General features: G+C 41.7%; 4 protein-coding genes and 1 long non-coding RNA gene across 8 annotated transcripts; 3 read left to right on the top strand and 2 right to left on the bottom strand.

Annotated features, from left to right (window-relative positions):
- The first annotated feature begins 9,882 nt into the window (after positions 1–9,882).
- Positions 9,883–22,362, top strand: LOC114249468 (thioredoxin domain-containing protein 3 homolog). Of its 2 annotated transcripts, none has more exons than XM_028183063.2 (10): positions 9,883–10,492; positions 11,008–11,111; positions 11,529–11,600; positions 12,887–13,036; positions 13,982–14,180; positions 16,390–16,560; positions 17,078–17,241; positions 18,685–18,893; positions 21,127–21,352; positions 21,808–22,362. In XM_028183063.2, exons 1-10 carry the CDS (start codon positions 10,348–10,350, stop codon positions 22,039–22,041), a joined length of 1,674 nt encoding a protein of 557 aa, XP_028038864.2. In that variant the 5' UTR covers positions 9,883–10,347; the 3' UTR covers positions 22,042–22,362. The 2 variants fall into 2 exon arrangements, with proteins under 2 accessions (XP_028038864.2, XP_028038861.2); XM_028183060.2 differs by having other exon boundaries at positions 21,796–22,362.
- On the bottom strand, positions 22,356–31,337 carry dbo (Kelch-like protein diablo). 2 transcript variants are annotated; one of them, XM_028183057.2, is made up of 10 exons: positions 31,133–31,337; positions 30,964–31,034; positions 28,608–28,763; positions 27,803–27,971; positions 27,093–27,272; positions 26,103–26,454; positions 25,186–25,411; positions 24,111–24,651; positions 23,657–23,769; positions 22,356–23,040 (listed from the first exon to the last, which is right to left on the bottom strand). In XM_028183057.2, the coding sequence occupies exons 3-10, from the start codon at positions 28,760–28,762 to the stop codon at positions 23,016–23,018; spliced, it is 1,761 nt and encodes a 586-aa protein (XP_028038858.1). In that variant the 5' UTR covers position 28,763; positions 30,964–31,034; positions 31,133–31,337; the 3' UTR covers positions 22,356–23,015. The 2 variants fall into 2 exon arrangements, with proteins under 2 accessions (XP_028038858.1, XP_028038859.1); XM_028183058.2 differs by having other exon boundaries at positions 28,608–28,782; positions 31,133–31,326.
- Positions 31,338–31,615: 278 nt separating this feature from the next.
- Cog4 (conserved oligomeric Golgi complex subunit 4) lies at positions 31,616–46,292 on the top strand. The gene is made up of 15 exons (XM_028183094.2): positions 31,616–31,842; positions 32,382–32,579; positions 33,039–33,141; positions 33,224–33,356; positions 35,978–36,098; positions 36,570–36,746; positions 37,781–37,933; positions 38,648–38,775; positions 39,066–39,179; positions 39,279–39,531; positions 40,343–40,450; positions 40,787–40,931; positions 44,556–44,722; positions 45,258–45,451; positions 46,140–46,292. The coding sequence occupies exons 1-15, from the start codon at positions 31,756–31,758 to the stop codon at positions 46,180–46,182; spliced, it is 2,124 nt and encodes a 707-aa protein (XP_028038895.2). The 5' UTR covers positions 31,616–31,755; the 3' UTR covers positions 46,183–46,292.
- A 286-nt stretch (positions 46,293–46,578) lies between these two features.
- Positions 46,579–62,377, bottom strand: LOC114249472 (CKLF-like MARVEL transmembrane domain-containing protein 4). 2 transcript variants are annotated; one of them, XM_028183068.2, is made up of 4 exons: positions 62,242–62,377; positions 59,712–59,853; positions 49,563–49,829; positions 46,579–49,118 (listed from the first exon to the last, which is right to left on the bottom strand). In XM_028183068.2, the coding sequence occupies exons 2-4, from the start codon at positions 59,844–59,846 to the stop codon at positions 48,969–48,971; spliced, it is 552 nt and encodes a 183-aa protein (XP_028038869.1). In that variant the 5' UTR covers positions 59,847–59,853; positions 62,242–62,377; the 3' UTR covers positions 46,579–48,968. The 2 variants fall into 2 exon arrangements, with proteins under 2 accessions (XP_028038869.1, XP_028038871.1); XM_028183070.2 differs by having other exon boundaries at positions 62,146–62,362.
- Positions 54,632–56,207, top strand: LOC149503050 (uncharacterized). Its single transcript, XR_016325820.1, has 2 exons — positions 54,632–54,822; positions 55,904–56,207. It is a non-coding gene; the product is annotated as an uncharacterized LOC149503050 (long non-coding RNA).
- Positions 62,378–62,593: the final 216 nt, after the last annotated feature.

Below are 62,593 nucleotides of genomic sequence, written 5' to 3'. Positions count from 1 at the left end.
GATGGTCTCTCTACTTGGGTCGGTGCGATAATCCCTGCGGGTGACACGCTGCACCGTGCCCAACTGATGAAGGGCCGTGTAATTACATTGCTCTCGATATTATGATAGATGGAAGTAACTCAAAGGTGTGGGATGAAATGCTGATTCAGTTAACATTTTCAGTCCGGGCGAGCGTGTATTTATAATTACGAGACTTTGCGATTCGTCAAGCAAGTTCAACGAAACGAATAATTCATAAGGTCTCCATTTCAAATAGCACTACTCTTGTCCCACACTTTAAAATGGAACGAAGGGTTGCTCTGGGATAGAAATAGGCATGTTGGCGGGAAGTTACCACCCATACGAAGCTCTGGACACAAGTTGAATTGGTTCAGTAATTGTGGAGCTTTGATTTCATAAGCAAAGAAAGAACAGACAAGAGATCCTAGGTTCCCTATTATAGACCCATATTATAGACCTGTCTTCCTAAGTAGTATCCATGACTTCCCTTGTCCTCGACTTCGTCGTGCCTCGGTGTTTCAAACCCTGTATTTTCACACTTTGTCATTATGACATCATCCACGACCGTGTGTGTGTATTTATTCATGATTCCTCCCACGTTCCCTGAGTTTCAGATGATCGCCTTATGTTTTATAATGGCTTGAATAGTCCTAGTAGTAGTAGTAGTAGCAGTATAATCCGGCCTCTTAGTCTGGTCACAAACCACGGCACTGCGTATAAAAGCCTTATGATTGTCAAACTCTGCTACAAAAGGCCACTCATGAGCAATATATTGTGGTAACTAACCCTTGCCGTAGCGGCCAAGTAAGATCGCCATGTAGTATCTCAGTATGTAATATATTTTCCATTGTACTTCAGTTTAAGGTTCACACTTTCTACTGCTTTGTATTGGATTATTAGCCAGGATGAATTTGCTAGGATGTTCCTTGGTTCAGGTGACACAAACTCGATACTGCCAATGCGTGACTTGGTGTAACGACATTCAAAAATTAGTTAAAATTCATAATCCGGTACCGTCGCGGACGAGCGTTCATCGCGTGCTGTTCCATCGAGCCTAATTGCGAGCACGGAGTCCTACCCGCAGTGTGCCTCCGGCCGCCGCCCGAACCTCGCCTACATTACTGACTTGAGTAATGTACATGAAGCAATTAGGAAACTGCGTTTTTGTGAGTTTTTTTTATCATTCATTGACCACGATCTCAGAGCGTTCGTTCGCGCAATACACTACAACTACTCTTGTGCAAACAACCGTGAATGAAGTGTACCACAATAAGTTCGCACGTTACCGAATGACCGTGGGTTGTTGCGAAACCTCCAGTTTTTTTTTCTTTATACCTCGAATAGAACTTAAAATTAATATTTTTATAATAAGGAACTTCATTCCTATCCGGTGTCCCACGACACCACGCATCTTTTTTTTCTTAATAGATGTGGGGCCAAACACTAATCGTGAGCGTTAAACAGATCACTCATATTGAAATCATCGGTGAGGGCCCAGGTTGGAATTTGTGACCTCTTGAATATAAATGCATGTTTGATTGTGTTTTTTATAGTTATCCAAGACAACATATAAGTTCCATTCGCTTCACTTCAGAATTTGAGATTTAATTACAATACCAGACAGGTAATTATTTAGCGGTCCTTGTGAGCGGTGTTCAGATGTGTTATGTCTCCGCGTGTGTCACAATAGCGATTGACTATCTACTTCCCGGCCAGAACAGCCGTCATTTACTAAATAACGAACAGAAGAGGGACGTTCGGATTGTCGATAATCCCATTCTCTCGGATCGTTTGGAACCTCTCGGTCTGCGGAGGGACTTCGGTTCCCTCTGTATTTTGTACCGTATGTTCCATGGGGAGTGCTCTGAGGAATTATTCGAAATGATACCGGCATCTCGTTTTTACCACCGCACCGCCCGCCACCGAAGTAGAGTTCATCCATACTACCTGGAGCCACCGCGGTCATCAACACAGTCACAGTGCGGTTCACAGGTCACAGTGCGCTTCCAGAGATCTTTTTTGCCACGCACCATCCGGCTATGGAATGAGCTCCCCTCCACGGTGTTTCCCGAGCGCTATGACATGTCCTTCTTCAAACGAGGCTTATGGAGAGTATAAAGCGGTAGGCAGCGGCTTGGCTCTGCCCCTGGCATTGCTGAAGTCCATGAGCGACGGTAACCACTCACCATCAGGTGGGCCGTAAGCTCGTCTGCCTACAAGGGCAATAAAAAAAAAAAAACAATCTGAAACTAAATATCTTCACATATGAATTAGTGTAATATAATAGACCAGACCCAAAACATTTCAAAATAAATAAATAAGAATTTAAATAGGAGCATCTTTACAGATACATTCGGAATGAGACTCTCCCGTGTGTTATATTACTCATCGGTGTCATGATAGCTAATAAAATAGAAGCTGAGCTTCCGTAAGCACGATTTAGTGAAACCTGAGAGCATTTTTGAAACTAACACCGAATTATTTGCTGCTTTAAAAATTGCCTTTTAATATTTGTAGTAATGAAGTCGTTCGCCTTTCATTAATTGTGTAATTCGTTGAACACCATGATAGGTGGCATGCCCGATAGGCAGTGATGGGGTATGTTATCAGCACACAGGTAAGTACCACTTTTCGGCCTATTTTCAAGGCAAGATAATGTGGATTTCTTCGTTCAATAATTATAATTAATGAACTGCACCACGGGATCCGAGTTCGATTCCCATCGGTATCTTTGATTTTTATTATTTTTTTATTGCTTAGATCAGTGGATAAGCCGACTTACCTAGTGTTAAGTGGTCACCGGAGCCAACAGACATCAACAATGTAAAAACCGCCAGCCATTTTGAAACATGAGTTCTATTTTAAGTCTCAGTTTTATAGAACAACAGTTCCCACCGTTCAGAACAAAATGCATTACGGCTTCACGGCAGAAACAATTGGGGCGATGGTATCTACCCGTGCGTGCTCACAAGACCACCTACCACCAGGAATTACGCAATTTTTCATTACACGTTGTTATTCCTTCATTATGGAAATTATTTGTGAACGTACGTATTAAGTACGGATTTTGTTAGTAAAATTAGTAACTATTTGCGGGATTCGAACACCGGCACAGTTGCATCGCTCGATACGAATGCACCGGGCGTCTTGTCTTTTAGGCCACGACGACTTCGAAAAACATTCGGTATTTGCGGTTATTGATGGCTACGATCGACTTGGCCTGATTATAGAGATTGATCCTGGTATCAGTATCGCATAGGTGGATCTTCTTTGTGGGATGTTCGCATCCTGTATTATTCCCGCCTTTTGCAATATGATTATGTAAGCTACCGAGATTTTTAAAGTGAAACTTCTTTAAAGGCGTTGAGAGAAAAATTTAACTCGTGACAGATACGTTACAGCTAGAAAGAAATGATAAAACTTAGGAAGAGGGAGAGTGAGAAAATAGACAGAGCGTCTCGCGAACCATTCGACCATGGAGTGAGGGAAATGACAAGCGAGTTAGGTCGTTTCTCTTATACACAGCATTCCCTATTTCAAAATAAATTGGATTTGAGGATGAAAAATGAAGAAAATCATATTACTACACAGCGCAAAAGAAGTTTCACTTCTTTCACGTGTACCAAGTTGCACGTGCGCCATTTTTTATGTCTGTATACTTACATAAGCCAGAGATCCTGTGTACTACACCTATGAGTATGGTTATGGACTTTTTCTCCATTACCACAATTATGAAGCGAATTGTTATTCAGAATGTCAGCAATACCTATCTAGTTACCTAATAAACATATGAACATAATTTAATTGTAAAATATACGGCATGCCAAAACCTCGAGAAAATACAATAAAGCTAACAGTAAGCACAATGAATACGACTATGGAGCTTAAAGCCTAAAGACGGAAAAATGGTGGAATAATTTAGAGAAAGCTTTGAACAAGGCCCCGCGGGCGTGTCCCGGGTGCGCGACGTGATACGGCCCCTGGGAACGGTGTTGTCATGCACATTGTACAACATTTCAAATTCCCGATAAATGGGGAAAATTATTTTCATTTGATTACATTTCAAGAATTATATCATTCAAAAAATAATAATACTATCTTCAAAAAAGTTTAAGCTGTAGGCTATTCCTCATTGTTAGGGTTCATGAGCGACGGTGACCACTTACCATCAGGTGAGTCGTGCACTCATCTGCCTACAAAGAGTTTAAAAATTTCTAGAGGTAGAAGTTCAATAATATTACCTGTCTTTTCATTATAATTAAAATAATATGAGGTATCCTATAACCATTCCTATATTATTTTCTGAATACTTCAAGAGTCGTGTGATCGTATGCTATCCACGAGCTGACCAAAGAAGCTCTGGAACCTATTTTTGACGACGATACCAACACATTAATGTGGAATAAGTACAGGCGTCGACGACAAACTTTATTACACATCCTTACTACGTAATTACGGGTGATACGGCGCCTTGTAATGTCGCAAAGGAGGATCACCATCCCGCCCATAATAGTATATGCTGCAAAGTAAACATACGTTGTAGCTTGAAGGGCTGGTATCAATTATTGATTATATATTATTACCTTTGAAAAAATATAACAATACCTTTTATGTATCGCTATTGTATAATTTGTGAAATTAGATGCTATTTATTATCAAAGACATAGTGAATTGTTAATCAGAGACGTGACAGTAAAAAAGAAAATAATTTAAGCAATACTAGTACGCTCTCGTCTCGTTTTCTTTATATCAATCCCCTGCGCACCCCCTCATACACACAGTTATCCACAACAGCTTACTATTACACACCCCTAGACCCACACTAATGTCATTAAACGCTAATTCGTACATATATCTACTAACCTCCCAATACTCTTGTACCACCCATTACTTTTGTAAAACACCACATTTTTATTTGCGCAATAAGAGCAGAAACGTAATTTTGTAACAGACAGAGGTGTCGGTGGAGGTCTGGTATCTTGAGACACCGACTTTCAATCTTATTTAAGCACTAGTATCCAACGGGCTGATGTATTTTTGTTTACGTAATCTTGAATTTCTAATTCTCATGGCTTGTGACGAGAACATCACGGATTTACATTATTATTATTATAATAGAATCGCTGTGGTGGCTGTCTCCGCGATGTTAACTACGACAGTTTGAGTAATGTTATTTTTGAACCATCACGCCAAGAGCAATAAATGACTTTTATGACTTTTGACGTGACTACGTCTTATAATTCGATGGAGCCGGCTGCACGCACGAAAAATCATGACTCATGCGGCGCTACCTCGCTCTGAGGCGTTCCATTTAAGGCTTGAAGTGCAAGCGAGAGCGCGCAACGAGCGAGAAAGAGGCACAATCGGCCTCCGCATTCGGCAGCGTTCGATATCTGTCTCTCTCCTACTTGAGTGAGCGATGCATCCGCGTGGACAGCTGCTATACAATAATACATTTACATGTTTTCGTCAAGTCTGAAGTTCAGTGAAAAGTGAATGTAGTGTCAATTGTCCTTACAAAATATTTATCAAACAAATAAAATTAAAATTTTCTTTTTAAAAATGAAACCATACGTATTTTCTTATGACGTTGTCACGTTCTACTATCGTCAGTAAACCGACTTTACAGACAACCGATTTTTTTATAGAATGCCTGAAAGAAGAATCGGGTCTTTTTTCCGAAAAATTAGAAAGATAAAAACGCCGGTCACCCGCGCCGCGCCGCCCGGAACGAGGCCTGGGAGTACCTCATCACAGGACTAATGTGGCTCTTAATTATGTACCGAGCCGGACGCGGCCGGGGCTCTATTAATATGGAAATATTCTATTTTCATACCCACAACGAAGCGCGTACACTCTATTTACAAAGCCTTTACAATTGCCACAAAATAGATTCTCGGGGAACACAATTTCGGATTACAGCAGCAAGCGACAGTTTTATATTGATGTTTATTTTCTAACATAACAAAACCATTTTAATAATTAAAAACATTTCGGCTCAAGAGCTTTTTTTTTTTTTTTTTTTTAATGTAATATTTTTAGCGTTAAATATTGATATGAACGGTTGATGTCGATCCTTTTAAGTGAGTGACGGAGCTGACAATATTATAACATTAATTCGATCACCTTTAATCTCGAAGTTTAACTGTCAATAACAATTGCATTGATATACTTATTCTATTCCGATCATTTCCCTCCTGAATCTGGTACGCGTGATAACTTCGCGGGAAGTATAGGCTGGACGATCACAACAGTAGCTACGAATAGTAGATGGAGAAAGTTTCCTGATACACTTTTATATTGTCTACGTGGGTGAACGAGCTCACGGATCACCTGATGTTAAGTGGCTACCGGAGCCTATAGACATCTACAACGTAAACGCCGCAACCTACCTTGAGTTATGAGTTCTAAGGTTTCAGTTTTTACAACAACAGTTTTTACAACGGCTTACAACGGCCGATTCACAAGACGTCCTACCACTAATACATACCACCATACATTGAAGAATTGTTTGTAAACAACTTGTAGCAACAAAGTATTCCAGGTATAGCTGTACTGTATGTTATACCTGTAAACTATTACTTCGAAAAACGACAATTAGATTGTCATTATTTCATGCCAAAGGAATGTCCATAATAAACCGGTATTTATGCAATACTTCGACTCGGCCTTCCTTTAACCGAGTCATGCAATCCTAACATTTGTAAAAAGTTTTGAGTAATGATTGCGATTAACAACGAATTTGTAAAATTAGAAAGTTTCTGTGACGACGACTACCAAGAACTTTTATGAGCGGGAACTGAATTTTCTTGACATCTTATGTATACTGGTAAGCCGAGTTGTGAACCCGGTCGGGTAGGTATCGCGGACTTTTTTTATTTTTATTTTTTTGGGCCGGAGGCCGAACCTTCTACGAGGTTCCCGCGCCTAGGGGGCGCGCGGGGTATGTTAGACTGCAACTGTTGAGAGCAGAGTATCACGGACCTAACTACTTCTAACGCGAAGCAATAATGCTTTCTGGATTGAACGATGGAACAGTTGTTACAATATGCTATGAAACTTAGACTTTATTTCTCAATGTCGGGACGGGATTTACGTTGTAATGTGTGCTGTGGAATGCCAACTAGTTCACCCATCAATGCAAAAATACTTATTCATTATACATCTCCTAAGTTTTTTTTTATGATTGAAGGATTACTGGTGGCCCGGAGGCCTTTTCAGCTTCACCAGAACAGGTGGGCGAACAAAGGCTCAGCCAGGAGGGGTGGGATTTGCTAGCAGCTGCCCGAGCGCCTCCGAAGGAGACCTTTCAACTCAAGAGCAACTGCTTCGCGAATGAATCTATTACCAGCTCGGAATCGCGACCCGCTGAGAAGATCCGGCGAGAAACTCAGCGGGCTGATGCATGGGTTAGGATGCGCGTCGACCTCTTTGTTGAGTTCGACGAGCACGGTTACCGGGGTCCCTAAGCCTGCTCCTAGTGTTAGAGCTGAAGGCGTCTAATGCAAAGATTATTGGATCTGATGGATCCGGAAGGACGTGAATCTCCTAACTCTCCTGGACCAGTGTAGGTCAAGTAGATTTCAAAGAACTAAACGCCTTATACTTCGAGACGATAACATCAACCTGTTCAGTGAGCAGCACCTGCCTCGGCTAGATTTTTTTATTGTCTACAAAGTTTTCTATTCAAGGAAATAATTTAATAGCTTGCAACGACATGCGACAGTCGCATACCCGGCGCGTCACCTCGGCGCGCGATCTCCGAAGCATCAAACCAAAAAAAAGTTTCAATTCATATAGTTTATGCAGGGACTCTGGACTGGTAAACGTTCATAAAAATACGATCGCCAATGCTATTCATTGACATTGTTGTGAAAATATATTACAAGCAAACTTTAAATATACCTGTCAAATCTTAAATTGGAGCCTAATCGAACCAAGCGCTTTCTCGTGCAATCTAAAATTTACTTCATTTACAATTATATTATTATCGGACCACTGTAGCAATAACACATAAACTGTAGTAAAAACTGAACTAAAAATGAAATGAGAAAAAGAACAACCTCACAAAAAGAAAATAGATTTAGCTTCCATCTAGCGGCTAGCATAGTGAAGGAATTCCAATGTTCACTATTCCTTGTACTTATAGCCATGCACAACAGATGGCGCTGTAACAAAAAATAAAATGAAATAAAATAATAATTATAAAATTAAACCACCAATATCATCAGGGCCGGATTTAGAGGTCTGGAGGACTCGGGGCAACAGAGGAGTGGAGCCCCCCCTGACCCAAAAGTATTTTCCAAATAAAACGGACAATTTTTTCAGTCGAGTTTTCCATTAATTAATTGATTGTGAAACCACGTAGACTCTATTATTATTTAACAAACATATATACCTAGTGAGGTCATAAATTCTGTCACATGTTTAATGTAAAATAATAGAAACAAGTTTATTCATTATGTAACCATTCATATACCAAAATGAACTTAACAAAACATAGATTCATATAACACTGAAGTTTCTTCAAAATGACCTCCGTGATTTTGAATACAGGCCTTCAATCTGCGCCGCCAGTCGTCTATCGCAGCACGAACGAGGTCCATGTCAATATCGGCGGCTGCCTTAATCAAGGATGTCTTGAGTGACTCCAAATTGGGATGAGGCTTTGAGCACGCCTTTTCCTCCAAGTGTTGCCATATCTTGTAATCTAACGGATTCAAATCTGGACTGGAGGAGGGCCAGTCTTCGTGCCGGATGAAGTCGATTTCACGCGCCGCCAGCCAGTCTTGTGTGCTCTTCGCTCTATGAGCTGGCGCCGAATCTTGTTGGAATACCCAGTGCCTGTTATTGAACATGGTATGAGAAACAGGTTCCACAAGGTTCGTCAGGACTGTATTTTGATACACAACTGCATTCGTTTTTACACCTTTCTCACAAAAATGTACCTCTGTTAAGCCCCAATAAGAAATTCCCAACCATACCATGAGCGAGGATGGAAAATGACCTCGTTGGACACGCGGAATATGGTTGCTCGCTTCTTCACTACTGTGTGCGTACACCTTATCATTTTTTTTGTTGTAGCTCTCTTCTACGGTAAACATTTTTTCATCCGAAAAAAGAATTTCCCGATATTTTTTTCCCGCGTACCGCTTCAACAAAGCGCGGCATCTCTTCAGTCTCAGGTCCATTAGACGAGCATTCAAACGATGTCCTGTTTTTCTTCGATATGCCCGAAGCCCTAAGTCTTCATTTAACACCCTTTTCACCGTGGTTCTGCTTAACCCCATCTGAAGGGCCAACAGTTTCTGCTTACGTTTGGGATTTCTTTGAATTCGCGCCTTCACAGCTTTTATCACTGCTGGAGTCCTAACAGACCGAGGGCGACCACTTCTTGACCTGTCATCTACACTAGAGTCTTCATTGTATCATTTGATGGTACGATAAACGAATCTTTTGGTTATATTCAAATTTTTCAGTATGTTAATAATTTGAATTGGCGCGTAACCGCAATGATGCAACGCAATAACTGCAACACGGTCTTCTTTAAGCGTCCACTCCATATTTAAAAATGAGTAACATTCTAAAAGAATACATTTTTATTTTCATGAACAATTCGAAATTCGAATTCAATAAACTTTTTTGTGGCCAGCATTCTAAAAGAAAAGTTTTTACTGTGTGACAATACTTATGACCTGACTAGTTATATTATTAGAAGAAATATATTATTAGAAAAGATGTCTCCTAGTGTTTACTTGTCGGAATTTTAATTTTTTTTTCCAAAGTCTCTATTGTGGAGGCCCTCCGTTAGTGGAGGCCCCGGGGCTCTCGCACCGGTTTCGCTCTCCTGAATCTGGCCCTCAATATCATATTAATTTCCCCACAAAATATCTGCCTTTGAATTGTTAGATCTTCAAATACGCTTGTTCGCTTCGGACTCTACCTCCGGCTTGAGCCCTTCAGTTCTCGCACCCATTCTAGTGCAGACCCTCAAGCTACCAGTAACCCCTCCGTCCCAAACCAAATTAAGTTTGTTGGAGATAAAGTATATGATCATTTTGTGCTAATTAAAACATCCAAAACTAGGAGCCTGTTGTAATTTGAATAATCTTTTAATTGATTTAACGGCACCAACCAACTTTAGGCTTTAAATGAAAGCAAATTAGAATAGCCGTAAATACGAGCCTTCTGCACGATCTTTAAATCTATTTAGCGTCATTAACACGTCACTATGAGAAGCTCGCGCGCGGTAGTTATTAATGATGTATCGCTTCCACACAACGCTTCCCGCTGCTCCACAATCCGCCCTTCCCGACATGCACTGTCACCGCTCCGACACTCCGCCCCATGGCACTGACGAGTGCGGTCGCTAACGCCGCCGCTGCCGCCGCCGCCGCCGGGGCAGGCAAGAAGGCGGCCCAGGTTCAACTCCAGGCCGAACTCAACACCGACGATGAGTGGAATAAGTTCATCAATAGAGACGGACTTTTAGGTAAGTTGATATTTTGAATATACAAATTTAGTTTTAGTATAGTATATACTGTAATTAGGCAGGTCCAGATGCGCAGTCAATCTGCCGGCCCACCGGGCTCACATAACCACGGGAATCTAAACTGCTCTGCATCAAGACTGCCCCAACATTCAAACATAAATGCATGATGTCACGCAACAGAAATCGAAGGGACAGTGGTATTCACATGTCCTTAAGGAAATGTTATAAACTTTATAGGTTTGATTATTGAACTTTGATTACTGAGGTTGAAAACTCATTGCGAATGATAACTATGTTATTATTTGCAATACTTTGTAACCAAAACATTATAACATTGCGGAAAAAATAGGCCTAACCAATCCACCGAGCCGCGAAGCTACAGCATAAATATAATATGTTTAAATCGTTTCATTAAAATTGATAACGTAATTAAACTAGCAAAGTGTTTTAACCATTTCTAACTCACAATAATTGTAATAGAAACTGAACTAATGTTACCGTATTTATGTTACCAGTGATAGACGTGTACACCGAATGGTGTGGACCCTGCATCGGGATGGTTGGGAACCTCAAGAAAATCAAAGTGGAGTTAGGTGGAGACAACCTGCACCTCGCCATCGTAAGCACGTTATACTCGTATCCCATCAGCCCTACGCGCCACCCGCGTTCATACCATCAAAACTGAAATCCTTGTGTTCATCCTAAGTGAGTTCCTCGAGAAGTCCCACAAATGTCAGTATCGCTACTCACCTGATAGGTGATGTCGAAAGTTCAGTTGCAATAGAGTGCCACTGCACCCCTACTTGTTAGGAAGAAAGACGCAAACAGACGGAAGGAGGAGAACTCTGCATGCGTATCGGTAGGCAGCGGCTTGGCTCTGCCCCTGGCATTGCTGAAGTCCATGGGCGACGGTAGCCACTCACCATTAGGTGGGCCGTATTTTCGCCTACAAGGGCAAAAAAAATATATAAAAAAAATGTGTCAGGCCCGCCCTGCCATATACTACTTTAACTTTATTTTTGATGTCTCTTTTTAGGCTAAGTCAGATACGATTGAATGTTTGAAGCGGTTCAGGAAGAGAAGTGAGCCTACTTGGATGTTCATTGCTGTGAGTCAACTTCATTCGATTCTAGTTTTTAATCACACATTTATTTGGATGATGTTCTGTAAAGACTTCACGAAAACGTTATATATGTGTGGTATCCATAACAGAGTAAAAATTATATGTTTGTTGATAGAATGAAGTTAGCGTTCGTTGCTCGTAATCACTTTTCAACTTTCAGTAGTTTAGGTACTGTCTACACAGAGCCATGAGAAAATGTTCATATGTACCTATGTGGTGAAAGGGAGCAGTAGTACGATGTGAATCGTATCGACCAAACTACAACACGTATACACATACATTCGTTGGCTTAGGGCTATTACATATGAACATATTTTTAAAGATATTTTGTTTTTTATTTTGTTTTGTCCTTTTTTTAATTCGCGCACTTCGAAGCCTATTGCCTAGAGGATTTCTGGCACAAAGCAGTAACGCAGGCCCTACCAACTGCTAGCTCTCTGTGGCAACTTATATAAAATTTATGTTGTGGGTTCCAATAACCTTTTAACATCTGGTAGGCCTTGCTCATACCACTGTTATATATTACGCGTGTGATCATGTTAATCATCTTAAATCGCATAAGGTGTACCTACTTGTCATATTTTTGTAAATAAATAGTTATTTTCGAAGGATCTCAACATCTGGCGTGCTATTGGCTAAAAATTTGTTATTTATTTAAGTATCTTTTATCGTTACTATAAAACTATTTATTTTCAAAGGATCTCAACATGCCGCGTGCTAATGGCTAAAAAATGTTTTTTTTATTTAAATATCTTTTACTATAAAACGTTACTATAAAACTGACGGAGCTTATATTTCCGTTTTCTGACGAAGCACCCCTAAGATACTCCTAAGGTTGTTGGCTGTCTATATGAGTTTTCTTTCTGATTAGAATTCTATACACTGCTCAAGGTCAATGCGACCGTAACTTCGATGTCTGTAAACTCATTTGTAATTCCAATACCAAACTTTTGTTTACTTCTGTGCATTGTCGAATAATTTTAATAGTTTGAGAAAAAAAAAAAATACTTATTAAGAAAGCAGATGAGCGTTACGCATCACGGTAGTAAGGTTGTCCTACCCTTCAGATCCAAACACATGATTGCTTTTCAGCTGAAATGCGCAGGTTAGTGAAACAACCTATATGGATTTGCAACGTGACCTTCCACTAGTAGTGTTAGTAATTAGGCAGCAAGCAGTATACAAAGAGTAATTCCACGTACCCCGGAGTCGTACACCGGTATCAGATGTATAGCCAGAACCACCATAAATAATGAATATTTAACTAACAGGCCGGTCAACTCTTGAACGTGGTATTCGGGGCGGACGCTCCCCGACTAGCCCGCACCATAGAACAGGAGTTGCAGAACGAGGAGTTGGCTAGAAAAGGAGAAAGAGAACGACCTAAAAGAGCCCCTCATGAGCTTACGCCTCCTGAGCAGGTTAGACTTAATTTTAATAACTAGATAATTACAGAAATACTACGAGTAAGAGTACTTAAATTTTAGGCCTATTCTTGTGATATAGTACTTAGGTGTTGTTTTAATTGCCGTTATTCCAATGCACGAGAGGCTGAGCTTTCATTTAAGGGCGGGCTCAAATATTCAGTAGTGGTGTATTTGAAGGCTTTCCTAACCGTCAGTAGCCACCATCGGCCGTACACTCGTTTGTACATAAATACAACATCTGGAACTAGTGTTGATTTGGCACGGAACTAAACTTTTTCAACAGTAAATGTCTTGATACGGTTTTAGGCCTAAATTGGTGAATAGCATCTCACTAACGCGTGAATGATTTCGCGCAAAACATTTCGCGGCGAATTCGCCCTTTCTGGACCAGGTCTAAAGTGTGGCATACCGTGCGGTAGAGCGGTTCCTCTACCAGCATCGTCTTTTGGTCCGGCTGGTTCTGGTCCAGTGACATATTCTGTAACATCAGTGGTTCTACCTAGATGGCCTGACTGGCGGCCGTGGCTTGACGGCCAATGTAGATTTACTGGGTAATCATTCTTGCAGACCCACATACAACCCCGCCCCCACAACACGAGGATGTCTTTAGGAAATTCGAGCCACATAACAAAAATAGGTTAAATATCTCTCCGTGCGATTGATTTGAAATATGAAGTAATATATTGTCACATAATTAAAAAGTGAATATAAAGAAATGACATGAAGCGGTCTGTAAAAGAAAGTGAAAAGAAAAGACAAACCTACTTCCGCGTAATACTTAGTTATAAAACACATCATCATCAGCCTATAGCAGTCCTATATCAGCAGCATAGACATAGGCCTCTCCAATTGCACGCCACTGAGCCGAGGATCGTGTTTAGTGGCGTGCAACTGGCGGCAGAATCAAAGATAATCACGTCACATTTAATAAATTCGCAGGAAGTAGCCGAGGCTCAAGAAAAGCTGCAACAAGAGCGGCGTGCTCGGGAAGAGGCTGCAGTGGAAGCCGCAAGGATAATGAGACGCGAGACCAGGGCGTGTCGCTTGGAGACGCACTTCGCCGATGTGTGTCCGGCGCTCGTGATGCCACATGCTCAGAAACATTTGAGGAAGATTACCGATGCGTTGGAGCCTCATGGTTAATAAACGATAAATGTTCGCTGTATAATGAACACACAATATTAGAAATATGCTTGACAAGTTACCAATTACATATTTCGGAACATTACATTACATAATATAGTTGAAAACAAAAATCCTACGATATTTGATGTTAGGATTTTTTTTTAACTAAAACTTTTGAGTCAATTCAGTTATAATAGAAATAATCGTTATTGTATGGCGCGAGGAGCATTCAAAGGCATCGTAGCTCTTTCGTAAGTAAAAACTGCAGATGCTTAAATGATACACATTTGGCTTTGTTCTTCGTCAGATAATTTAGTAATAAATTTTCCTCTACTTATATAGACGAATACAAAGTCCATCTGGTGAGCCGATAGACAACATAACATGAATGCCGCTACCCACCATGATACATGAGGCCGAAGTCTTAATGATCATATTTTTTTATTAATTAATTAGATGGTTGTACAGGCTTGCACGCTTAAAAGGAGACTCCAATCATTGTATTATTTTAACTCGCTTTTGAAGATAAATTATTTTGTATTTTTGGTTGGACGAGCGGTGTTAAATGGTAACCGGAGCCCATTGACATCCACAACGTAAATCTACGGCCGGGGTCCGAACCTCCTACGAGGTCCCCGCGTCTAGGGGGCACGCGGGGTATGTGAGACTCAACGATCTGCAGGTGTACCTACCAGCGCGAACCACACAAGACGTCTTACGTATCTTACGTATTCAACTTGAAATTATTATCTCACCTTTTCGAATTCGGGGGTGGTACGATCAATTGCCCTATACGGGGCGCCTGTGTGGGGCCAGTCCCTGGCCGCGGGAGTGGCGAAGCTGCTGCAACTACCGCAACGCACCATCGCGGTCAGGGTCATCCGCGGTTATCGCACCATCTCCTTTGAGGCGGCGTGTGTACTGGCTGGGACGCCGCCTTGGGTTCTGGAAGCGGAGGCGTTCGCCGCTGACTATCAGTGGCCTGATCTTCGTGCACGAGGCGTGGCGCGTCCCAGCCCCAGTGTGGTCAGAGCGCGGAGTGCCCAATCTCGGCGGTCCGTGCTGAAGTCATGGTCCAGACGGCTGGCCGATCCTTCGGCTGGTCGTAGGACCGTCGAGGCGATTCGCCCGGTCCTTGTGGATTGGGTGAATCGTGACAGAGGACGCCTCACTTTCTGGCTCACGCAGGTGCTCACTAGGCATGGTTGTTTCGGTGAGTTCCTACACCGGATCACAGCCGAGCCGACGGCAGAGTGCCACCATTGTGGTTGCAACTTGGACACGGCAGAGCATACGCTCATCGCCTGCCCCGCATGGGAGGGGTGGCGCCGTGCCCTCGTCGCAAAAATAGGAAACGACTTGTCGTTGAGGAGTGTTGTGGTTGATGCTCGGCGACGACGAGTCGTGGAAGGCGATGCTCGACTTCTGCGAGTGCACCATCTCGCAGAAGGAGGCGGCGGGGCGCCTGAGGGACGCACAATCCCGCCGCCGTCGAGCGGGGGCCAGGGAGGCAGATTTTGTCCAAGCCCTGGCTCTCTAAGTGTTTCGGGTCCTCCTCACATGTCGGTCTGCGGATCGGCGAGGGGGCCTAAGAAGACGACGTGCAAGCTGCTCTGCACGCGTTTTACGCAAGAGCATCCGGGTGATGGAAGGCCGGCTATCCTCGACCCACGCTGATTCGGGTCCAGCGGGGTATTCCGTAGGATAGCCCACTCTAACCGGCGCCATCTAGGCGGGCTTCGGATAGCCTGCCGACCGAGAGGACTGATGGTCGTGGCGCCGACGACCGTCGGTCCGCCGTCCCGAGGGGGAGGGTGATGGGAGAGATGTGCTCCGCACTAAACGCTTCACTTTCCCCCCTTTGCCTTTTCATGAGTTCTGTCTCATGCGAGGTTTGGATGCTGGTTGTTGAGCGACAGGAGGTTTGAGTCAGTTCGACTCTGACATGCCTCGCCCTCCATCCCCAGTGGAGGGCGGAAATCCGGCGATTTCCTCCTGATAAAAAAATAAGAAAAAAAGAACTTTTCGAATTCAGCTAGTGGTAGTTGTAATTACTAAGTACTCCTATGATCATTATTTTAAACGAAATTTCTATGTTTTATACAAAATATATTTTTCAGCTTATAAATTTCCTTTCAGGCTGTGACCTAAAAAGTAAAAACGTTCAAACAAAAATCCAAATAGTCAAAGAAATTATTTTTGATTTATTATTGTTTTAACAGGAGTCATTCTAGCAGACAAATGTCCAATACTCCTTGGTAAAGATGGAGTCAGAGTCCTTGGCGTCGAAGAGCCTGAGCTGGCAACGGAAGCTGCGATATCAGCCATCGCAGAAAGACCCTCATTGGCTTTACTACTGAAGAAAACACCGGAAAAGGATGGTGACGTCATAGGTGGGGTAAATTTGTAAATTCGTGTTGAGCGATGCACCGGTGTTCGAATCCAGGCGGGCACCAATTTTTTTAATGAATTACGTACTCAACAAAGTTCACGATTGACTTCCACGGTGAAGGAATAACATCGTGTAATAAAAATGAAACCCGCAAAATTATAATTTTCGTTATTACTGGTGGTAGGACCTCTTGTGAGTCCGTGCGGCTAGGTACCACCGCCCTGCTTATTTCTGCCGTGAAGCAGTAATGCGTTCCGGTTTGAAGGATGGGGCAGCCGTTGTAACTATATGGAGATTTTAGAACTTATATCTCAAGGTGGGTGGCGCATTTACGTTGTAGATGTCTATGGGCTCCAGTAACCACTTAACACCAGGTGGGCTGTGAGCTCGTCCACCCAATTAAGCAATTAAAAAAACAACCTTTTTATATACTTTCAATTATATTATCAAATGAATTTGGAATTATTTGATTGAACCGTATATTAGTTATCCAAATAGTAATATCAGTTTTGACACAGAACTATGTCGTCGGGCGCTCTACGGTGATGGCATCAAGACAGAAGACGGCGGACCGAACAAGAAGTTCCCCGCTGAGGAACTACGCTCTGACTCCACACCGGGAGTATATGTGCCGGCTGACAGGCACCAGAGAGCTGCTGTGCTGGACTTGCTGTTCCCAAAAGTATAGCTTCGACATTTCTTTGATACCTAATTGAAGATCGAACGTAGTTTTTTATTTTTTATTTTAATTATGGCTCGAGTCTCTTCTTTGACGAATGACTCTGCCAATGTCAGGTAGATAGAATATCAGTGATTTAAATAGATGATAGCAGATAAGATGAATGAGAGCGGGAGAAAAATTTGTAAATATTTTTACAGTTTAATGTTATTGCGGGAAATAAAATAAGCTAATGCATTTACAACTTTAGGATTAGGGAATGTTAAGAGATAGTTCATATTAACTGGGAACGGGATGTTAGTGTTAGTTAGTAAACAATATAGTGGTGGGCATTTATCATTAAGAGCGCATTCCAGAAATGATCTAAAGTACCGATAGATTTACCGCAACTACACATAGGAGAAGGTTTAATTTTTAGCTTAAATAAGAATTGTGGTGAGCATAAGTGACCCAATCGAAGCCTGATAAGTACACTAGAAGACTCCACTTCCAACAGTCAGGAAATAATACACAGATTGCAGTAGTTTACTTAATTCTGTATTGCTTTATTTGTGACTCCACTTTTACAATCTTTAGACATCTGCTCACTACCCAATACACTGATTTCTGTCCCGTTTTTTCAGACTACCGCCTTTTTTATTATGTTACGTCCCCACTACTGTAATTGCTCCCACCAACAGTGTTGCTATTTGGCAATCCGAAAATTGCCCTAACATTAACTATTTTAATTATTTTACAACAAACCTTACAGAACCAAGGTTTGATAAAGACACTAGGATTTATTTTAGAATATTGATATTTGTAGGTAGCTTTTGCCAGTCTGATACGAGTTTAAGTTTAATATTATGAATAAGATCACGACTTACATTCGCGTAGTACTCACAATCACCACTATGTGTTGCTTCTTTAGCCATTTGATCTACAGTTTCATTCCCAAGAATTCCTGTATGTGAAGGGATCCAAACTATTTCAACTTTAATGTTATTTTGATGACAGGTGAACAACAGGTTTTTGATTACACAAACGAGCGGATTTTCTAAACAATTCTTTATCGGGTTCTTTGAAATGGCTTGAATAGCACTAGAACAATCACTGAATATCGCGGAGTAGTTAATTGAGTGCTGCATGATAAACTTTAGACAGCTTATCAATGCAATACACTCACCCGTGAATACTGAGGTTTCTGGGGGTAGTTTGTGCAATTAACCGGAATTTGGATCTTATAACTTGCCGCCTTCTCGCCGGATCTTCTCAGTGGGTCACGTTTCCGATCCGGTGGTAGATTCTGCGAAGCACTGCTCTTGCTAGGGTCAGTGTTAACATCACTCCGGTTTGAGCCCCCTGAGCTCATCTAGTAGTTAAGGTTACACCGAAATAGCCTCTCAAGGCTATCAGCTTAGGTAGGAAAAAAAAGGGAACAACGAGCACATCAGTTAGCTGTAACAGATGGTGTCGTCGCTGGTGGAGCCGGGGCCGCCCCCCACGGCGCCGCACATCGCGCTGATGTTCGGAGCGTGGCAGCGCCGCGCCCTGCTGGCCTTGTGCGACACCTCGCGCCTGCTGCACTACGGGTTCTTCGCTGACGCCAGCCTGACCGAGCCCAAGCTACTGGCTAAGAACATAGAACAGTACGAACTCAGACCAGAAAAGGATTTGTAAGTTTGTGCTCCTTCTAGTGAACTACTGGTGACTATAACTAATGTAACTAGTAAATGACTGGTGGTAGGACTTATTGTGAGCCCGCACGGGTAGGTACCACCACCCTGCCTATTTCTGCGGTAAAGCAGTAATGTGTTTCGGTTTGAAGGATGGGGCAGCCGTTATACTGTAAAAACTGAGACCTTAAACCTCATGTCTCAAGCTGGGTGGCGGAATTTGCGATGTAGATGTCTATGTCTATGTGCCACACCACCGAACATCCCCCGGTGTGATAGCTCCCTGCCGGATATCTGCTTCACACAGTGTGCAGTCAGGCGGGAGCTCCGACTCCTGGACGTCCATAAGTCGAGTGGGCCAGACGGCATCCCCGCAGTGGTTTTGAAAACGTGCGCCCCTGAGCTGACACCTGCGCTAACGCGTTTGTATCGCCTCTCTTATTGCACTAACAGGGTTCCGTCTTCATGGAAGACCGCCCACGTCCACCCTATCCCCAAGAAGGGTGACCGGTCGGACTCATCGAGCTACAGGCCTATCGCGATAACTTCCTTGCTTTCCAAGGTGATGGAGCGAATAATAAATACACAACTCCTGAAGTATCTTGAGGATCGCCAGCTGATCAGTGACCGACAGTACGGTTTCCGTCACGGTCGCTCAGCTGGTGATCTTCTTGTATACCTTACTCACAGGTGGGCTGAAGCCTTGGAGAGCAAGGGCGAGGCTCTTGCTGTGAGCCTTGATATCGCGAAGGCCTTCGACAGGGTCTGGCATAGGGCACTTCTATCGAAGCTACCATCTTACGGAATCCCAGAGGGTCTCTGCAAGTGGATCGCTAGCTTTTTGGATGGGCGGAGCATCACGGTCGTTGTAGACGGTGACTGTTCTGATACCATGACCATTAACGCTGGCGTTCCACAGGGTTCGGTGCTCTCCCCCACGCTTTTCATCCTGTATATCAATGACATGCTGTCTATTGATGGCATGCATTGCTATGCGGATGACAGCACGGGGGATGCGCGATATATCGGCCATCAGAGTCTTTCTCGGAGCGCGGTGCAAGAGAGACGATCAAAACTTGTGTCTGAAGTGGAGAACTCTCTGGGGCGAGTCTCCGAATGGGGTGAATTGAACTTGGTTCAATTCAACCCGATAAAGACACAAGTTTGCGCGTTCACTGCGAAGAAGGACCCCTTTGTCATGGCGCCGCAATTCCAAGGAGTATCCCTGCAACCTTCCGAGAGTATCGGGATACTTGGGGTCGACATTTCGAGCGATGTCCAGTTTCGGAGTCATTTGGAAGGCAAAGCCAAGTTGGCGTCCAAAATGCTGGGAGTCCTCAACAGAGCGAAGCGGTACTTCACGCCTGGACAAAGACTTTTGCTTTATAAAGCACAAGTCCGGCCTCGCATGGAATACTGCTCCCATCTCTGGGCCGGGGCTCCCAAATACCAGCTTCTTCCATTTGACTCCATACAGAGGAGGGCCGTTCGGATTGTCGATAATCCCATTCTCTCGGATCGTTTGGAGCCTCTGGGTCTGCGGAGGGACTTCGGTTCCCTCTGTATTTTATACCGTATGTTCCATGGGGAGTGCTCTGAGGAATTGTTCGAGATGATACCAGCATCTCGTTTTTACCATCGCACCGCCCGCCACCGGAGTAGAGTTCATCCATACTACCTGGAGCCGCTGCGGTCATCCACAGTGCGTTTCCAGAGATCTTTTTTGCCACGTACCATCCGGCTATGGAATGAGCTCCCCTCCACGGTGTTTCCCGAGCGCTATGACATGTCCTTCTTCAAACGAGGCTTGTGGAGAGTATTAAGCGGTAGGCAGCGGCTTGGCTCTGCCCCTTGCATTGCTGAAGTCCATGGGCGACGGTAACCACTCACCATCAGGTGGGCCGTATGCCCGTCTGCCTACAAAGGCAATAAAAAAAATAAAAAAAAAAATGCGCTCCGGTAACCACTTAACACTAGGTACGCCGTGAAGTCGTCCACTCACCTAAGCAAAAAAAATATCAGTTATTGATACCATGTTCAGAAGTCGGCTAGGTATAACTCCGTTTTTTTTTTATTTTAAGCGACTTAGATCGACTTCCTTTAGCTTGAGAACATGTCACCTGCCCCACATTGTTCCTCTATCTTTACCTATAAAATAAGATAGAATATGTTATTACCAATAAACCTAACTGAAAATTCGAGCCTTGTACCACCGTATAATATTAATTTTCAGCTCTGAAACAATAGTCCTGATGATAGCAGTAGGTCTGGCGGCGCCTGAGCTGGCAGATCCCAAAGACATTCCACCTCAAGGTCCACCAGAACAGTTATTGGCGTTAGGTCCTCTGCACGTCAGTGAAGACGCGGTCGTGGGAGCGGAAGAGTGCGCTAAGTTCTTTCCACCCGGTTACAGCGAGCCCGAGCCGAAACCGAAGCAAAAACCGAAGAAAAAGAAAAAGGTATGCATGTATGAACAGTTAAAATCTAACATTCTATTGTAGAAAATGGTAATGTATCCCTTGAAGCCCACTGAGTTTCTCGTTGGATCTTCTCGATGGGTCGCGATCCCGATCTGGTGGTAGATTCTGCGACGCACTGCTCTTGATAGGGCTAGTGTTGGCAAATTCTCTCAGGTTGAGCCCGTGAGCTCACCTACCCGTCCGAGCGTAGCTGGAATAACCTCTTAGGCTTCCCGCGAAAACCCGGGGAAATAAATTAAGTTGTAATAAATAAAGGTAAACGGTTGCTAGACTCTGGATGTAGTATTTGGCAGCGATAACTTACTATATTCTACCTAAGCCGATGATACTCTCGAGAACCGTCAACCGAGATGTCACATTAGAACTCTTTATAACGTTTATTAAATCAAAACTTACACTTTTACAAAACTTAATCCTCAGAGTTTTCGTTGCAGACCAAACGCCACGAAACTAAAGACCTTACGGAAGAATCTAATACACAAAGTCAAAGCATTGAAACTGGTGAACCCGGTGAGTCGGAAGCGGCTGTTGAAGGGGACAACGACGGCGATGTTGAGGTGGAGGGAGACGTCGAGGGGGAGGGGGAGGTCGAGGAGGATGGAGAGGATGGAGAAGAGCAGCAAGCGGTTGATAAGGCCACGTCCCCTCCGCCGCCCGCGCCGCATTGAACGCCAAACTTCAATTTTCTTGGACTCGACTCTCGGACGTCTAATTCTCACATAGCAACACGATCCAAGTACATGTACAGCATCACCATACAGCTGGTTTGGTAACCTGCGCCACGGCACCCGCTTCAAGTCTCTGAGTTTCGGTGACCACTTAACACTAGATGGGTCGTGAGCTCGTTGACCCATGTAGCACAATTAAAAGAACTCATTTCTCCGCTTTTCATTAGGCAAATAACCTAGGGTAATGTTTACCGTAGTTTTAAATTTTGTTACAAAATTACTTTCGAAATCGTTCAATAAATAAAACAACCAAATACAATCTATTTAAAATGTGTTTCCTTTTCATTTCATTTATTTATAAATAGTCAATTAATTATACATGCTTTATTTTTAACAATAAAATTTAATAATAATACTAATAACAGTTATGAGTGACGTTTCACATACAGGATGCTCCATTTTATAACTAAAACAATTCGTCCCGTCAGAACCAAAAGGTCGCACACGACTATCAGACTCGCGATACGAACAAGTGATTTTCAAATAAACAGGGCTACCGTCGCGACACACACACACACACACACACACCTTGAGTTCAATCAAACACTTCCGTTACTTTTTCCCAACTGCAATTGTACTGCTTATAAATTACATAATATATAAGTAAAAATAAGCCAATTATCTCTATCCGAGCCTTGAGCTGTCTTTTCTCTGCGACCTAGTGCCGCGCCCGACGTAGCGCTGTCGACGTAGCGCGATGGCGTAGCACACGCGACGTAGCCGGATATGCGTAGCGCAGTCGACGTAGCGCGGCCCACGTAGCGCACCAGTATTGAATAAATAAACCGCAGTAGACTCGTCGAACACCGAAATATTTGAAAACCAGACGCTGTATTGTTGACCGATCAAAGTTCAAAGTAAGTTTCGTTCGAAGCTCGTCCCCCGCAGCCGCGCGCCGCGGGGCCGGGGGCAGGTTACACCACTGAATCTTTTCGGTTCCTGAAATTAAGATAAAGCTTTATGTAGTTTTCATAAATTTTTGTATAATTGCGGAGACAGGTGGTCGACCCACCACCGCAGCGCGGACGGCTAGCGGTGTGTGCGTCTTCTATCTACGTCATTGGCTAGTAGATCAAATCTGGCAAAATCGTATGCCGCGGGAATAATTACAAATAATCTTTCGTGTTGTGATGAAGATGAGGATGTGATGAGGAGGCGATTGCATGCATCAGAGATGCGAATGTTGCGATGGATGTGTGGAGTAACGAGAATGGATAGAATACGAAATGAATGTGTTAGAGGAAGTCTGAAAGTGGCACCTGTTGTTGAGAAGTCCTTGGGATGGTATGGACATGTGATGAGACGAAATAAAATTGAGGTTGGTAAGAGAGTGTTAATAATGGATGTGGAAGGATATTCAGGAAGAGGTAGACCTAAGAAGAAATGGATAGATTGTGTGAAAGTTGATATGTGTAAGAGGGGAGTGAGCGAAAAAATAGTGTATGATAGAGGAGTATGGAAGGAGAAAACATGTAGAGTCGACCCAGGTGACTGGAAGAAGGGCAGGAGGATGATGATAGTGATGAGAAGTGTTGCGACAAGCGTGCGGCGTTACCAGATGTAGTGCGTGTCGTGGTGCGGCGAGCGCATGACGCCGACGCCGCCGCCGAGCCGCCGGTAGTTCATGGCGCCGCACAGCCGCCACTGGTTCGATTCCGGGTCGAACACCTGCCGCCCAACGACACGTTGTTAATTGAATATCATACAAGCATTATTGTAAATGATACAACCCGTGCGACTGCAGTATTTAGTTACATAACTAAATTATCTTCGTCGATGTTGCTGCTTATAATCACAACCCGTGTGTCTCCATATCTTTCTCTTTCTCTTCCTATGAGTGTGAGTGTGTGAGTCAGTCATTCTTAAAATTCATGTCGTAGATATCCCCAAATTATTATTTTTTTATTAGTAATTTGAAATACAAAAATGATTTTCTTGGGACAGGGAGAATTCGGTGACTTCTCTAGTTAAGTCATTATAAGAACAGAGAAAGTAAAGGAAGTGCGTACCTCAATGGACTTGAGGTAGGCGGTCCCGTCGAAGCCCCCGACGGCGTAGAGCTGCGAGTTGACCACGGCGAGCCCCACGCCCGACCGGCGCGACGTCATGGCCACCACGGGCGCCCACGAGTCCGTGCTGGGCTCGTACCGTTCGGCGGAGGACAGCTCGGTGCAGTCGTCCCGGCCCCCCACGGCGTAGATCTGCCCGTCGAACACGGCGCAGCCCAGGTGCTTCCTCCTGGTGGACATGGGAGCCACGGGCGTCCACTTGTTGTGCCGCGGGTCGTACCGCTCCACGGTGTTGAGCGGCGCCTGCCCGTCGGAGCCGCCCACGGCGTACAGATGTCCGCCCAGCACTGCCACGGCGACGCCCAGACGCCGCGTGGTCATGGGCGCGACCTTGGTCCAGCGGTTCTCCTTGGGGTCGTACCGCTCGACGTGGTTGAGGCACTGGACGCCGTCCTGGCCGCCCACGGCGTACAGCGCGCCCTCCAGCACGGCCACGCCCACGGACGTGCGGCACGACGACGTGGGCGCGACGGCGCCGCACCTGCGGGGCGCGCGTCACGTCAGTGTCAATGTAATACAATGTAGATCACATAAAAAATTCGAATCATTGGTAGTTTCATACAAAAATAAATTTATTAATTGTTTGAACTGTTGGATGACAGCTCTGAATTAATATTAAAAAGGACCGTTAAAGCGTCCATTCAGTTATAAACGCGTTAAAACGAGATAGACAATAATAAAGTTCAGCTCCTTTCAAACAATGAATACAACAAAAAATGTGACGGAATGTTTGTGTGTGAATTTTTTTTTACGTAATACATATATGTACATCGTTGCTAGTGTGACCACACTTCGAGACTCCCTATATCCTTTCGTTCGGGCAGGGATCGAACCTCTAGCGATTTGTTCGCGCCAAGAAGGTACGTGGGGTATGTGAACCTTGACGGTCTGCAGATGTAGGGAGCTGACCGCGGGCCCGAGGTTGTTACCCCCTTACACTCTCGGCCGACGTTCAGTCTGGGTCCGGGGTGAGAGCGTAGCTGTGTGGCGTCGTGGTCCTGGAGTGAGCACGTACCACTGGTTGGTCTGCGGGTCGTACCGCTCGATGCTGTTGAGGTAGCTCTGTCCGTCGTGGCCGCCCACTGCGTACAGCAGGTCGTGCAGCACGGCCACGCCCACGCCGCAGCGCCGCTTGGACATGGGCGCCACCATCTTCCACTCGCCGCTCTGCGGGTCGAACCGCTCCACCGACGCGATGGCGTCCCCGGAGCACCAGCCGCCCACCGCGAACAGCACCTCGCCTAGTTATGCATGCGTGATCAACTTCTATTAAATGTAATCTTGACTGGATTCTTTTTTATTTATTGCTTAGATGGACGTGCTCACACCCCATCTGGTGTTAAGTGGTTACTGGAGCCTATAGATATCTACAACATAAATGCGCCACCCACCTTAAGATATAAATTCTAAGGTCTCAGTATAAATATAACGGCTGCCCCTCCCTTCAAGCCGAAACGCATTACTGCTTCACGGCAGAAATAGGCGGGGTGGTGGTATTTACCCGTGCGGACTCAGAAGATGTCCTACCACCAGTAAATTTTCAATAGATTCAAAACTAATTAAAATTTATCTGTTACCCCCCTTAGGGCGGTGGTGCAGAACCTCAAAAAACTGGTAGCTCTGGTATTAAACTAGGTAAACAATTTTGATCCCAGTTCTTCTTATGTGATACCTTCTTGTTGCTGTCTTCGGAGCAGACATACTGGACTCAATTGATATAAAACTGGATTAAATATAGTGAATGGTCCCATAATTCATGTCACATACAAATAATACATGCTTGTTATTTTTCGATACCGGAGTAACTCCCGGCGTAGTTAAATAACTACTCATAGATTCCACACTACAGACGTACATAATAATATAGCCGCCAGACAAAACAAATTTCTGATGTTTAAGTTAAAATACAGATGTTGGCACGTGCGGCCGTACCTCGCCTGGTAGGCTTCCTGGGCCGAGTCCTAGGTCCCTGCATGAGCGGACGCTCCTGCGGCAGCAGCAGGTAGTTCTTGGCCTCGTCCAGCAGGTCGCGGCAGGCGTCGTCGGAGCGGATCAGCAGCTCCGAGGAGACGGTGCCCACCAGGAACTTGGGACTCAGCAGCGGCAGTCGGACGTGCTGGAGCACCTGCGCCAGGTGCTGCCGCCGCTCGGCCACGTTGTACTTGACCCAGGACATGACGGCCTGGAAGGTCTGCTCCTCCGAGCGAACGTTCAGCTCGTCCGAGGACACGATGTCGATCAGCTGCGAGGCGGGCAGCAGTAGGAACTCTTCACTCTCCATCACCTGCAGACAAAGACCCAGTGAAATTATTGAATCTTTCTGTTGTAGCTAGCTAGTATACCATTAGATATCAGAAGTATTTATATATTTTATAATTGATTTAATAGTAGTTCTGTTCCTGACGGAGAACTACTCCGAGGTCACCAAACTGTTGCATGGGTGGCACATATTATAGCTTTTGTGGTGCATGAGTGGCATTGAAGTCCGGCAGGAATTAACTTTTTTTTAATTACAATTACAAAGCTATCATAATTTAATAAATTGGCGTTCTACATTGAAGGGCCCTCGAGCTCCTATGTCAAACTATACTCCCTCTGTTATGTTTGCTGAAAACTTATAGAACTAAAAAGTACATCGAGAATACAACTCATCTTTCACAGAAGCATTGAGTACAATCGTGTATTGAATGCAAATCGCATGGAAATATACTATAGTCAGTGTCACTAACCAGTTGACCTTTTAGATGGACAACAAACATTTATATAATTTATGTTTAATTTTAAGGTAATATTGATTGTCATCACTTGAAAGTTTCATAGGAAATGAATTTCTATAGACTGGAGTCCCGGAGCCCTTTGCTGGAAGAGCAGCTGTCATCCGATGTTAGAAAGATACATCTGCTTAAAGACAATAGAGCACACCTCTGGGAAGTTCTGTTGTGTGAACTTATCGGCGATCCGGAGCAGTTCCCGACACGAGTGGGTGTCGGCGAAGGCTCTGATGCCGAGACAGTTGGAGCAGTCCAGCTGACGCTTGAGGAACTCGCAGCACACGTCCTGGATCTCTTGCAGCTGCAGCAGGCACGCAGCCGGGAGCAGGGCCTGAGCGATGAAGACCGTATTACTTTCCAAATTCAATGCCAATCTTTATGGCTTACAATTGACAAGCCCGCCCTTTCATTACCGACATCAGTATGCCGCTTAAGGTCGACGCATAGTGAACGCAACACACAAAAGGTGCTCCTGAAAAACCCAAGGATTGAACTTGGTAATAGTCTAAACTTTTATACAAACTTTTTTACTGGTGGTCCTCTTGTGAGCCTGCGCGGGTAGGTACCACCACCCTGCCTATTTCTGCCGTGAAACAGTAATGCGTTTCTGTTTGAAGGGTGGGGCAGCCGTTGTAACTATACTTGAGACTTTAGAACTTATATCTCAAGGTGGGTGGCGCATTTACGTTCTAGATGTCTCCTCCTCCTCCTCTCTAGATGGCTCCAGTGACCACTTAACACCAGGTGGGCTGTGAGCTCGTCCACAAAGCTAAGCAATAAAGCAATAAAATATAAACAACAAACAAGACACCACCTCGTTTGCTACGTGCTGTTACGTACTATAGGCACATCGTGTAGTACCTGCACGTTACTCTCCTCGACGACGATGTGCGCGGTGTAGCAGAACTCCACGAGCTGCTCCATGGCCTGCTCGTCCACGTCCCGGATCGTGACTTCGGTGGCGCGAGACTCGGCCAGTTCCCCAGTGAACATCGCTCGGAAGTACGGGCTGCATGCTGATAGGATTACTCTGTTCCCAGGCATTTTTCAAGGATAAGAGAATCGATTCTATGGCTTCTCGCAATTTCTGATATCTTTTATCAGATATTGTCAAATTAAATAGGTTCTGTAGCAACATTCATTTCTTAATTTAGTAGCCACCTACGGAGCACTACAGAAACAACCAGATTCGCTACAAGAGGCGATTAGCAGTAGACGAGGTACGAACTAAGATACATCTAGGAAACGATAAAGGTGCGCTTTTTTATGTTTGAGTCATTACTGGTGGCCCCGAGACCTTTCCAGTTTCACCAAGACAGGTGGGCCAGCAAGGCCTCAGCCAGGAGAAGTGGGATTGGCTAACAGATACCCGAGCGCCTCCAAGGAAGATCTAACACCTCAAGATAGCTGCTACGCAAATAAATCTACTGCCGGATCGAAATCGCGACCCGCTGAGAATATTCGGCAAGTAACTCAGCGGACTGATGTTTAGGTTAGGTTACACGTCGAAATCTTTGCGGAGATCGACGAGCACTGTTACCAGAATCTCTAAGCCTGCTCCTAGTGTTAGAGCTAAAGGCGCTAATGCAAAGGTTATGTTACTTTGCCAATATTCAGGCACAAAGCATTCAAACTAAATCTGTTTAGGTACATGTGTGAAACCAACCTGTGAGCAAAGAGTTTCCTGTTAGCAACGTTGAGCACGACATCGCATAGCTCACGATGACGTCGCAGTGCGGAGAGTTCGCCGAGTATGGCGCGCGGATGTTTCTCCGAGGTGTGGGACAGCCGCGCGCCACCTGGGGATCCGCCCTCACCCATCCTGGGTTAAAACAGAATATCTAGATTCGGTGAAAAGTTTGATTACTGAGACAATTATATTAAAATCTATAATGTCAATGTTCTTCATCAATGTATACATGAAATATATTGATAATTTTTAACTGAAGATGTAAATTAACTAATATCTCAATATTTTTCCACTTTATAAACTCCAGAAAAAATAAAAACGATTCATTTTACATACAAAAGTATTACACAATCAAATAAAATTGTACAAGACCTTGTCTGAACAATTAGTAAACTTACATCAAGGCTAATGTAGCATACAGATCAGAGTGATTCTAATTTGTTTTGTGTTTACTTATGGAGAATTTAATTCAAGCCTTTAGCTTAATTGTGGAATTTCTTTCCTATAATGTTGATATTTTGCATAATTCCCATGAAATATTATTTTTTATCTCTAATAATGTTTTTGTATTCCATAGACCCGATGAATAGCATAGGTCAAGATCTGTTCAGTCCAAATACTGCTGGCCTAGAATCACTATATCAATATACTTAATGTATTATGTTGAGATATATATTGTTATTAGATATACCTATTTATTATTTTAATAAAATGAGATTCTAGATTAAATTATAACCATTGAAATCATTAAAAGTGGACATTATATCTTTAGAACAAAAGAAATAATTACAAGGAAAGGACAACCAGGTAAATTTAGATTATGAACATGGAAGACTTAAGGGCAGAATATTATCAAGCAATAAACACATAATACTGCACACCAAGAAAATCCTAGATTTTAATTCAATCATGTGTTGAATGTTGGATTGTTGAGTATAGTTTGTAATGGATCAGGAAACAGGATACAAAGTATGATTGACTCATCTTTATTTTGTTTGACAATGCATGATGACTATTGATATTTTTATAACTCAGAGACCCATCTGGATACATTTTTTTAAGTATTGCCAACACTGAATACTATCAATAATTAGCAATCACATCATGCTTGTCATTGCCTGGCCAAAACATATGGTTTTTATCATAATTTATATGACACACCTTATCAAGTCACGCTGAAGTTCAAACACTAGAGAAGATTGTGAGCTCAAGTTCATGTCTCAAGAGAGGTGGCTGTATATATTAATGTCTAGGGGATCTAATGAGCCCTAATGAGATCTAATCTAATTATTAGTGATTATTTCTCATAGTCAAAAAAAAGACTATGAGAAATAATCACTAAATCAATAAACATGTGTTACACATTAGTTGAATGTGACATTGACATATTTTACTTTGATAAGAAACATACATTCTTCATTTGTAAAATTCACTTTTTTATTGACACAGGACACATTTGTGTTAACCCCACACCACCTATTCCACTAATTTCTGCTACAAAGCTGTCATGTGTTCTGGTATAAGGATGGAATAGCCAACACTCCTTCAAACTGAAAAAGTAATCTTAAATCTGGTGATATTCATTTTCTGATATATGTAGTGTCTGACTCCTAAAGAGATGGGCTGGGAGCTTGTTTACTCTAAAGCTATATATTTCTAAGTCCCCAGTTCTAACCCTCTAAGTCAGTTGCATCAAAGCTTCCTAATATCACTTTCATATTTTGCCATCAATACTAGTTATATCCCAATTATTATAACATAATACCTATCACCAATACTCAACTGCTAAATCTAGCCATACTATTGTCTAGTAGGTTTAAGATCAAGCAAGGGACAGGTCCTAATATTATGAGTGATGATGCTACCTAAGCATTGCGAGAGTAAAAAATTTTATAATTAAATATTAGATTATAGATTAGATTATATTATATTATAAGATAAAAACAATTTTATAATTGAATTGTAATATCTTGCATTATATAAGAATTTTACCATAATTTAAAAACAATGTTTTCAATAGCGTTACAACAAACCATCAAAACACGGTTATCCATAATTTATTAGAACATGAGTTAAGAAATATGAATGTCACATTTAATATAAACAAAACATTACTATCAAAATCATGTTTTTATCAATATAAAGCAAAGAAAAATCACACTACCACTACAGGGATAAAATGCTGTTTCCATGGACTGAATAAATTTTGTTTAAAAGTTAGCTATATGGGTAATGAAAAAAAGTAACGATATGTATTAGGATTAATTGCACTGTAATTTATGGGTGTTTCTTGAACTAATTTGTATTTTCGAGCATTTGAAGTTTCACTCACCTTTTGTGGCCGCGTGCGTTACCCAGCTGCAAACGCAGCGGGGGCGAAGCCCAACCCCACACGGAGTCAATCTGAAAACGATCATACACTCAAAACGAAATCCACCTGAATAATATTTCCCAACGAATAATATATGCAATGTCCACACACAGCCATCACCCGTACTCACCTTTGACGATTTTGTTCTACCCCACGAACAAACGTCCCCAAAGGAAAACGAAATATTTACAACAAGTCACAATGTGGAATGTTAACCGTTTAACAGAACATGGATATCACGATTTAATGTTTCAAATGTTTATAAACTAGAGAAGGTTTAATCAGACATAACACTTTTGTAAACTGTGGTCCATAGATTATATACAATAATATAGAATATATTGATCAAATTTGTAGAAAGATATTTTTTCTATTTTTGTCTATGGTTAAGCGTTCAGAAAATAAACGCTAAGACCTATTTCCGAAAACCTAACAACATTCATTTAAAACAAGTCAAACTATCTTGCTTACTACTACATGTATAAAAAAAACAACATTCGCAATTAATTTAAGTTTGGATTCGAGGCTAAAAACTATGTAGATAGGTATGTAATGGAGATCTATCGTATTTATTTATGTATGTAATGTCAAAATCAGCTGATTTCGTGTTTTGACGTTGACGAAAATATCTGTACTTGTGGTGCTTGTTTAATTCCTATTTCTTGTTTCTAGGGTTGAAAAAAATTGAAAATTTTCGTACATTATTTAAAATTCCAAATATAAATATAGAAATATTGTGTAGCTTTCAAGAACATGTCGCTTAGTTTATTACTTGAGAAATATGATGTATCAACAGAAGAGGGCTTACAAAAAGCGTTAAGCGAAGTTGAAAAAGAAGAAGTAAGTAATTTAGTTTTCAATGAACACTATTCTTGAACGTTTCCATTACAAATGTTATATTCTTCAAAGATTTAACAGAAATGAATAAAGGTAAAGGGTGCTCTTACCAACCGCAAACCGCAATTAAGGCCTTACGCTATTGGTTGATGATCGTACGAGCCTTACTAATTACTTTCATCCAAACAATGAATTAATATCTTACTATTAATACTATCAATATAAATATAGAAGACCAACCCACTGAGTTTCTCGTCGGATCCTCTTCCAATCCAGTGGTAGATTCTGTGAAGAACTCTTCTTACCAGAACCAGTTTTAACAAGCTCTCTCAGGTTGAACCCGTGAGCTTACCTATCAGCCATAGTGCAGCTGGAATATACCATTAGACTACCAATAGTAAGCCAAAAAAAAAGATGAGGGAGAAGAAAGTTGTTTATCATTAACCAACAAATTCACGAACCTTCATACAGTAAAACCCTTTTAATTATCTGGTGAATATTCAAAGATATTAAAATTTTAATTAACTTAATGACAACAACAGTCGGAAGTAGACGAAGCATTATCTGGAGTGCTATCGCGTGCTTGCATCCTAGAAGACAAGCTCCGCACAGCCAGTCAAGCTTACACTAAGCTCAGTGAAGTGAAAGCGGATGCACAAGTCGCTGCAGACATGGTGGACAGAACTGCAGAATTAGCCAGAGACGTCAGTGCTAAAGTCAGACAACTCGATTTGGCTAGAGTAAGACAATCTTAATTTTTTACTTTTAAATTTCAGATTCTGAGACCCTATTCAAATTCGTACGAGAAGTCATCTGTGTGATCTTTGACATTTTCCACATTTATCATTCCTTTTTTTTCATTACCGTACATTTGAAACTGTTAATAACTGTCATAATTTTTTCATACACAAAAAACTTTAAATTGTGTGGTTCTCAATCCAACGAATACCTTTAACTCCAAAATAATCATCTTTCTAGAATATACAGGTCTTGTCATTGTCATTACAGCTTTTCAAAAGTTTTTCCTAGGCAATCATTAGATACTTTTAGAATTAGCTTATATCTAAAGTAGCTTTCAAAATTTCAGATAATACACAAGAGTAAGTAATTACTTGTAGCATTCAAAAGTGTTTTCAAAACACTTTGTCAATAAAATGTGAGATATTTCTAGTAAATAAATACTCTATTCAATTTGACAGTCTAGAGTGGCAGAATGTCAGAGGAGAGTGCATGATCTTATTGATCTGCAGCTGTGCAGCGCAGGAGTTGAAGCTGCCATAAAAGCTAATGATTATGAGACCGGTAAACTTTTCTCTTAGATTTTTTTTTATAAATTACAGATCTGATCGTAATCTTGAGGTTACAATTCTCTTCCTTTTTGTAGGTGCTGGACACGTGTCGAGATTCCTAAGCATGGATCCAGGTTCAGTAGCGGCAGCGCGGGCTCGCGGGGCCGCCGACCCACGGGACGCAATGACGCGCGCCGCCAACACACTCAGAGAACATATCGTTCGTAGGTAAAATACCAATGGTCACTAAAATTTTGTCTAAATCAGACCTCAACAATATGTGGCAGACAATTGGATTAAGTGTGCAGGCAGGACCGCGCATCTTTGCAAAGAGTGAGGGTAGGTCTGGCTGCAGATATATTTTGTTTGGTAGTGATTTTTTTTTATTTTTTTTATTGCCTTTGTAGGCAGACGGGCATACGGCCCACCTGATGGTGAGTGGTTACCGTCGCCCATGGACTTCAGCAATGCCAGGGGCAGAGCCAAGCCGCTGCCTACCGCTTAATACTCTCCATAAGCCTCGTTTGAAGAAGGACATGTCATAGCGCTCGGGAAACACCGTGGAGGGGAGCTCATTCCATAGCCGGATGGTACGTGGCAAAAAAGATCTCTGGAAACGCACTGTGGATGACCGCAGTGGCTCCAGGTAGTACGGATGAACTCTACTCCGGTGGCGGGCGGTGCGATGGTAAAAACGAGATGCCGGTATCATCTCGAACAATTCCTCAGAGCACTCCCCATGGAACATATGGTACAAAATACAGAGGGAACCGAAGTCCCTCCGCAGACCCAGAGGCTCCAAACGATCCGAGAGAATGGGATTATCGACAATCCGAACGGCCCTCCTCTGTATGGAGTCAAATGGAAGAAGCTGGTATTTGGGAGCCCCGGCCCAGAGATGGGAGCAGTACTCCACGCGAGGCCGGACTTGTGCTTTATAAAGCAAAAGCCTTTGTCCAGGCGTGAAGTACCGCTTCGCTCTGTTGAGGACTCCCAGCATTTTGGACGCCAACTTGGCTTTGCCTTCCAAATGACTCCGAAACTGGACATCGCTCGAAATGTCGACCCCAAGTATCCCAATACTCTCGGAAGGTTGCAGGGATACTCCTTGGAATTGCGGCGCCATGACAAAGGGGTCCTTCTTCGCAGTGAACGCGCAAACTGATGTCTTTAACGGGTTGAATTGAACCAAGTTCAATTCACCCCATTCGGAGACTCGCCCCAGAGAGTTCTCCACTTCAGACACAAGTTTTGATCGTCTCTCTTGCACCACGCTCCGAGAGAGACTCTGATGACCGATATATCGCGCATCCCCCGTGCTATCATCTGCATAGCAATGCATGCCATCAATAGACAGCATGTCATTGATATACAGGATGAAAAGCGTGGGGGAGAGCACCGAACCTTGTGGAACGCCAGCGTTAATGGTCATGGTATCAGAACAGTCACCGTCTACAACGACCGTGATGCTCCGCCCATCCAAAAAGCTAGCGATCCACTTGCAGAGACCCTCGGGGATTCCGTAAGATGATAACTTCGATAGAAGTGCCCTATGCCAGACCCTGTCGAAGGCCTTCGCGATATCAAGGCTCACAGCAAGAGCCTCGCCCTTGCTCTCCAAGGCTTCAGCCCACCTGTGAGTAAGGTATACAAGAAGATCGCCAGCTGAGCGACCGTGACGGAAACCGTACTGTCGGTCACTGATCAGCTGGCGATCTTCAAGATACTTCAGGAGTTGTGTATTTATAATTCGCTCCATCACCTTGGAAAGCAAGGAAGTTATCGCGATAGGCCTGTAGCTCGATGGGTCCGACCGGTCACCCTTCTTGGGGATAGGGTGGACGTGGGCGGTCTTCCATGAAGACGGAACCCTCTTAGTGCAATAAGAGAGGCGATACAAACGCGTTAGCGCAGGTGTCAGCTCAGGGGCGCACGTTTTCAAAACCACTGCGGGATGTTGATAGGACAAATTAATCAGCAAGGCTTATGAACTTACGAAGGATGAACGTATTTGTCAGTTTCTGTTATAACAATAAATTTTAAGTAGGACTTGATAAGAGATTTTTAGTCACCCGTATCATACGGGACACGGGCACACGAGATGGTCTAGGTACACCATTACACCACAAACATCTATTGAGAGATAAAGAATGATTCACGCTATACCGTGTCGCGACCGGAAAATGCCGGTAAAGGCTGGAGCACGGCCAAACATTATGGTATACTTTTTGTATGAAGTGATTCATGCCTGACAGTGGCTCGGCCGTGTCCCGGCCGTGCGCCGTCGGGACCCGGCCAAGGCACGGCGTTCAAATGTCGGTGGGTATTGTTTCCCGGCTCCGGCACGGTCCGGCCCCGACACGTTCTAACATGAACATATGCGCTCGGGCGCCCGCAAACCAGTCAACGTCAAATCTTAGTAAGGTGAGCAGCTCAACAGCAAAATGGACATTGAGAAAACTTGCTCTCGTCTTCTATTCATTCTTTGTAAAGTAAAGCAAATTCTCTTTCTGCTTCTCGCTTTCTTCAGATTGGGTGTACACCCCATCTTTTTTTAGTAGTTTCGCTTCGTTTTTCTGATACTTCATCATCGATGGCAATCGAAACAGCTGCCAATTCAAAATGTGAAAATTGCATATTTACTTAAATGTCAAGTCTATCGACAGATGAAATGACTAGCTGACAAAAACTACATAACACAGACACGGCCGTGCAAAGAATACACCCAGACAGCCTGGTGTAATATGAATCGCGACACAGTGTAGCGTGAATCATCCCCAATACTTGACTATTCAATTTCAAAGAATCGAAACTGATGTAAGAATGTTTTACAATTGTTGATGTTACAGGTTTGAAGATGCCGCTCAGAAAAACGATGACGAGAACGTAGACAAGCTTTTCAAGCTGTTTCCTCAGATCGGACGCGCCGAGGAAGGAGTCCGGCTGCTGGCCAAGTACCTGGCCACCAAGGTACTGTCGGCTTAGAACCTGCTTCATTGGTGTTGAACTGCGAGCTACATATTTCATCGAGAATTCAACGTATTCAACTCGCGCAGTAGTAGTGCTCGGTACTGACAGTTCATACCCGATCCTGTGGACCGAATGGTAAACAGTCGACGTTGCCCTAAACACGCCATACGGATCCTCCCGATCCATTAACGGTGCTTTTAGGTACCACAAGCACCGGTCACCGTCCTCGCCGAACCGAATAGTACCGAAAAGTAAATTAACCCATAGACACAGCCCACTGAGTTTCTCGCTGGATCTTCTCAGTGGGTCGCGTTTCCGATCCGGTGGTAGATTCTGCGAAGCACTGCTCTTGCTTGGACCAGTGTTAGCAACACTGGTTTGAGCCCCGTGAGCTCACCCACACGTCAAGAAGAAGCTGAAATAGCCTCTCAAGGCTATCAAGATAGGTAGGAAGAAAACAAAAACTGGCAGTTGGGGGTCGAGATCCGTCGGCTGAGCGTGGTGGCGGAGGGCGAGGGCGCCGTGTTCGCCGACGCCATCACGCGCGTGCTGGAGGCCGCCGCCGCCGCCGCCGCGCGCGCCGCCGCCCTCGCCGCCCTCGCCGCGCCCGGCCTGCTGCCCGCCGCGCTCGCCGCCCTGCAGCCGCAGGTCCGTCTTCACTTCATTATATACACTTTCTATGGTGAAGGGAAAAAATCAAGAAATCGCATGATGACGTGATGCGCACCAAACATGATACTTGTCCTCTCCAAATAATTCACAACTATTTTAAAGCGTGGGTATACTATCTTAATTGATCAATCAAATATTAAAATATCTATGCTAAGAGTGTCCAGCTTTAAGGGGCTTCCGCCTATATACAAGTTGACCTTCAATAGGTACCTACATCAAATAAAAAAATGGCACTAATATCAACAATGTAGATCACGTTAAAAATTTTAGTCGTAATTACCTATAAGTTCATACAAAAACGAATAATTGTTGCAACTGTACGATGACAACCCTGAACTTATATACAGCAAAAGTACCGTGAGGGCGTTTATTCAGGTGTAATGCATCAGAACAAGGTAGATAATAACAAATTCCTTCAACTCTTTTCAAACAATGAATACGACAAAAACGCAACCTTATCACTACGTACTACGGCTCATTAATCTCTGCAAATTTCAACCTTATTACGGCAAACTAGCCCACTGAGTTTCTCGCCGGATCTTCTCAATGGATCGCGAATCCGTTTTGGTGGTAGATTCTGTAAAGCACTGCGTTTATTAGGGTTAGTGTTAGCAAATCCGTCAGGTTAGAGTCCCGTGAACTCAACTACTCGCTCGGTGAAGGTGGCATAACCCGTCGAGGCTACCAGCACGGGTAGAAAAAAATGTATTGAGAGTTGCATGTGGTGCGCACCGGCGCGAGTGGGACCGAGCGCGGGGAACTAACACTGCAAACAACACTAGCGGACTAATGTATGGAGATAATTGGCGATATATTCACTTAACTTAAACTTACTAACTTAATGTAGACTCCCAACATCTGCGAACCGTCCAGTCCTACAAACCCCGCGCGCCCCCTAGGTGCGGGGACTTCGTAGGAGCTGAAAAAAAGGTGCCATATCGCGTATTTAACCGAGAGCCATTGAGATGAATGTAGTGAGTGCAGAGTGCGCGTGTGCGCGTGTGCGGCAGGTGTGCGCGGGCGTGCGGCGCGTGAGCGGAGCGCTGCTGCGGGCGGCCGCGCGCCCCGCCTCCGCGCTGCAGGCCGAGCCCGCGCTGGCCGAGCTGGCTCTCGCACACTCCACCATACAGCTCTACTTCGCGTTCCTTACTAGGAGGACTCAGGTACCCCGATCAACAACCCATCCCTCTTTGATCTCCACGAGAGTCCCATCCTCGCGGAGACACCACAACGTGTCGCCGCCCGCCTCAACACATGTGATCAAAGCCTCAGTGGTACAATAATGCCGTCCTCCCGCCCCTCGGCTCTAGTATGTCTTCCTCGCTTCAACTTCCTCAATGCTGTGGTCACGACTCTTGTCACCACCTCCTCGCAACAAGAGATTGCTGTGGACCACTCGACGCCATTTGTTCCTATGTGCCGCCAAGTGTAGAGCATGGTGAACTATGGTGTGGAGACTAGTACGGATCAGTTCAGTCCAACGTGACGGACTTTTACCTCATGGTCTTTTATTATCTATTTTGCCAGTGACCGTGACCTTCTCCAAGTTGCCGTCGTCCTTTCTGATATTGTGGTCAAAGTATTCCAAAACTCTACCCAAGCAGATGGTAGAAAGCTATAACTGTATATATCTTGAGTTCTAGCATTATTGGCTCTAGTCTAACAATGTATAATTAATGTAACTAAGTACAATATATATTGAAATTGTAAATAATTATAATCATTTGCAGCAAGCCAGTTATTGATACGCAATTTCTGCGAAGTTTCAAATTATAACAATATCTTGTACTCTCTCAGAAAGATTGGCCGTGTTCATAATAAAATAACTCGTCAAACGACATTAGAGTTTGGTTACTTTAAAATGTATCTCAAACAAGGCGGACGCCGCTTCCCTTCCCGAGGCTGCCAAGCAAGCGGCGCTGGATGCCGTGGAGAAACTGATAGCGGAGTGCGACCTCACGCGGACCGCACAGGACATCCTGGGGCACTACCTCGAACTCGAGAAGTACTCTTATGTCTTTTGGCCTAGTATTTTAGTACTTAATTTAATAATTGATTCATTACTTATAATCGTATTAGTAATATTAATTTTGTGGTCGTGTGCTTGAGATGGTAATAAAAAAAACAAAAGCTTCAATTGAAATCAAATCAAAATAAGTAAGGATTTAAAAGGTGACATTGTTAAACCGGTATTAGCGTAACTTGTCCGAGACACTGCCTATGGCCTAACCATTCGGCTATGATAACTCTAGCTAATGCTAATAACTGTATAATTTCCCCTGCATGAACTTCTAGGTTCTTCCTAGAAGAAAGCGTGAACAAGGCTCTGAAGATGGCCACTCCACAGCCCGGAAGCACCACGTCCAGTTTGGTCGACGATGTGTTTTTCATCGCCAGAAAAGTTATAAGGTATGGACTTTAGTTCCAAATCCGCGTTGCACGAACGGCTCAGCTGAGAGCACTAGTTGGATGTGGCCCTTCATGCTAAAGATTCACATCCGTGTGCAGACGCAGCATCAGCACCGGCAGCGTGGAGGGCGCGTGCGTGGTGCTGAACGAGGTGAGCGCGGTGCTGGAGCGCGACGTGACGGCGGTGCTGCGGCGCCGGCTGCGGGCCGCGCCCCCCGACCCCCTGCCGCTGCCCGCGCCGCCCGCGCCCCGCGCGCCCCGCCTCGCGCTCGACCTCACGGCGCTCGACCTCACGGCCGACCTGGCGCACGCGCTCAACAAGGACGTCGAGGCGCAGCGCCTGCTGTTCCTCGTGAGTGCGCCACACCTACACGCTGCTTCGGACATGCCTACTTCTCTATGCGGTTTCAAATACTTGCAAACGTACACACACTAAAATAGTGCACGAAATATATTGCAATGCAATTTTAATGTGAAGCTTTTAAAGTTCATATACGAACCCGGTGGCTGAAGAGTTGAAGGAGTAGCACCATACTGATACTTCACCGAAATAATATACCAGATCCGACAACTCAAATTAATTGAAATTCTTAATAAAATTTCCCTTCAGTTGAAATCTATCTAATAAAACTGTAGGCTATAAAGCGCGGCGAAGCGACCCGCGGGCGCTCGAACACCAGGAGCAGGAGCCCCCGGTGTCGGTCGCACTCACGTGCAGCTTCTGGGAGGCGATTTACCGTCCATTCTATATTTAGAGATTATCTAAGTCCATGGACATCGTGATATAAGACAAAGTCGAGGCTTAGAATGTATCTACAGCGCCTACCCTTCCTGCCGAACTCACGCGTGACTGCTTCAAGGCAGGAAGTGATTAAATTAAGTAATAGTATGTAAGTACTTAATTGTTGATTACATGATATTAAAACTTTATTGTCCAAGTATTTCATGAACATGATATGGCATTTCGATTTTAATCCCGACATACCAGGAGTATTTGACATTCGACAACCAATGTAGCGAGTACAGACAAACATGTAAGATTGAAAATAAGAACGTGCGCTGTAAGCTCGTAATGGGTTCGGGGCGCTGACTTTCCATACTTACAACTAGTCTGTGCACATTCCGCGCGCCGGTCATAGTACGAGTACAGAGTGGGTCGGCAGGCGCACCTGGCGGAGGCGGAGGCGGGCGCGGAGTGGGCGGCGCGCCTGGCGGAGGAGGCGGTGCGGGGCGCGGGCGGCGCGGCGCGGGGGCCCACCGACACGCACAAGGTGTGTACGGAGCCGCCAGACTTCGCACTCTGCTCACCACTAAATTTAACAAGTTTTTTCTCTGCACTAAGTTATTGGGAGACTCATCCGCTGAATACTGGTTACTGACCCAGAGATAAGGAAATCACAATTCCTTCAATCCTTCAAACTGGAACGATTGACTGCCTCGTCGATGACACCGGGCGGAGTGGCAGTCCCTACTCTGGCGATTTACAAGTCACCCTACTATGAGGATTTACGTGTTTGTAAATTAATAAATTTGCATATAGGGTTAATTTTTCAAAGTAATTCCATGACGGTAGAAGTAATGAATGAGAGCGCGGGTGGGTGGGTCAGGTGGAGTCGTGCGCGGCGGGGCTGGGCGCGGCGGCGGCGGCGCTGGCGCTGGCGGCGGAGCAGGGCGTGGCGGCGGTGCGCGCGGGGCTGGCGCCGCGGCTGGCGCTGTGGGCCGACGCGCTGGTGCAGCCCGCGCCGCTCGCCGGTACGCGCGCACACCTCACTGCCTTCAATGCTTCAATTTATACTTCATTTTTCTTTATATTTTATTTCTTTTTTTTTATTGCACACGTGGGTGCACGAGCTCACAGCCCATATGGTGTTAAGTGGTTATCGGAGCCCATAGTTATCTACAACGTGCCGTCATCTACTTTGACATATGAGTTCTAAGGTCTCAATATAGTTTCATTTGAAAGACACAACATAACTGGTAAAGAAAAATAAAAAAATAACACAAAAACCGGATCTGCGTAGACATATAAGTTTAACCGTACATACATACATACAAACGCACATATGTATTTATGTTAACGAATAACAATGGAGTAAAGGACAATGCCCAAAAGTGGGCCAACTTTGTGTCAAAACTATTTGTACTTGAAAAACTATGCTTTATTTTTTCACGTTGTTTAGTTTATGTATCAACATTTCTTACACGCTGGCATTGTTCTACAAAAAAATAAACTACTTATTTGATTACATCCGAAAACTGAGTACTTTAGTTTTTAAATTCGCCAATAGGCAGACAAAGGTCTTAGCCCATACAGCCTTATAGTAAACCTAAATGCTGCCAAACGAAAGAGTTGTCTGTAACTTGAACAACAAATTTAAAAAAATAGCTAATGGTATAACCACTCACAGACTTTTTTAGTTTATTTTTGTTCAATTCAATATTTATAATATTGTAATAATAATTATTAGTTAAAACCATGAATTATCTCATATTTTTAGACATCAATGATTCCATTTTTAAAATATCCAATGGCTCACCATTATTTATTCTTATTATCTATGGTCAGAGTTTTGGCTACAACCCGAGTGAAGCGTCACTTGAAGTTTTATTTTAATGTTTTTTTAATAGTTTATTGTGATGTATAATATACAAATTGGGTGTTGTTTTGTGTATTAAACGTCAATAATCGTTGTTCACGATTATCGAGGCATTGGAATAAAACTGTGACTAACATAGCAGTGACTGGTTTTTTTTTTTTTTCAAGATAAAAGGTCTGCGGAAACTCACGCTCAGTCAATGTGGTATTCGTCGAGTTGACGTCAAAACTCCCAAAAAGCAATAAAAAGAGATACACCGGCTTTTATTGACATGAAAATAATATAACTACGACAGACTAGGCTGTATAGGCTACGCTCTTTGCCTGCTTATTGGCGAATTTAAAAACAACAACAACAATATCATTGCCGGCTTCCGGATTTTCATTTCCGAAAGAAGGGTCAATGAAGTCCATTCTCAGAAACCACCTTCATTTTATTATCATTATGAGGATATAATAATAATGAAATGTACATAAGGGCTTATTTCTAGCAACATTAACCACAATAAACTTATTTAACACTGTAACTAATTATGAGAGCCTTCGATCAACAATAGTAACTAGATAAAGGGACACGTACAAAATCGAAGCAAAAACTGTCCGCGTGAATATACACATACATAGCAGCTACGTTGGTTTACAACAAACCTAGAAAAAAGTTTTGAAACAGTTTTAAGTTCAAACTAATTACAACTATGCCACCTAGTAATAAAGTTCCAAATCTCCAAAACATTATCTAATACTTACGATCATTCGTCACAAAGCAATAAATTACTCCTGTCACTTACAAACGAAAAGGCATATGTTAAACAACCTTTAATGTTAAATGAACCTTATCACCCAACAAATAAAGTAATTTTTTCCGTTATAGCTTTGAGAACTAACATCGTTTTGTTTTATTTATTTTTGCTTGAAATTTCAATTTCTATTTACTACAGGAGGTAACGGAGTCGCGTTGAACACTAAAATAATTTATTATATGAATAAAAGTAAGTTTTTTTTTATTGCTTATATGGATGGACGAGCTAACAGCCCACCTGGTGTTAAGTGGTTACTGGAGCCCATAGACATCTACAACGTAAATGCGCCACTCACCTCGAGATATAAGTTCTAAGATCTCAGTATAGTTACAACGGCTACCCCACCATTCGAACCGAAACGCATTACTGCTTCACGGCGGAAATAGGCGGGGTGGTGGTACCTACCCGTGCGGACTCCCAAGAGGTCCTACCACCAGTGAAAAAGGTGTTTAGTTGTTTGCTTTTTATGTTTTGAGGATTTATGTTTGTTGGTATCTATACATTACTTATTATTTTATTAGCGTTACGTTTTGTGTAATAGATATTTTTATAGTATATTTTTATGTTTTCGCGACTAGTACATATGATAAAACAACGTTTAAACGGTTTTAAGCGCGATGTTTTTATTACAATGCTTCGGCCACGTTTCAGTAGCCGTGAACACGGAAGGCAAAGATGTCCAGTGTCAATGAGTGGAGTTCTTAGCTGGCTTATAAAAGTAATCTCTTCTTTCTCTGGCGACAATCGAGATCCATTCTGCACACGTGATTGCTAGGAAAGGTAAAATAAAAAAGGAAAGCTAAGTATCCAATGAGAATCCAACAAACAGACACAAAAGCAGAATTAACCAATTTTAACTAACCAATTTTGAAGTACTGCTAACAAATTTTTAAAAATTATTACAACACAAATCTACTCCATGCATTTACTTTTCTGTTAAACAAAAATTTTGTCCAAGTGTTGGCGAGCCTTGGCCAACATTTGTAGCGGTTCTTAAAAATCGGTAATTTTGTTTAAAATTTAATATTATTTATTAGTTTAAAGCTTAAAATATAACGTATACTTCATGTACTTACCGAAAGTAAGATACTCCGGCCGTTAAATTGCTTTTTCGGGCATTTTTTGCAATTTTTGAATACACACTGCGGCATTGTGAGACGGGTTGACATTGGCTGTGTCTGGAGTGAACTAAACAAAATAAGAGCTCACATTTCAAGTGCGCTGTTATTTAACGAGACGGATTTTTGCGCCGACCCGAAATCTAGTTACTATTGTTGATCGAAGATGAGAGCGATTATTTATTTCAAAGAAAACAATTAACAACTTAATTTGAGCTGCAGAAAAAAACAGATTTCTCTTAAACCTGGGTGAAAATATAAAATCGTTTTCTGAATATGAAACGATATTTCTTTATCTATCAAATTAAGTTAAAACCATCATAACACGACAACTTTTTTTAGGGGCCCAAATGCCCAAAGAAAATGGGCATTGTCCTTTTCTGACTTAACTTTAAACAAATAGACAATTTACAAACGAATATTAGTGTCGCTTATTTCATTTACGTATGAAATTTAATTTAGTACGACACGTAGTGTTACTGTTGGCTCGGGTCTGGCGGACGACTCGCTGCAGTCCTCAACTACAACAGTAGAAGCAGACGCTCGTCCGTCCAGACGCACCGCAATGGACATTAACACTAATCATACCAACACTTACTGGTACTTATTTGTACCATAGCGGGTAGATAACGGTATACGAAACGGCATGCTCAAAATAAACAAAACCACAACAAAAAATAATAATATAATAACTATAGATTAATTGGTAAGAAAAAGTCATGAAGTCAAATTTGCAAAATCAATAAGATGATACGTGCATTTTCAATGCAAAAGTTCAAAATGGGTCATTTGACTCGTTATGGTATGTTTAGTTAATACCCACTGGATCGTTTTAGATTAAATTGAAATGTGATATTGTCAGAAGAGTTAGAGGATGATGCGGACGCGTTCCCGCAAGCCCTGGAACAGTTCTCGGAGTGCGCTCGCCAGCACCTGCCGCAGCACACGGTGGACGCGCTGCTGCTGGCCGTCGTCACGGACGTGGCCACGCGGGCCGAGGCGCGCATCCTGCACCACCACTACGACAGGGTCAGTCGCTAATAACTACTTAGTTTACTGGAAACAACATGTCGATGACGTATCACACCGAAAAAAAATCTGATCTTCTTTCCATACACCTATTCGCTGGAAGCCTAAGGAACTATTCCAACTACGCTGAGACTGGTAGATGAGCTCACGGACTTCACCTAAAAGAACGTGCCAACACTAGTCCTAGCAAGAGCAGAATTTACTACCGGATCGGTATCGCAACCCATTGAGAAGATCCGGCGAGAAATTAAGTAAGCCGTGTCTATGTGTTAGTTCGCTCGTCGAATTCGACGAGGGCGGTGGCCGGTGCTTGAGGATTCTAAAAGCACCGAGGGTGAATCTGGGGAATTCGACAAGACATGTTTCAATGTTGTGTTGCCACGATAAGAGGGTTTTCGTGTCGCGTCGCTTTGTCGAAACAACTAAACCTGAATAACACCCTCTAACTCCAAACAAATAATTTTACCATCATCATGAAACATGATCGCCGCGGCCCCCGTTGCAAGGGCGGCGGTGTAGGTGCGAGTGTGCGCAGGAGGGCGGGCTGGCGGCGGAGCGGCGGTGCCGGCGCGCGGCGGGGCGGGCGGGCGGCGGCGGCGCGAGGGAGCGCGCGGCGCGGCTGGCGCAGGCGGCGTCGCTGCTGGCGCTGGAGCGGCCGCAGCATGCCGCGGACGTGCTGCGGCCGCCGCGCCTGCCGCCCGCGCGCGTGCGGGACATCCTCGCCCGGAGGTGCGCACCCTATTCAACTGTAACGCTACGTCTTCAGTAGTACTATATAAAACCAAGAAATACTAAGTTGGTATTTTAGCAAAGTCTATAATCATCAATTAACTATTCTGTATTCATTATAAAATATACTACTAACATCACTTTATAGCCCGTGTAACAGTTACACGTGTACTAGTAATCCCAGTCTCTCTGCGCAGTGACTGTGGCAAATTCTTCTTCTAGGTATTTCTATTCTAATTCTCTTAAAACTATTCTACTAGAAGTATTCACGCGCTATCTGTTAGATACATATTCAATCCGAAATTAAACTATTGAGCCGATAAGCTAACTGGCGTCGCCATCTATTAAGAACTCAAAGATATAATAATTGTGCCATATATTAAACAAATAATCTGCACTTTTTTTATCATAGATAAAAATCTCCCTTAGTATCTCTCAAGTCGGACTCGGCTGCCAACTGTGTGCGAAGTTTCATTAGGATCGTTATAATAGTTCAGAAGATCATTGCGGACAAACAACGCGCACGAAATATTTACATACAAAGATTTTTTTCTTACAAAAAAACACGAGAGTGACGTAACAAAGTGGTGACGTCACGAAGTTATTAATTCAGTAGAGTGAACACGACAGCCTATAGCCCGGAGGGGTGCGGCCGCGTGTCGTGTGATGACCTACCATCACGTTGCAGGACGGACTTCAAGATAGAAGACATCAAGAAGTTGAAGCTGTAGGACACGCCGTGACGTCACACGGTGCCGCCCGGCGCGCGCCCTCTAACGCATTTACTATACTTTACATTTTACCTTTCCATATTTTATTAAAAATAAATATCTAAATTATACTTTTCTTTGATTTTCATATATTCCGCTACTAAAGTTTAAACTACCAGAAGCTACCATCATCATCATCATCTTAGGCCTTACAGCTAAGTCTGAGTATCGGTTTAACAGCACAACGGCTGCCCCACCCTTCAAACCGAAACGCATTATTGCTTCACGGCAGGTACAGGCAGGATGGTGGTACCTACCCGCGCGGACTCACAGAGGCAATAGACGATGTTATTTCTTCATCGTAAATCATTCGTGGTGGTGTGTCAGGTACGTGCGTAGGTCATCAATAAATAACACTTACAATACAAACGTTTTATTAAAATATTATAAAATTCATAATAATAAAATGATTAAATTCAATTAAACAAAAAAAAAAACATTTAGATAAAAACTTGATTAAAATGCCTAAACACGATTTGAATTGTGCATTAATCACCCCGGAGAGCGCGCAGAACGTTCACTCACCGAAGTAGCAAAACTTTTAAAAATTGTTTTTAAAATCGTGTAAGTAATAGATATAAAATTCTTCATCAAATGCAAATGAATGCAATTAATTTTCGACCAAAGTCAATGTTAATATTCAAACAACAAAACAAAACGGTAATTATACACACTGTTAGATTGTTTCGTTGAAATAACAGCCTTATAATATTTATGAAATTAATCAATTGCAATCTCTGATTAGATTATAATTATTATCCATATCTTTTGAATCTTGCGGGCGCTCGGTGCGACGCTAATATCGTTAACAACTCGTTAGTAAAAATATATTATTATGTATTTTAGTACAAAACTTAACAAATATTAACAATTAAAAAATATATAATTATTTTAAAAAGATTACAGTATAAAAGTGATTAATAAATAGTACAATTTTATAAATGTCAATGTGGTTTTACGTTCTACAGAGAGCACAGCTCGGCTGGCGGTGTTGACGCTTATATAGGTATACATATTTATTTTAATTCCAAAACATCAAATATAGTTGATTGGGGGGAATAGAGACTAGAGCTAGAATAGGGACAAATCTGGGATGTCACAATACTTTTGTTGAGCTGTTAGATTTAACTTTGTTGAACTAAAAATGACTATTATTTAGTGTTTACGAATATTAAATAGTTTAACTTAGTCATCAAAGTTATGTAACTCATTAAAGATATTAAAAAGTTTATTACCTAGCTAACAACTAAATAGTGCCAGCCATATCGAAAAACTGTTGTCCCCATACGTGACCGGATTCACTCCAAAGCCAAGGTGAATCGGGTCAAGCTAGTTTTTTTTTCAGTTTTTGTGTATATTTTGTAATGAACTATGTATCGTATATAAAAATTTAAGCCCCCGGAACCATTTTAATTTCAATTTTATTGGTAAGAAAAACCATTGAAAATTTGTGTTGGATTTGGAAAAAGTCCTGATTTCCGCCAATCTACGGTATTTAATTAGGGTACGCGATTTTATTTATCAACAAACTGTACGGCGAGCCTGCTTTTAAACCATAAAATATAAAAAATACTGACTGACCTCGTTCCAAATCTCGAACGAGTAATAATACAATGGACAACAGCACCGCAGGCAAAGTGTATTATCTAATAAGGCCATGTTTATTTTGAAACTTACTTCACTATTCTTTTAAAGTTTAACACGTACGCTTAACTCACTATGAAGACATTATGAAGTAACAAAAATAATATTCTTAAAAACTAAGCGAAACATGTTAATATAAAACCGCAGGTACACAGAGTTGTTTTGTTGACCTTACTTAAAAATAACGCTCAAACAAACAAACGTACATTCAGCTGCTTCTCTCTCTCTCTCGTGCCGAGAGCGACGAGCGACAGAGACAAAATGTTCGTGACGATACAGTTAAAGCGAAATTCGTTGTTAGAATCGTGTTTTAGTATGTCAAAACCACAGTATATTATGTTTAAAATTCAATAAAAATGTAACAAAAATAAACAAATGTTTGATTTGTGTGTAGTGTAGTGGAGTTATAAATAGTACAGTAGAGAGTATAAATTTAATTTCGATGGGTCCGTTAGAATGATAGATAACAGAATATAGATAGATAAAGTTAGTTTGTTGCATGTGTCGGTCCGCGTGGGTTCGTCATGTACGACGCTCGAGACAACTTTATACAAATCCTAGTTTACGAAATGCATGAGGTCGCAACAAGCAGGGCCGGCGCCGGCTGCCCCCGCCCCCTGCCCCCCGGTGGGTCGGCCCCCGCCCCGTGCCCCCCGGCGGGTCAGCCCCCACCCCTATTAAGTAGTTTGCTCTGTTTTCGAATGACTAATGGTATATATGCGTCACGTTAAGCTTTCAACAGCAGATGTCTCAACAGTATTGTATTTTGGCTGCACCCGTCAGACTTCAACGCGCGAATGCGTAACTACACGTAATACGATCCTCACGTCGCGCGTCGGTATCTGCCGCAAGCGCTGCGACCGATAACATTTTGATGGGTTCAAATGTCAAAGTGAATAATTAAAATAATTTAAAACTCGACAATTAGATTGTGATAAACTTGTGACTAAGTCTTACATGCCCTAACAGTAACTCGCTGCGAGCTTTAAGTACATAACATTCGAAAGCTTACGATATGTGAGTGTGCAGTTTCAAATAGTGAATACATACTGTTGAACTTAAGGTTATTTTCATAAATTTCCGGGACATGTAAAGCAAGTGGACTAGTAGGCCTCCCGGGGCGGCGGCGCCTCCACGGAGGTGGTCTGCTTGGAGACGACGCGCGTGCCCTGCGCCAGGCCGCCGCCGCGCACGCCGCGCCACTTCAGGAACGCGTCCAGTCCGTACGCTACGGTCGCGACGAAACCGAAGAACTGGAAATATCATTAAACATGTTTTAGCGCCTTCTCGTCCCACAGTATAAACTTTATTCTTTTAAACAATGATTATACGTGCTCATTTATCATATGCACGCGAGCTTTAAAATAAAGTCCTTGTTTCGCAAGGAACAAAGAGTACGGCTTCACCTTCTTTTTTCCCTACCTAAGCTGATGGTTTTGACAGACCATTTCAGCGTCACCAGGCGAGTAAGTGAGCTCACGGGGCTCAATCTACCACCGGATCGGAAACGCGACCCACTGAGAAGTTCCGGCGAGAAACTTAGTGGGCTGTGTCTATGGGTTAATTTACTCGCCGAGCCTTTCGTCGCAAACGACAGGTTCGACGAGAATGATGACCGGAGCTTCACCATGCGTGACAGCTATCTACTGCGCGCTATTCTGACCGAAAAAGAAATAACAATAAAGCCTAATACTCACAGCGGCGGCAGAATGTGGATTATCGTAGACCGTAGTCGCCAATATTGACGCGATCAAATACAGCAGCGTCCATAAGGCACAGAACAGAAACTCCATCTTCAGCCAGGGGATCTTGTAGAACTTCTCGACGATGTGGAACAGATACAGTCCGAGGAGGATGCCCGTGAACCAGAACGCTATCATCGATATCCAGCCGAAATATGAGCCTTTTGATAACGTTTTCAAATTTGAGAATTGAATACATATGAAACCAAGGAGACTGGCACCCTGAAAATTAATCGATTGTGTTTTTAGAATTTCGCAACAAAAGTTACGACAACAAGCCAAAGAGGCAATTTATTACGACGCTGTTGTCTACTATGTATTGTTACGCGTTGGAGTTCGGGATAAATAAAATTCCACCGAAGTATGAATTAAAAACGGTATTCAACACTTAAACACTTCACAAACACTTTAAATTCTCAATTCGCTTCTTCCGCTTCGCTTCAGGTGATCCGTTCGCTGTTTCGCTTCGAGTAGTTCCGATTATTGACTGACTGCGTGCCATCTCTACAACGCTTTTATAACCGATACCTCATCCCTAGAATTATCGAGAATATTCCTCACATCTCTAGTATTGTGTTTCCGGTATCTGACAATATATGACGTTGTACTTCTTGAGCGTTCTAGGTGCTACTAGATCCTTTGATATTCGTTCGACGATAGAAGGCGTTATTCTTACCGGCGTAACAGTATATACAGTAATCCTATAGCAAGGTGGATTAGTTCCGCGGTATAGGAAATGCGTTGTAGGAGTATTCTCGCATAACGCGCTTGTATGAACCCATATAACGCGTTATATAGAAATATAATACAATACATATAACCAATGTTTTTACAATTCAAAAACTACGAACACAAATTTAATAAATTAATTTAATTTTATAACAACACAATTCACACAATGTGCAAAGGTTATAACAATGTGCGAATTAATTGTGAACTTATTAAATAACTATAAATTATTATGAATTTGACAGCACGAATTCCCGCATTATCTAAGGGAATCTTTAGATAATGCGGGAATTTCACACGTTATATGTCTGTCTGTGCGGGTATTCACCCGTGTTAAATGAGGGACTGAAATCGCCTAATATGAAAATGAGTTAATGAGTACCGAGTTAAAATGGAGATTACTGTATTAAATAAAAATTAAGACAACACGAATCTTAGCCAATCTTAGGTAGAATTCAGTTTCATAATTTCCTACTCATGTCATGATTAAAAACTATAATCATCTGCATGTTTTCTGCTATTTCATTTTTACACGATTTGTTCTATGTAAATCTTAAAAAAATATATTTTAAAACAGTGTTCAATAAATAACAGTTCAAGGAAAAGCAACAATTCTAAATTGTTGTGTTTCATTATTCGTTGTACCACTTGTCTATGGTCGGGGATTTTTGACGCTAGGCCTCGACTTTCCTGAATTGATTTACTAAATTAATTTTATAATTTTCAGGTTTAAACATGTTAATAATATTACAATTTATGTGGGAAACAAACGATGAACTAGGTTATTAATTGATTAATTGAATTGATTTGATTTGATTTGAATTAAGAAGTAATTCGTTAGAGCTATGCACAGTAAGAAGATTTATTATGAAAGCACGGAATCAGACTACATTGAAACGAGATTTTGTTATGAATGAATGAATGAATAATTTATTTATTTCAGACAACAACAACAAGTCCATATGTGTACATAACATAGTTGAAACACACTTAAAATTACCAAAACAGATAAAATAAAATAAATTCATTATTAAAAATAATTATCAGTTGAATAAATTTAAATATTCCATTCAACTGATACTTACTTCTAATCAATCATTATTATTATTATTTTTATTTAGTCCGCAAGTGAACGATGGTACAATGGTTCAAGTATTGACAGTTATAACGGTCTGCTAAGGCCTTCGGGATGCTGTTAGATGCTGTTATGGAGCTATTCAATTTGGTTATTGCTTAAATAGAATAATCGATCAGAGGAAAATGTTGACTGTTGGCAATTCAGCAAGGAGGGCAGCTCGACCATCGACGTGCTGATGCACGTGCGCTCCCTCTCCAATGAGGCTGTCGGCTGAGGCGGGGTTGCACTAGGGGTGTCCCTGGACATCGCCAACGCGTTCAACACTGTGCACTGTCGGTGATCGTTCTTACGCTCAGCGACATCTAGCGCTCTTGCGCTAGAGTTTCAGGCGACCCTGCGTATCTCCATCGGCTGATCGGATCCTACCTCGAAGACAGGTCGGTGCACTGGGAATGGTGGGGTAGTGCTCCGCTTCCCCGTCGAGTGCGGTATTCCACAGAGATCGGGTTTTGACCCACTTGGCCCCTATGTGGAAAATCGGCTACGACTGAGTCCTGAGGGGCGCCCTTCGCGCTCCTCCTCTCCCGGGCTTGGGCGTAATTTGCTACGCAGACGACACTTTGGTCGTGACCCGAGGGAAGTGTTTACGAGTTTGCCCGTCTGTTCTGTGCGGGGGTGGCCTTCGTCGTCGCCATGATCCGAAGACTGGGCCTGGAAGTAGCACTCAAGAAATCCCAAGGCCTGTTGTTTCACGAGGCCCGGAGAGCATCGCCTCGGGGCCCACCTCGTGATCGGGGACGTCTGCCTCGAAATCGAGGCGACCGGGTTACGCAGCACCTCGGTCTCCTGCTGGATAGTCGTTGAAGCTTCCATGCTCACTACGAAAAGTTAGATCTGAACCGCGACAATGTTGCGGCGTTGCCACATCTGCAGCCAGCAATTACGGTCAGGATGATTCGCAGGTATCGTATCTTCTCGTCCGTGGCGGCGTGCATATTCACCGGGACGCCTTTCTGGAACCTGGAAGTGGATGCGCTCGCCATAGAATACGCGTGGAGATGCGAACTCCACTCCATGGGAGAACCACGTCGCGCCGCGATGGAAGTACGAGCGCAGATACTCTAATCTCTGTGGGCCGTGCTCAAGGCGTGGTCTCACCGCCTGACGAATCCCGATTACGGGCGATGGACCATCGAGGCAATCCGCCCAGTTTTCTCAGATTGGGTGAATCGCAACCGAGCGACGCAGGTGCTCACAGGACACGGCTGCTTCGGCCGCTACCTGCGCCTCATTGTCCGGACGAAGCTGACGCCAAATTGCCACCACTGCAATGGCTATGACGAGGACACGGCGGAGCACATGCTCGCGCATTGCCCCGCTTTCGCGGAACAGCGCCGCGGCCTCGTCACGAAGATAGGATTGGACCATCAAACCAATAAAACAAAAAAAAACCTGTCGCTGCCGACCGTCGTTGCTATGATGCTCGGCAGCGACGAATCCTGGCGATGCTCGACTTCTACGAGACCACCATCTCGCGAAAGGAGGCGGCGGAACGGGAGAGGCCGACGAGCCGTCGGTCGGGCGTCCTCGGGATGGCACTGCGAGTTTGGTTGTATCGGGTATTGACCACGGAAACCTTCCTACTCTGATCGTAGTCTGACCCCGGACGGAGATCAGACGTCGGGTGAAAGAGTGTAGGGGAATCGTTTAGTGCGTAGACTCCTAAATTCCACCCCTTGGATCCGCGGGCCACTCCCAACATCTGCGGAACGTCCAGTCCCGCACAAACCCGCGCGCCATGTAGGTGGGACTGAACGATGCGGAAGGTTCAGCCCCGGCCATAAAAAAAAAGGAAACTTTAAGGATAAGATAAGATGCTTGGTATATGATGACCACCATGGCCACGATGCGACTAAGACGACGCCCAAATCCTGGTTATAGGAGCCCAGGAACCATCTTCTCTAATAAAATGCGTAATCAGATGAAGGTATAACAACTTATGTCAAAATGAAATTCATAAAAAATATTAATTAGTTAAGTCTTTTTCATTTATCCACTATTAAATTATTTTATTCAGTTCCATTTATTATTTATGCAATAGATGCCTCTGCCAAAAGCCATACAAAAGATTAGATAGTATTGGCTACATTCCTTTTGCCTGTCTGTTGGACGAATCATACAAAAAATGTCTATGGTCGGTATTTAACTTGATCTTTTAGAGATGGGAAAGTACGACAGATCTTGATGTAAAAATCTGAGTTTTAAGGAATTTGTAATTTAATTAAATGTGTTTTAAATTTCATAGGGTTTGCTTATTTTACGTCGTTTTTAATAGTTAATATATAATTTAAATAACTATTAATATTTTTTAAGCCTTCATTTCAAAACAAGAGCTTCTCTGGTACGGCGTGTGGTTTTATTTCATATTGCCATATTTTATAATTATTATTTACTACAATTTTGGTTCCTGAAGAAGAATAAAGTTTGTTTGACATAATTTAGTATATAAGACTTAAGAATTAAGCATGTACACGAAGCAATTTAAAAATCAAACAAATGAATAAAGAACGTAAACTTTAATAAGTTAAGAAGTTTTAACTAACGGTAGTTTCTGTTGAGTCCACAGCCTTTAATATCATATTATAGTTTAGTTATCGTATTATAGTAAGTGTGTGATAATAATTATTTTTACTTATTGCATTATGAGTGAACAAGCTCATGGCTCACCTGTAAGTGGAGATCATATGGTCACACCGTGAATGCCTTAAGACATGTATTGTAGCCTCTTATTCATGTTCAAACCGGTATGCGTAAGTGCTTCGCAACCAACAAAGGCACGGTGGTGGTATCTACCGGTGCGGACTGACACTACACCCTATCACCAGTTATTACACAAATTAATGATTTGTTTTTAGAAAAATTAGATATTTGCTTGCGTGATTTGAAGACCAGCATAGATGCATCACACGATGGATGACTACTATTGCAATTGAGATTTCGAAATTTGTATTCAGGCTTTTTACTAGTTAGTAACAGCTTAACACCAAGTAAGCCATGAACCCGTCTACCTATTTAAGCCAGTATAGTAATACAGTGTATAAAAGTGATTCATGAAAAAGTTTCAAGTTAGGTAATGTGTACTTTTAAGAAGTAATGCACATCACTAGTGTTAGTCCCGTTCGATACGCTAAGTCTATACGAGACTACCAGACTATACCTTGCTTTATGTGCACCTAGGTCGGTAGTGTAGGTACTATACATCCAACCCGATCGCAGATTCACAGTCAAATGCGAATGGAATTTATTTAATACAATAGTGAATGTATATATTTTAAGAAATATTCCAGGAATTGTCCCACGAGACCTAAACAACACAACCGCTATATCTACTGTATTAAGTTGAAAAAGGTAGGTTTTTCATATTATTCTTCATATTTCATAGTTTTCTAATATATGGCAAAAAACGGAACCCATGACATTTATAGTAGGTACTGATAATTTATAGTCGGATTTTTTATTAGACGAAGTAAACTGACGTTTACTGTGTTGTCAGTTTTTGATGAAATAAAAATAGTGTTGTGACAAAGTGAACGATTGAAAAAACTCCTGAATTAATGAAATTGCCTCGATTGTCTAGTGAATAGTTAGTGTGCCGAACTGCCGATATCGGGCACGGGGTTCGAATTTTAGCCGTGTTTTGTACATACCAACGAGTTTTCGACGAAACATTATGTTCCTATGGTATCTACCTGTACTAAATACCGAGTGTTTTAAACATTAAGAAAAACATTGCGAGGAAGTTTGTAAGACTGTCCTATTTCCAATGCATCATATAGTTGAAACTATAGATGTATAAAATATAACAATTATAGGTACATAGGTAATGAAAATAAAAAAAACTGATTGTAGTTACATACTACTAGTAACATATTATTATATTGGATCACTTTAATACAATTTTATTGTAAAATATAAATAATATTCTTTTATAGTTTGAAATTAATGATTAACTCTTCACACTCATTGTTCATTTATGTGATTGAACGAGAACTGAACGCATCACTATTACTTTAAATATAGCAACATTATTTCACAAAGTGACATTAGCTACTGTCAGCTGGCTTCGTCTAATTAAAAATCCGACTATAATGAAAATTATAAAACTTCACTTTCTTAAATTTGTTTTTTTTCTGCTAGAGAGCTAAATTTGATTTAATCAAGATTTATCAACTTGTATTTACATATTATAACTGTTTTAGTTTGACCTTTTTTTGATAATACTGGATTTGGGACCTTACATTGTCTGACACGTTTTGTTGTTTTTAAAACCTTCTATTTGTATAAAGTTTGTATTTGGTTATCGATAACATTTCTGAAATTACATGAGCCAGTAGAGTAGCTGTTATTCTGACAGGACTGAGGCTTGATGTCATGTCTCAAGGTTATTCTCAACATTTTTATTTTAATATGTATTTTCTTTGTTTTGAAGAACATTTCCACAGACATGGGTAATGCGTGTGCTGCTTGTCTCGTCAATGGGATAGCTAAAGTCGTTCTATGGACTGGAAAAGGTTTATGGTTATTAACTCTACTTGGATTCAAGACTGTTGGGGTGGCAGCAGGGAGTCTGGCTGCTGCAGCTATGGCATTCACTGGGAATGTCTCAGCTGCTAGTACTATTGCACAAGCTACCTCTAGAATGATGAGGGCATGATACACTAAAGGAAGAATATGAAGGGTCTCATTACTAAAACCGTGACCATAAATTTATATTAAACAAAAGTTTAGAACAGCATTTTTATTGTATCTTTTTATTTGTACTTTAGTGGAAAAGAACAATGGCAATTTTTTACCTGAATGTTTTAAAAGGCGTCTTAGATTAAGACAAACGAAACTTCATCATTTTATTTGCTCGTTTTTTATACGATGTTAGATTTACGTGGCAAAGCCACGAAAAAATGTTAATTTAATAAGCTTTTAATTCGATTTTTGTGTACTTCCGGTTTAATACATTTGTAAAGGATGGCATTTATACTATTGGGACAAAAAGCAATATTTTTTGATAATGAATAATATTCATAAAGTATTTAAAATGAAAATAATAATATTAATTATCCTTTCTTACAATTAGTACTTAAATAACTAAATATACAATAGTAATGCCAGCACTTCAGATGACAATGATTTGAACAGTATAACAACTGACATAATGCGCATGACTATGCCCGTCCATAAGGCTCGTGAGTGGAAGAGAGAGAGTGAAATACTTGCTTCACCGCTCCGATTTTTTATGACCCAAACTGCACGGACAAAATAATTCTACTATACTAAATTAGCTTTGCAAGCCTTCGTTTGTCGCAAATATGTGACTAATTCGTTCAAAAGGTTAAAAGTACCTATCTCTGACACACATTTTTACACATTTACAAAGAAGAAAGAACAAACTATATAATATGTATATTTACCGAGGTAGCTCTGCAATTGCTAAGGGTACCTACTCGAGTACTATTAGAAGTGTATCCTTGGTTCATCTATGATAATGGAACTAAAATGTTATTTAAACATATCATTTACTTATTTTTTCAATTTGTTATAGTCCGTGCCTACAAAAATCAGAGAAATCTATTTATTGATAGATAACCTCAAATTATAAAGTAAACACGTTGATATCTTTTTTTTGTGACTTTCTAATACCAAAAATATTTCTGATTAAGCTTAAGCTATGTTATTCCTATCGTTTTCGTATTTTTTTGTTTCAAGACGCCTCAAATAGATATCAGGTAAAATGTTGTATAGAAAGCTGCCATTGTTCTTTGTTTATCCAGAACCCCAGCATTAATGTAACATTATATTACCATTAAATTTTCCTTATGAAATGTTTTACTAAATTCAAGAAATAATTCAGGACGATTAGGTTATTTGTCCAGCTATATATACTTAGTCTGGCCATAAATACCGTTGCAATTAAAAATAAAAAATAAAATCTATTGCAATTAACATTTATTACTTTTACAGTGTGTTACTTTAATACATAAATATAAAACAATTTAAAGTATAAAAAGCTTATTCGAAGTGGTCTCCATTGGCTGCAATACAGTCCTTTAAACGTTGAGGCCAGTTATCAATAGAAGCATGCACTCTTTCCATGGGATTTTTTTTCACTTCTAATCGTATGGATTGTTTTATGGACTCCAAATTATCATGGCGTTTAGAGCAAGTCGTACTTTGTAAAACAGACCATAAATCATAATCCAGCGGATTAAGATAGGGACTAGACGACGGCCAGTCTTCAGCTCTGATGAAGTCCGAAACATTCGTTTCCAACCAAGGCTGCGTAGACCGAGCTTTATGACCTGGCGCCGAGTCTTGCTGGAAGGACTATTCTTGATTATTGAACATGTGTTGTTAAGGGGCTTCACTACCTTCTCAAGAATGGTATCTTGATACACTTGTGCCGATGTTTTGATACCTTTTTCACAAAAATATGGCTCAGTCACTCCTTCATAGCTAATACCCCATCAAACCATCACTGAAGTCGGATAGTGCCCACGTTGCACTCTGTCGACTAATTGGGAAGCTTCCTTAGAGCTTTGAGCATAAATACAGTCATTTTGTTTGTTAAAATGTTGCTCACTTGTATAAAAAAATCTCATCCGTAAACAAAAAATTTCTATGACTTCCCTTTGCGTACCGCTTCAGTAGTTGTTTCCATTTTACCACCCTATTCTCCTTTAAATTATTAGTTAAGAAATGACCAGTACGTCTCTTATAGGCTGCAAGTCCTAAGTCATCTTTTAAAATACGCGACATGGTTCTATAGTCGGATTTTTTATTAGACGAAGTCAACTGACGTTTACTGTGTTGTCAGCTTTTAATGAAATAAAAATAGTGTTGTGACAAAGTGAACGATTGAAAAAACTCCTGAATTAATGAAATTGCCTCGATTGTCTAATGAATAGTTGGTGTGCCGTTCATTCCCGATCCTGCGGACAAAATGGAAAGCAGTCGACGTCCCCCAAAACACGTCATCTCGGATCCTCCCGATTCACTAACGGTGCTTTTAGGTACTTCAAGCACCGGTCACCGTTCTCGTCGAACCCGTCGCTTGCGACGAAGGGCTCGACGAGTAAATTAACTCTCAGACACAGCCCACTGAGTTTCTCGCCGGATCTTCTCAGTAGGTCGCGTTTCCGATCCGGTGGTAGATTCTGCGAAGCACGGCTCTTGCTAGGGTTCGTGTTAGCAACGTCATCAGGTTTGAACCCCGTGAGCTCACCTACTAAAGTTAGGGTTACGCTGAAATAGCCCCTAGGGCTATCAGCTTAGGCAGGAAAAAAAAAAAAAAAAAAAAAGTTGTGCCGAATTGCCGGTATCGGGTACGGGGTTCGAATTTTAGGCGTGTTGTACATACCAACGAGTTTTCGACGAAATATTATGTTCCTATAGTATCTACCTGTACTGAACACCGAGTGTTTTAAACATTAAGAAAAACATTGCGAAGAAGCTTGTAAGACGGTCCTATTTCCAATACATCATATAGTTGAAACTATAGATGTATAAAATATAACAATTATAGGTAGGTAATGAAAATAAAAAAAACTGATTGTAGTTACATACTACTGGTAACATATATTAGAGCACTTTAATACAATTTTATTGTAAAATATAAATAATATTCTTTTATAGTTTGAAATTAATGATTAACTCTTCACACTCATTGTTCATTCATGTGATTGAACGAGAACTGAACGCATCACTATTACTTTAAATATAGCAACATTATTTCACAAAGTGACATTAGCTACTCTCAGCTGGCTTCGTCTTATAAATCCGACTATAGGTGCTTTCTTCATCTCCCGAGATAAAATCTTTTGCTTTCGGACAGGATTTCTTCGAATTCTTTCCCTTATTGCTTTGACCACCTTTTTCGTACGAACACTACGTGGACGGTCAGATTTTTTTCTGTCACAAACAGAGGAGGTCTCATTGCACCTATTAATAGCCCGGTACACAAACATTTTATTAATACCAAGCGTATGGAGAGTTTTAAAAATTGCATTTGGCTTCATACCTCCTTTGTGTAATGCAATCACAGCGCTTCGGTTCTCTTTATCACCCCACTCCATTTTAATATCGTAAAATATTGTACAATGTATTGGCGCCAAAATGAAAAAACCCAATGAGCAATCATTTAAAAATGACAGATTCCAAATTCAAATGTAATATTTTGCTTATTTTTAATTGTAACAGTATTTATGGCCAGACTAAGTATATTATATGTTTATTAGTGTACTCACAACTTGAACAGCCTTCAAAATTCCCGGCAGTGTTGTAAGATATGACATGTCAAATCTTATGTTGGTCTGGACAGTGGTATTGGTAGTGACCGTCGTTGTGGTTGTGTGCTGACCTGGGAATCCTACTTCCGCCATTTTACACCTGTGAAAGTAGATATTATTTTATATGCTGTGGTCACCTATTTGTTTAGTACTAGAGGTCCCGCAGTAGTCGAAATTCGACTATAATTAATTAGAATTTTAAGTTTGTAGACTATTATGATTGTATTTTATACTTCTATAATCACAAATTTTGCCAAGACTACACTATAAAAAATATTAACAAAGACAAACAATATTTAATCTCAATTTGACAACAGCGTCAAGAACAAAAGTTTGACAATAAATAGTATGCATGCGTGTGTGCGTCAAATACATGGTATGTAGTGTGTGTAATGTTTTCTTTATTGATTTAATGTATCTTTTATGCATTATTTAAAAAAAATATTAGCATTGTGCACTTCTTCTCTATATTCTCTAAAAGTGTGGAAAATTTCATACTCCTCCGTCCGCGCAATTTTCGTAAAAAGGGATACAAAGTTTTTGCTTCACATATTAATATACAGATTAAGTAACCCTGACTCTACCAAAGTATCAGACCACAACTCCCAATGGAAATGAAATCTCTTTGTGAACTCTATTTTGTATTCAGAGGTATGATGTAGATATGGTGTATTTGTTCTTTTATTGTATGTGTGCTTCCTGTACAATCTCACAAATAGCATGTGCTTTTTATGTGCATTTGAATTATAATCAGTTCTGCCCATTTGTTTGTTTCTATTACAAATCTCACACAAAAAAAAAACTGTATTCAGTTCTTATTAAATATTTATTTTTTCCAGAATGGCCATGTGTGATTGGGCTCATTAATTGATTTGGAAGTTAATTTAAGGTCCCACTTAATGATAAGCTTGTATAATTAGGTGGCTTGTTTTTAATTTACAGGTGTTTAAATTTATAATGTATTTTATTTTGATATCAAATACAATCACACAAGTGTAACACATTAAACTTACATTGTGAATACAATTTATCTGTAATATTCATTGAAAACAAAGCTTAACATAATGATAAACAGAGTGATATCGGTTTATTGATAAAACTAATGAGTCATAGTGGTTAATGCATACTTCTGATAATAAAAAATAATGAAACATATTCTCATTGGGTTTTCAATTAAGGAAACAATTTGAAACCATTAACATGGTTTCAGTAAATATAAATACATATGTACTTAGATTTTTTTTAAATATTGCCTATCTTTGCGCCTTTATTAACACCCTTTTATGAAGTTGGCAAGTATGTAATGCTGTTTCTATGTATCAGGGTATGTATTTGAAAATCATTTTTCCATCTTCAAGATACCTGGTTGAGTATAAAAATGTACACACACTTATCAAGGATTGATAACAATATAACAATTTCTTCTTCTTTAATATGTATATGTAGAAGAATAATGACCTCCTCCTCCTCCCTTGTATTGATAATCCTTAATGCTGAAATTAATTGCTTAATAAACCCTTAATAACTTTCTTCTGGATTGTTCTACACCAGGCCTACCTATCCATGACTGCACTGTTGGCATTATAGACTAGAGTTTTGAGAGTAGTGTATCTGATCCCACCAGCACATTGGACTTTGCTTTTGGGTCTTCTGCATCTTCTGGTATCAGCAGCTTTTCTGAGTTGTCACCTCTCTTTCTGACAATGTGTCTAAAGAATGGGCAACTCCTCTGCGTGCGAATGCTAAACCCTCATCAGACACTTGAGTTCCGTAAGAATAGATTCGTTAGTCACTCATTCAGTCTCATGATTCCTTATCATTTTTCTCTACCACCAAATCTCAAATGTGTCAGTGTGTTGGCGATAAGCTTTTTTGAGGGTCCAATAATAACAATACAATACTGACAAACACATGTAATTTATGAGGTGTATTTTTCAAATATAAATCTAATACTAGATATGTAAAGAATTTTCAATCCTATTATTGAAATGATTTAGTGATAATGGAGGCAAAGATTTAAATATTCAGATAACAGAAATACTGTTCAGCTTTTCTTGTAGCAAATATATTTCAACAAGCAACAATATAAGGCGTTTGCTGAACTATAGTGAAGGGGTGGAACTTTCAAAATAGTATTAATTTTTCTCAAAATGTTGTCAGTGTATTTGTTTTAGTGTCTTGGTACTTTTAGTCTGAATGTCGACTACAATATATTAAAATTTAATTTCGTTGAAATACTATTTTTCGTAGTTTTGAATAGCAATAAAAGTTACAGGAAAAGTAGGTCTTACATACTGGCCACATTCACAATACTGTTCATATTTTTAAATTATATTTCTTAATTTCATTCCAACGGAAAGCTAATATTAAAATTCAATAAAGTTCTAATTACCGTCCAGCCCTTTTTTAGTATTTGTCACGACCAAAAATAGTTATTGGGAAACGAAAGTTCAAAATAATCACCAAGAAAGATTTGAAAAACTCATACCTCAGAAGAGCTTTATTTTGTTACGTCTCAATTGTGTCACAAGAAATTTTGATTGTAAATAAGTTTAATTTCTTTAATAAACTGTTTAACTACCACAACAAAACTACCTATTAACTAATAATATTGAGTTTTTTTAAATAAAATAGGTAACATTTGACGTCTGTCAGTTTTATCTTCATAGTGAAGTAACCTGCTTAAAAACATCGATTAAAGTGAATGAATCGATACGGACTTGAAACATATGTGAATTTCAAAATCTTCAGGTGTTTTTTTTATTTTTTTATTGTCCTTGTAGGCAAACGAGCATACGGCTCACCTGATGGTGAGTGGTTACCGTCGCCCATGGACTTCA

Source organism: Bombyx mandarina, chromosome 04 (assembly GCF_030267445.1).
Source record: "Bombyx mandarina strain Sakado chromosome 04, ASM3026744v2".
In the NCBI taxonomy this organism is placed as follows: Eukaryota; Metazoa; Arthropoda; class Insecta; order Lepidoptera; family Bombycidae; genus Bombyx; species Bombyx mandarina.
Note: the sequence above shows the minus strand (reverse complement) of the source record. Positions and strands in the feature narration are given on the sequence as shown.

What these genes read in the sequence shown, in the direction of transcription:
- LOC114249468 (XM_028183060.2), top strand. Translation starts at nt 10,348, where the DNA reads ATGGCACTGACGAGTGCGGTCGCTAACGCCGCCGCTGCCGCCGCCGCC. An exon ending in ACAACCTGCACCTCGCCATC is followed by an intron (nt 11,112 to 11,528) that starts GTAAGCACGTTA and finishes GTCTCTTTTTAG; the next exon opens with GCTAAGTCAGATACGATTGA. An exon ending in CGATGCGTTGGAGCCTCATG is followed by an intron (nt 14,181 to 16,389) that starts GTTAATAAACGA and finishes TTGTTTTAACAG; the next exon opens with GAGTCATTCTAGCAGACAAA.
- dbo (XM_028183057.2), bottom strand. Translation starts at nt 28,762, where the DNA reads ATGGGTGAGGGCGGATCCCCAGGTGGCGCGCGGCTGTCCCACACCTCG. An exon ending in CACAACAGAACTTCCCAGAG is followed by an intron (nt 26,455 to 27,092) that starts GTGTGCTCTATT and finishes CTTTGTCTGCAG; the next exon opens with GTGATGGAGAGTGAAGAGTT. An exon ending in CACGACACGCACTACATCTG is followed by an intron (nt 23,041 to 23,656) that starts GTAACGCCGCAC and finishes TCTTAATTTCAG; the next exon opens with GAACCGAAAAGATTCAGTGG.
- Cog4 (XM_028183094.2), top strand. Translation starts at nt 31,756, where the DNA reads ATGTCGCTTAGTTTATTACTTGAGAAATATGATGTATCAACAGAAGAG. An exon ending in AGCTAATGATTATGAGACCG is followed by an intron (nt 33,142 to 33,223) that starts GTAAACTTTTCT and finishes TCCTTTTTGTAG; the next exon opens with GTGCTGGACACGTGTCGAGA. An exon ending in TCGCCGCCCTGCAGCCGCAG is followed by an intron (nt 36,747 to 37,780) that starts GTCCGTCTTCAC and finishes CGTGTGCGGCAG; the next exon opens with GTGTGCGCGGGCGTGCGGCG.
- LOC114249472 (XM_028183068.2), bottom strand. Translation starts at nt 59,846, where the DNA reads ATGGCGGAAGTAGGATTCCCAGGTCAGCACACAACCACAACGACGGTC. An exon ending in TTTTGAAGGCTGTTCAAGTT is followed by an intron (nt 49,830 to 59,711) that starts GTGAGTACACTA and finishes ATTAATTTTCAG; the next exon opens with GGTGCCAGTCTCCTTGGTTT. An exon ending in ATCCACATTCTGCCGCCGCT is followed by an intron (nt 49,119 to 49,562) that starts GTGAGTATTAGG and finishes TGATATTTCCAG; the next exon opens with TTCTTCGGTTTCGTCGCGAC.